This window comes from Chenopodium quinoa, unplaced genomic scaffold (assembly GCF_001683475.1).
Source record: "Chenopodium quinoa cultivar QQ74 unplaced genomic scaffold, ASM168347v1, whole genome shotgun sequence".
NCBI classification, from domain to species: domain Eukaryota; kingdom Viridiplantae; phylum Streptophyta; class Magnoliopsida; order Caryophyllales; family Amaranthaceae; genus Chenopodium; species Chenopodium quinoa.
Window position 1 is genome coordinate 2,065,763 of NW_018744092.1, and position 52,014 is coordinate 2,117,776.

At 35.9% G+C, this 52,014-nt stretch overlaps 3 protein-coding genes and 1 pseudogene across 3 annotated transcripts; 3 read left to right on the top strand and 1 right to left on the bottom strand.

Moving 5' to 3' along the window:
* Positions 1 to 11,440: 11,440 nt before the first annotated feature.
* Positions 11,441 to 19,094, top strand: LOC110691815 (annotated as a pseudogene).
* Positions 19,095 to 19,157: 63 nt separating this feature from the next.
* LOC110691816 (mitochondrial import inner membrane translocase subunit TIM50-like) lies at positions 19,158 to 28,886 on the top strand. The gene is made up of 10 exons (XM_021868771.1): positions 19,158 to 19,810; positions 21,784 to 21,872; positions 24,297 to 24,333; positions 25,154 to 25,215; positions 25,293 to 25,412; positions 25,674 to 25,772; positions 25,868 to 25,963; positions 27,321 to 27,477; positions 27,658 to 27,760; positions 28,576 to 28,886. Exons 1-10 carry the CDS (start codon positions 19,561 to 19,563, stop codon positions 28,622 to 28,624), a joined length of 1,062 nt encoding a protein of 353 aa, XP_021724463.1. The 5' UTR covers positions 19,158 to 19,560; the 3' UTR covers positions 28,625 to 28,886.
* A 2,767-nt stretch (positions 28,887 to 31,653) lies between these two features.
* LOC110691817 lies at positions 31,654 to 37,673 on the top strand. Its single transcript, XM_021868772.1, has 5 exons — positions 31,654 to 32,087; positions 32,575 to 33,112; positions 33,205 to 33,402; positions 33,520 to 34,080; positions 37,065 to 37,673. Exons 2-5 carry the CDS (start codon positions 32,878 to 32,880, stop codon positions 37,406 to 37,408), a joined length of 1,338 nt encoding a protein of 445 aa, XP_021724464.1. The 5' UTR covers positions 31,654 to 32,087; positions 32,575 to 32,877; the 3' UTR covers positions 37,409 to 37,673.
* A 757-nt stretch (positions 37,674 to 38,430) lies between these two features.
* LOC110691818 (glutamine-dependent NAD(+) synthetase-like) lies at positions 38,431 to 47,170 on the bottom strand. The gene is made up of 13 exons (XM_021868773.1): positions 45,964 to 47,170; positions 44,749 to 45,054; positions 44,323 to 44,546; positions 44,092 to 44,195; positions 43,755 to 43,889; positions 43,016 to 43,190; positions 42,646 to 42,781; positions 42,016 to 42,154; positions 40,781 to 40,957; positions 40,446 to 40,613; positions 39,818 to 39,913; positions 38,933 to 39,061; positions 38,431 to 38,846 (listed from the first exon to the last, which is right to left on the bottom strand). Exons 1-13 carry the CDS (start codon positions 46,155 to 46,157, stop codon positions 38,625 to 38,627), a joined length of 2,205 nt encoding a protein of 734 aa, XP_021724465.1. The 5' UTR covers positions 46,158 to 47,170; the 3' UTR covers positions 38,431 to 38,624.
* Between the last annotated feature and the right edge of the window lie 4,844 nt (positions 47,171 to 52,014).

A 52,014-nucleotide genomic window follows, 5' to 3' on the forward strand; every position in this document is an offset into this window, starting at 1 on the left:
ACTCTCCATTGAGTTTTTTCACTCTATCATCAGAGGGGCATGCCGTCTGTACCTTTACAGTCGGCTACTCTCCATTGAGTATTTTACTCACAATACTTAGCTAAAAAGATTAGGGCCTGGCCGACCCTGTGCCTAACAGGCGGCTACCCTTCTTTGACTTAGCACCTACGTTCACCAAGAACTTACCAAGGCCACCGGCCATATGATCAGACCAGGCGCCTAGTCAACTGATCTAACTTTTAAAAACTAATCCGACCTGTCCCAACATTATAGCAGGCGTCCGGCGGCATCCATTCGGATGAAATTCGTCGCAGAGAGCAGCTCCCTTTTGGGTGGAACATTGTTCTATAAACTAATTACACGGCACCTATACGACTGTCCCAAAGGGCAACCACGTAGCCGTTTTTGAGACAAGGATAACTCTATCACTAACCAAACCAGTGGTAGCAGTTGACATCTGAGTCAGATGACCGCCTGTATTACTTGGGATAAATGCAGGGGGTACCTATTGAGTTAATAGCCAACAAACATTGGCGAATCAAGGGGTCTAGCCGGCCTACGCCGCCTGGTACCTCTACTTCTCAAACAAAAGTGACGGCGACTGAGTAACTCCAAAGTTAACTCATAGTCACTCCTTCAAATTTGGTATGGAACCTAAAAAGTTTGAGTCGTCCGCCTGTTTTATACAAACAAGGGCACTCGAACCCCTATTCCTACTGGATAACCTATTGAGTAAATAGCCAACAAACATTGGTAAATCAAGGGGTCTAGCCGGCCTACGCCGCCTGATACCTTTACTACTCAATCAAGATTGTGACGAAGACTAAGTAACTCCTATGTTAACTTAATAGTCACTCAAACTTAGTACTGAGCCTAAAAGGTACGAGTCGTCCACTTGTTTTTAATAAACAAAGGCTCTCAACCAATACTCTTGCTAGGTTAACAAATAACAAATTAGAGGCCAACATTGGCAATAAAGGGAAACAACCGGTACCCGCCGCTTGTTTTCCTACTTAAATTCCTTGGCTACTTGGTAATTCTAATTACTTGGTCAAATTGAATAAAGAGTTCGAATACCGATTGATTAAATGGCCGACTGATCATCTATCCTGGAAACAGACAACCAGTCGTCCAGGGGCATAGGCGGCATACTTACTATTTGTACCTGTCTTAACGTTCGGCCATACACAACAGTCTGTCTAGTGAGCAAATTTCAAATACTTAGACAAATTTGAACAAAAACAAAAAATTTGATTAAAATGAGCCGGCCATAAAAGACCAGCAGAATATTCAAAACCCCGGCCCCCTGGCCGGGTAATTACAAAGCAAACGGCACGCAGGCCGTGAAAAGAAAAAATATACTTAAAGCTTAAGAAGGGGGCAGTTCAGTATCAGCAGCAGCCGCCTGGTCAGCACTCTTCTTGCTGGACTCGGCCTTCGCTGCATCATCTTTTGATGCCTTTCCCCCAAGTGGCACAAGCGCCACAACCGGCTCTTCCTCCTCCAACGCACCGTCCATCGCCTCTTCTTCAGCAGCCGCCAGGATCTGTTGATTATATATTTCCGAACACTGGCGGTACGTTCTTTCCCATGAGGCAAAGTCGGCACTGGGGAACAGTCGTTCCCAGGTCATGCGTTGGATTTGGGCGGAGTCTTCCACCATCTCCCGGACGAGCTCTTGTTTCTCTTGCTCGGCCTTGTCCGAGAGCTCTTGGGTAAGACTCTTCTCCTGGTTCACCAGGCGTTCTTTTACGTTAGCCAAAGATTTCTCCATGGCTTCGTAAGAGTGCATTTTCTGACGAAGGGGCTTCAGCTCGGCTTTAAGTTTGGTGACGGTCCCCTCCAGCTCGTCAACCTTCTTTTGGGCCGCCTCTAGCTGAGCCCGAACAGCGGCGGTCGCCTGCGCCTGATAATAAAGAAGATCAATGGTCAGTACTTCATTTTGGGCAATTTGAAACATTGCTTTATCACAGCTGGAGGCGGCCATAGCCTTTGCGGCCTTTACCTCTTTGTTTTTCCGATCAATCGGCTTGCGAAGGCTGTTGACTCGGAGCAGGGCCTAAGTACAAAGAAAAACAGGCGTCAGTTTCCAATCAAAAGGGTTAACAGGCGTCCTGGAACTTCAAAAGGGTATACCTCAGCTAGGATCCCCGAAATTCCATCGAGGTCAAGGGTGCCGGCACCCTTGACCGCCTCCCTGTCAGAGGGAGGAACTACTTTAACCATTGACTTGGCTACCTCAACCAAGTCAAGTCCCTGGGGGCCGGCTGCATTAAGCAAAAGGAAAAACAAGTTAGACCTAATCAAGAAGGAAGCAAGAGTGAGTTTTTACAAGCAAGTGTCCATACATCTAGGCGGCCCCGCCTGGGTTTTTGAAGAAGTGGCCGGCTGCTTCTCAGCCGCCACTGTTTTCCTGGAAGACCCAGGAGAGCTTGCAACAGTCGTTCTCCGGGCCTTGGGGTCCGGCTGTTGCGAGGAAGAAGCCCTTGGAGTGCCAGACTGAAAACAAAAAGAGTTAGTATATGCATAATACAACTTAAAGGGGAAGAGTTTTCAAAGCTTACCAAGGGTGCCTCCTTGCTGGGGGAGTCGGCGTACGACTGCTTCATTAGCGAAACCCGCAGCATGGCCGCCGCAGTCTTAGATGCTGTTATTTTACTCATGGCGTCGGCTGAAAGAAATAAACAGCAAAGTTAGTAAAAATCCCAAGTAAACAAGGCGTGAGAAAACAGAGTATTCGTCAGGCCGGCTACCTCTAGAGCACCGACTGCCGAGGCCACAGGCGGCCAAGAAGTACTCATCATAGAGCCACTTGAAGCTCGGGACGCAGTGTAGGGGTACTTGCTCTCGTACCCCTGAAGTAGAGTTCACCCTAGTCTCTACTTTGAAGAGTCCTTTGTCTAGGATCTCTCTTTTAGCCTTTGGGGGAACAGGCGGCATGCTGCGGCCGCCTGCAAGAAGAGGCGGATCCCTGTTCCACTTGTTAAATCGTTTGTTCAGCTCCGTGTCTGAACTCTCGATAATAAGGAAGGTGTTCCGCCAATCCTTCCATTTGTTTGCCTTACCTCTCGTCATGAGGTAACCCCTGTGGCTTGTTAGTTGATACCAGCCGGTACCTCCCGACTTAGGGGTTCGGCTGAGATAGTTCATGTGGGCGAAAGCCTCAAAACTTGGCTCCACCCCGTTCAGTTCGCACCCGGCCACATAGCCGAGTACGTTTACCCAAGAGTTGGGGGCTAACTGCCATAACCCCAGATCATACCCATCTAAAATCCGCTGAACAGCCGGATGTAATGGGAAGCGCAGACCAGCTTTGATGGCCGCCACATAGCAGCCAAAACAGCCGTCACCATAGCTGGTACCAGCCGGCCAGACGACAGTATCTTCTGGATCCGGCACAAACAGTAAATACTCCGGGCCCATTTTGTGGTTAGCAATAAAGCTCGCCACGTTGTCTCGCATGGTTGCGATCCGGCCCCGGGGCACCCTGCAGTAGTAGGGGGTGTTTTCCTCTCTGTAAGAGGCGGACGGCTCTGCCCAATTATCCCCCTTCTCCACTGCATGGGAACTTCTCGCCTCTTGTAGGCGGTTATGTTTTTCTTCTGAGTCAGAAGAACTATGGTCAGAAGAGCTGGAATCGGACTCGTCCCCTGACGAGTCCGAAGAGGACGACTCCTCCCCTCTCCTAGAGGGGCCCGCCTCCTCTCCCTTAGAAGGAGCAGAAGGTAAATTGGACATGTCCACGGTTAGATGAGAAGGGAACACCTTGGTCCCTCTCTCAGAACTGTCAGCTTGACAGTCGCCTCGTTCCACATCTGGCGCCTGGTCAGATGTTTCGCTAAGGAGTACCCTTTGGGAGGAGCCGTCTGAGTTTGATATTCTAGCAGTCTTTTTTGTTCTGGCCATCACGTTCTGCATAGACACAGATTCAGTCGGACTTTGTATAAAGGGCAAAGATGGGTCCAGAAAAGGGCAGGCGGCACTCCTAGTCCTAGATTCAGCCGTCCCCGGTGACCGGCTGATCACTAACTTAGGGCGTGTCGTGTGCTTCCATGGTGCCATTTCAAAAAATAAAAAGAAAATTAAGAGTAAGAGAACTGAGTTACCTGAACGGATGACAGTTGATGAAGTCCTGAAAGTTCGGGTCAGTCGGCTTGTCAGAACAGGCGGTAGGCAGAAAAAGTCCGAAAATGTCAGAGCAAGTTCAGGGGTCCGAATGTTCTCGCAAAAATTCTCAAATGTGAAAATGACCGAAGTCAGCACTTCCTTTTATAGGCAAAATGAGAAGGCGAAGGGTCGCTTCCGAATTCAAATTTGGGCGGGAGAGTCTCCCGGCCGTCTGCAAGGTGACACCTGTAACGGGCCGTCGCCTGTCACCGTGCGACGCCTGTCACAGGCGACACGTGACCAGTCGCGTGCCACCTGTGAGGGGCAAATGATTAGGGGATTTTTATCCACCAAGCACCGTTTGACAAGTGGACCAACCAGGTTCCGCCACGCGTCCTCCACGGACCACTTAAGACACGCCACGTGTCCACCCATGCCAAATGGGACAACCGGCCATCAAGGCCCATTTCAGTCTAGAAGCCCGATTGGCCCTAGGTTTACCTTAAACCTAGAGAGTTGCACGCTTCCCAAGGCTATAAATACTCGATTAATCCTCATTAATCAGGGGACCGAATACATTACGGAACACACTAATAACCGGCTGATCTCGCTAGCAAAGCAGATTACCTACATTAAATACTCTCACCTAGAGAGACCTTATTACTTTAATTTCTGTATTAATTACTCCTTAATCAGGTACTAACTTGACCGTTGGAGGCGGAGCTCTCAGGAGTCTCCGTTATTTTGCAGGTACAGGCGTCCGGTTCCAGTCTCGGAATTGTAACTCTCCCGCAGGACATCAGAAAACCCCGAAACAGATCCGATTTAGGGTACTCTATCTTTTAATATACTAGGTTAGGTCCCGTGCTATGCACGGTAATTTTTCAATAACTATTTTTATAATTAACACTATGTTAAATTTTTTGATTTTTCCGTATGCTATATTCATATCAATTGAATGCTAAACAACAACAAACATGATTAGAAAATTTCACACTAAGAATAATCAATTAACATGTGTCATTATTGTCAAGTATTATTAAAGTATCCATAAAGTATTAATTGATTGAAATTCTAATTATTAATTATTAAAGGAAATAACAAAGTATCACTTGTTGATTTGATATTCGCATTCCATTGTTTAAGCTTGTAGCTTCTATTACATAATTAGAAAAATTCACTCAAGAAAATAAATATATAATCTTTTTGTTGTAATAAACATATGTAGTACATATAATATGTCTTTCCTAAAAAAAAAGTCCATATATCACAAATTATGTTAAGAATATTTTTTATTTTTTTGCTTAAGTTTATAGTAGTCAATATATTTTTTTTGGAAAGATACATCAAATTTGCTATGTAATTATTACTTTATATATGTAAAAAGATTTGTTTCTTAAATAAATTTTTCTTGGGGGAAAAAAAAACCTAAAGACACACCAGGAGATGAGAGGCCTTCCAAAGGGATGTTAGTGAGGTATGAATAAAAGCATAACGAGGGGCAATAGTGTAATTACACGTAAATGCATATTTTGAATTTAGAGTAGTACCATTGGGTGATCAATAGTACCACTGGATGATCAAATAGTACCATTGAACATTCAGTGGTACTATGTATGTATGTAGTGGTACTATATATTCATTCAGAGGTACTAACTACGTGTAGAAATAGTATCACTACATAGTCAATGGTATTATATAAACTTTCAGTGGTACATTTAAAAGTGGTCTCACTTACCCATCTCTCTTCTCCTTTCTCTCTCTTTCATGTGCTTTTCAATATTTTAGTATTTGTTATGCATTTGCAAATGCATAACAAACCTGCATTAGTACTTCCTCAGGAGGTGACACGTGTCATTGCTGGTGTGCCTTTTAGTATGTAGTTATTGATGATTTCGCACTTTTTTGCAAAGTTATTTCAAAAAATATTGTAGGGTCATAAATTTACGACTCTTATAACTTGCAAATACAACAAACCAAAAATAGTGTTTAGCAAATTTAATACATATATTTATAACTTCTTTTTTTTTTGTTAAAAATTGGCCTTTAATTGATGCATGATTAAGGATTAAGTGATACTTTTATCACTACCCTACAGGTTTCGGTTCCAAAAAAATTGAGAACCTAAACCGGAATATGTTGCAACCTAGGATGCTTGGATACTTCACCCAACTGTTGTGTCCATGTCGGACACCGTGTTAGAAAGCCACACTCGTGTTAGACAGCGACACTCGTCGGACACCATGTCCTACTATGCTATGATCTGTTGTGCTTTTTGAAACGTCACCTCATCTTTTCCACTTTTTATTAAATGAAAATATTTAAGTAAAGTAAGATAGATTAGGTAATAGTTACTCCCTCTATCCTTTATTTTTTGCCCCATTTGACTTTTTGCGGTATCCAAGATGCGTCTTAAAACGTATATATCGATCTCCATATACATACCCGTGAAAATTACAAAAACTTAATATTAATAAAATATACAATGAGACGATTCCAACAGATCTCGCATGAATATATTATCATTTATAGATTAACGAGAACTCATGGTCAAATTTTTAAAAGTTTGATCCAGGTTTATACAATGGGGCAAAAAATAAGACGGAGGCAGTAGATAATAGGAGTGCCTTCATAAATAGCTCAATGTTACATGTGAACTAAAAGAGTATTATCTAAATATAGTGTGATTTAATGAAAGGACCGAATGACAATATATAACTAGAGTGAAAACGAAATCAGTTAGACAAGTATTTTACGCGTGCTGATTAATTTGATAATTTTGTAATATTTGCATTTATGATTTTAAGTGTAGGTCATGTATATGATGTTTAACATCCCATACTCGTTACTTGTTTTTACATTGACGTTTTTACGTATCCGTTTCATACCCGTATTCGTGTCAGTATCCGTTTTCATACAACCTAGGTTGCAACAGATTCTCCTTTTTACTATTTGGGACCAAAACCCCTTGCACAAACCAAAACCTCTTGTACAAAAATTCTGCCTTCGAAACTTGCGATTTCTAACAGATTTTTTATTTCGATTTAGGGTACCCTAATTTTTTTCTCACCTTTGAATAATATAGATTTATAAGTATTCCAAAATCCAATTCCGTACTATATACTAGTCTCAAAATAAGTGACCTATAAAAAAGGGTTTCTTGTCACTAGTGGGCTAAGTCCAACTTTTCTTTTTACCTACACTCGTTTTGTACTATGGTCATAAATTAACAAAATAACAACCATTCATCTATTTTTTGGACCAAAGGCACCATGTTTATTCTCTTGGAATATTAACAACAATCAACTTCTTGAAGGGGTGTAAACAACAGTTGTAGCCTTTGTAGGAAATATCTATAAACTTATAAGTAGTCAAAATTAACATACCCTCATAAATTTTAAGGCCCATAATTTCTCAATCTCATTTTCACAATATCAACATAATTAACTAAAATTAAGTAGATTGTTACAATTAAAGTATTAAAAAAAACATAATTAAATAGTTGATTAATGCAATATGTGGCGTATAATTGTAGTGTTGACAGTCGACACAACTTTTATGTGGATAAAAAGAAAATTTGACAATTATACTCACAAATTCACAACAATACGTTGTCTACAACTCCGGTTGTCTCATATTACTCACATCTATTTGACTTTTTGCACTATTGATATACTTTTTTTGACCACTTTTTTGTTAATTTGTGAAATCGTATGTTGGAATGTATCATGTTATAAAATTTATCTTAAGATTCTTAACATTTGTATATTAAAATATTAATATTTTATAATTTCTATTAACAAATAATAGTTGTGTACCATTCTTAATTTGTGACTTGAGAATTGTAAAACTTGTAATTAGTTAAAGGCCTAAGGATGTAGAACTGACATTCGAATTAGATTAGGCCTATCTGCCTAGAGGACCATCATTGGGCCTTGGATCTTGGGCTAAAGATTTTTTTGACAAGAAGGGCTAAAGTATTTAATTTTGTTTAGAACATGCTAGATTATTATTAGACCATATTACTAAAATCTGGCTTAATCTCTATCTCTCAATTTTGGCCTAATCCAACAATGATCAAATCTCAATTTAAACTTTGCATGACTTGAGAATCCATAAGATCAAACATTCAAACTTCTTCCAATTTATACTCAATCTCACGAATTCTCAAGTCATGCGAAGCTCAAATAATTCAAATTGGAGTTTGATTTTACGAATTTGAGTGGGATCATTATCAACCCTACTTCCTACAATTCCACAACACAGTTTTTATGCAATAAATACATGATTAGAGTAAGGCCTATGGATGACCAAATCATTGAGAGAAGGATTTTTGTTGATAAAAATAGATGAGATAAGAATAAAGAGGAGTGAGATGGATCATTTTCATGAACGAAGTTGGTTCTTGCACAAATATCCATAGCGCGACATGTGAAACATTTTTTTAAAAATTTGTTTTTCAATGAACCAACTATTAAAAAAGAAATGATGACCAATTTTTATTTTTTTGTACAACAATAGAGTAATTGGTCATACTTAGTCACCAAATAATCATAGCACAACATGTGAAAAACATTACACTTTTTTTTTAAATTTGTTTTTCAATGAACCAACTATTAAAAAAAATGATGACCAATTTTTTTTTTTTTTTTTTTTTTCACAACAATAGAGTAATTGGTCATACTTTAGTCACCAATTTTCTAAAATTCATGACATGGAAGATTTTGTGACTTGGGATCTTAGTAAAACTGGCATCTTTAGTTCTTTACCATCAAATTAGCATACCATTTCTTATTAAAGGGGAATTGTGTCCCTTCTCTTAATTTACATTCTTGGAAGGCTTTGTGGAAAGTTCATGCACCTTTTAAGTATAAAATGTTTGCTTGGAATTGCGCTCATTCTATCTTTCTTGTGGCTGATTTAATATCAGTTTTTATGCCTTTAGTTTCTCCTACATGCTCAAGATGCAACTTATATAATGAATCACATATTCATTTGTTTCGGGATTATTTCTCATCTTCTATTTTATGGAATGATATATTTAATAGAGTTTACCATCCAACCAGTTTTAATTCTCATATTTTCAAGAATGCAAGTTGGGATGTTTGGATGAAGTATACCCTGGTCAGGGACAAAAAATGGAAGCTAATTTTTGTCACAGCTCTATGGCATATCTGGTCACAAAGAAATACCATGGTTTTTGAAAATAAAATTGTTGATTCGCATTCCCTATTCACTAAGTTTCTGTTGGACTATCAATTCACTAGTACTTTATTGCAGGAAGCTAATGAGAATAAGAAAGGTAAGGCTAAGAGTTCTAGCAAGAAGTGGGAAGCACCTAAGGCTGATCATTTCAAAATTAACACGGATGGTGCGTGGATGAACTCAGCTATTTCTTCTAGTGGAGGAGTTGTGAGACGCGCTGATGGTACTTGGTATCTAAGCTTTTCATGCAAATATGAGGCTGTCTCCCCACTTGCAGCAGAGTTGTATGCATTGAATGATGGTTTGTCCATTGCTGATGACCTGAAAATCAAGAAGTTGAAGATTGAAATAGATGCTGATTCACTTTGAACAATGCTGCTCACTTCAGGACCTAGTCCTCATCATGAGCTAGCAGCTGCAATGTGTGATGTAGCTGTTGTTCTTAGTCGCTTTGAGGTAGCTGTAATCTCACATGTGCCCAGGGAAAAGAATGTCTTAGCTCACAAGCTTGCGGTTTATGGCAAAGATATGGTAGTGGGATACAAGACCCATTACCTTGTGCCTGAATGCGTTCGTGACATATATGAAGCTGATCTTGCAAGGGTGGCTGCTGCTGCACATCATTAATTTCAGCCCTTCTTTTCAATGGATGAAAGTTGTTTTTGAGTAGTTCAGGTGGAAACTTTAGCTGGTTATGGAAGTAATACTTAGCGGATTTAGTACAGCCTTTCTCATAGACAATTTTTTGGGCAGCATCAATTTTCAATGTATAAATTACATGATGCTTGTTGTAATTCCAACTTTGGCTATCGCCTGTTAATATAAATAAATCTCTTTCTTTGTATTAAAAAAAACAGTCACCAATTTTCATCATAAATAAATGGAAAGAAAGTGAAATTATTATTGTAGGACTTTAGTAGTATACACTACTCCCACAAGGATCAACTCCAATACACAGTACAACACCCATAATTAAGAATAACAATGCCAATTCAACAATTCACCATACATAATCAAGCAAATAATTCACCAAGTAAACAACTTAGATGGATAGCAAGAACAAACAACATGGAAGGAACAAAATCACAACGACACATGATATATACATGGAAAACCTCTTTTGACACGAGACGGAGTGCGCTTTTTCTTCGTCTCTTATCATAATAAAATTGAGGGGAAAATGAGCTCAAATCAGTTCACAGCAATTACAACCCCACCAAAGAATATAAGAGATTAACAACTAGAAAAGAGTAAATGTGAAGAACATCACCAAGCACAGAGGTTTATAAACAAACTCGGGTTCAAATCGTAGATCTGACCGTTCAAAATGAGGCTGTATATGTCCCCAACTACAATGACCAACAGACCAAGTTTTAACAAAATCCAACGGCCGCAATATCAAGCAAACAACATGTTTGTGAAGCCTGTCTTGATAAATCCGAAGTAACTCTCTCAAACCTTCTTCCCTCCTCTCGTTATTTTCTTTTTGTGCACGTAAATTTTTGCTGCTCCCTTGCCTCTATAGGCCAATAGGATACAACAAATAATCTACTGTAAGCTTCTTTTTGAAGCCAACTCATAGAATTCTACTTGCACCTAAAAACATGAGACCACAATATTGGACTCACAAACACAAGATAAATAGATAATAGCAAGCTTACATGTGTTACCTATGGGATGAAACTAGAGGTGATCAATATTCGGGTCGGGTCGGATCATGCCTTAGCATAAAACATCATACCCAAACCCGCAAAGAATGTGTCGGGCTTGTCGGATCAAAACGGGCTTTTCGTGATTTTTTCGAGTTGACTTTGAGTTTTGAACTAAAAATGTGTTTTTAAGCTTGCCTAAACTGACACTATTTTTTGGGCTTTGGGCTAGCGGGCTAAACCATTGATGATCACTTCTAGATGGATCCATAACAATATTTCACGACCAAATAATTTTAGGCAACCATTGGTCATGCTTAATAGGACGGGCAAGAGCTAAGATCCAAAATAATAAATAATGTGGCCAATGCCACCTTATAAAGCCAATATAGATACTTAGATAGTTAGATATAGATAGTGCTCATTGCCCATGATATTGCTGAGATAGGTACTTCGTATATTACAAAGAAAGCAAGAAATATTCATAGCCTCATATTAAAGATCACAAACGACCCTACCATCCTACTCATTTGAACAGTTTTCTACTTACATTTTCCTGATCATTTTAGCCAAATTGTATCAAAAAATCCTCAATTTATCTCTTTAAAATCTACACCCAAGATATTTTTCATGTAAAAATTTGATCTTATACAAAAACTTCAAAATTTTGGCTTCCCAATTTATTGCATGGCTAAGCATTTGAGCGCTTGTTCATCTTCCATAGCAGCTGTTAAAATTTCTCCAATTACCCTTAAAAATGGAGGAACTTGTTTCTTGCCATCTTCTTCCATTATTATGCCTTCAAAGCTCTATTTCTCCAAATGGGTGTCTCACATTCTTTCAAGATTCTACCAAACAAAGTGTTTCCATTCTGAATTTTCAAATGGTCCTTTAAGTGATGTTTCTCTTCAAGATGGTAATTTTTCTTGCTTTAATGCGTCGTTCTTTTAGTTGTTTTAATTATTTAATCCATATGTTAATTAGACTCGGCTAGAAGTGGCACACGTGACGTTCAAATGTTATGATATTTTTTCTTGATTTTGGTCCAAAATAGAGTGCGTTTTATAAGAGTGTACGACACGGGTATATAGGTGAAGGTTAATCTTGTTTTTGGGCTGCTATAAGGTTAATCTTGCTTTCTGCAAGTTTCATTTTTCTGATTGAATTCCAATTTAGCTGTGCTGTCATAGTTGCTTTCTTTCATTTAGTAGAATTATTAGTTACAAGAAGCAGAAATTTTGTCTATGGATGCCTTAAAAGTGTGCTAATTTGGATTTGTTAATTGTAATTTGGGTCCAACTGTGATTTTTAAGGAGATACATTGTGGCATTATTGTGTTGTGGATAATCAAAAGCTATTGCCTCAATGATTTTTAACAACTATGGTACTCAACAATGGCATTTTGAACTGCTACTGATTTCTTTTTCCTAATGGTGGTTAAGATTTATATTATTCAATTGAAAACTATGGAATAAATATTGGTAATGTGGGAAAATGCATTTGGAGCACTGCTTTGGAAGTATTGTAAATGAAACTTTCCATTAAGTGTAAGATATGGTCATATGGTAGATTGGTAGATAACAGAATTCGAGGCTTTGAGCAACTAGTAAGGGAGATGTTTTAGCTTAATTAGCGGTCTGAGATATCCAGGCTAGTGTATGGTTTTTCCCCTAGTACTACTTTTCAAGCAACTTCTTAACTTGGAAGTTTTAAATGCTCTTGTTGTATCTAGTGAAAAAAATGTGTGAAATTCTAAATTTGAATTTTTAGGTGAATATAGCAGGGTTGTAATGCTGCAGGATAACTAGGCCTTGGTTCATCAGTCATTTGAGTGTATGTCATGGTGATGGTGGCCAAGATATGAGGCTAAGTGCCGCGTGGTAAGAATAATTTTGTTGGACCATATAAGCAACCCAGTTTTCTGGACCATAAGTGTTTATACTGGTTTTTTTGCTAGTTGGAGATGAGGGTACATGAAACTTAAGGAAAAACACTCTTTACCTTCTTCGATCATTGCTTCTTTTCTGCAGTCTGCCTGGCTGTTTAGCAGCCTTTTCTTTTTGTATCATTCTGGAAGATAACAACGATTTCCAAAAAGTCAAGGGAACTACTGTTTCCGAAGTGAGGAGTGAGGACAAATATTAGTTTTAGCTTTTCTTCATCTGTTAAAAACCGCTGGTTATCAAAGAATTTATGTAATTAACAGGAGCTTGTTGAAGCTGCCAATTTGGCAATATCTTCAACATACTGATTTCAGCGAAGTATAGATAATCCTAAATTTGAATACCTACTACGTCAATGAAGTAGTTTTCTGTCCTGTTCTTATGAATTGCCGCTGTACTATCCTGTTCTTTTCCCAAATTCACCCTTTTTCATTTTTTTTTTTTTTTTTTGTAGTGCATTGCTCTATACTCTTCTCCTCATACTATACAGAATCATTAAGTTTCTGTACTAAAGTATTGCTTTCATGCTATCAATTTCTCGTATAAAGTGTTTGAAACTTTAATAATTTTCACAAAATTGCACTATGTTGCTTCTTAATCATAGTTACTTGCCCAAGTAACTGTTTTGTTTATTAATGGTCTTTGGTTTCCAATGATGGCATCCCACCTAACAATCTTATTTTTCTTCCCTTATTCAATTTGGAATTAAAAGATGGCAATGCTTGAATTCTGATTATGGAATATTGTTTTGTTTTGTCTGCCCATTTACAGAATGATAAGAGGTTCACTTTAGGCAGGTTGACTCACTTGCATTGCTTGGATCTCTTGCATTTGTGAATAAAGGCATTGAGGCCTATGTTATAAACTATTTGATTTTGATCTTAGTGATTGATTTCTAGACAGCTTTGTGCAAAATTTGTAATCATAAAATTTCTTCATATGCATTATCATACAATACATCTCTTACACTTTTTCATTACGAATGTTCAATCTCTTGGGCTTTGTGCAGGTGTGGCTGCAAACCCAATTGTTGCAAAGAATTTTGACTCGTCAGTAGAATTTCAGTCGCTCCCCCTGTTGAAATCTGACAAAAAAGAGCCCACACTGAGCATAATTGTAGTTGGTGCCTCCGGAGATCTTGCCAAAAAGAAGATTTTTCCTGCCCTTTTTGCTCTCTATTATGAAAACTTTCTTCCTGAGGTATTTTATCTTTGTTAAAGATATGACTTATATACATAATTTACTTTCATTATTGTATCAATGAGATGAGCAACTGCAACGGAACTGTATGTATATAAGTGTTACATGCAACAACTTAACGCAGAGCTTCACAATCTTTGGTTATTCACGAACAAAAATGAATGATGAAGAGCTGCGAAACATGATCAGTACAACCTTAACCTGTAGAGTAGACCAGAGGTATGTCAAACGTTAACCTTCTGTTTTGCTTAGTTATTCATGAACAACTTTGCATTTATTAACAAACTCTGAGGTCTTTCAGGGAAAATTGTGGTGAAAAAATGGATCATTTTTTGCAAAGATGCTTTTACCATTCGGGCCAGTATAATTCTGAGGACGACTTTTCAGGATTGGACTGTAAGCTTAAAGAAAAAGAGGTAAAACACTTGCTGATTTTCTCTAACTGAACTCAAATGTGTATATTATTTGGTACCTTCTAGGGTTTGGCTGTGAACTTATTTTTGATAAATTGAACAAGGAAAGTGTCTGATTTCAAATACGATAATTACTACTTGATCCAATGGAGGCTGCCTACTTTGACACCTTAATTTGTCAATGGGACTGAAGAATGTAAGGAAATAGATAAGCTAAAAGATCTTGACACCGAAAATTGGGACAGAAAAATGTTAAGAGATAGGGAAGTCAACAGTTTTGCTACTCTGCTGAATATTGAGGAATAAAGAAACTAGCACAAGAATTTATACTAGGAGATAAAATTGTAAATAATCTTCAGGAAACAAACAGGTTTATACCTTCTATATGCTCTCTGCAACGAAAAATTGTATGTCTGATAACTTGATCCTTATTCGACATCCTACCTCTTAGGACTTTATGAGTGCAAATAGTGGAACCAAATTAACAAACTCTGTGCCTTGTAATTATACGATGTGATACAAAATTTGGAAGGGAGCTTATACGTGCTCTATCATGAATCATGATTGGAATAGAACTCCAAATGTGGTGTAAGTTCATGACTCACACCTGATCAAATGAAAATGGTGCAACTTGTAGCGGGTTTATTCCAGCATATGTGCTCTATATATGATTGGAATAAAACTCCAAATGTGGTGTAAGTTCATGACTCACATGATTACACATGATCAAATGAAATTGGTGCAACTTGTAGTGGATTTATGGCAGAACACATTGAGACATCTCTAGTTATCTATTTACTCCATTTCTTTCATTACTCTATTTGGCATATGCAAGACTAACTAAATAATCTTCATCATCTTCTTTCCTGTTGCTTAATTCAACCAGCCAACTAGCTAGACCTTTCATTACACCATCTAAAATGTAAGATATATCTAGGTTACATAATCTCCAAAACTACCCAAGTATACTCAAGACATCAAACCTCTCCACTTGCTTACAAATTTAAACCTGAGCAAGGTAGCTCTCATTATTGTTCCCTAATTACATGTATTCAGCTTTGTTATTCTATTCACTCATCTTACTAATACTGACAATCAGTACTGATTGAGTTTTCGTTTGGTAAAAAGTAGGTCCTGGGAAGTTGTTTCTGCCATGTATTCCTATTTCCAATTAAGTGCAAGATGTTATTTGGTTGAGCATAGGAAGTTCTACTCACCTAGAGGGACATAGGTAAGCAACTTCTTTATTTTGTGGGCAGTTTAACACTAGAACTTCTTATCTTTTTGCCAACCAAACAAATCCTTCCCATGTTTTTTTAATGTCAATCAAACAAGCACTAAATATATCAGAGTGACAGAGAATAGCTACTGCTTTGGTGTTCATTTTCTTGTCAAATTAGCTTTAACTTAGTGAAATATCTTGAAGCCAAAGCTTGAACATGGAAGGTGTATTCCAATGTATATGCGGCGAGAACAGCCACATTTTGTGGTAGCCATTAACTGAACACAGCCACATTCCATTCAGACAAAGAACTATTGTTAATTTGTTACTTACTGGTTAATTTTACTTATAATGAGTTTTCTTACATGTAGTGGTCTTGATCACTATTATGCTGTATAAAGCCAAGAAGTACCCTTTCCTGTTTGGATAATGTTAAATTATTGGGATTTCGAGAATTGAAACTTTGACTTCTATCTCTGTAGGCTGGTAGATTGCCAAATAGGCTATATTACCTTTCAATACCACCAAACATTTTTGTGGATGTGGTCCGATGTTTAAGCCATCGAGCTTCTTCTGCAAGTGGATGGACGAGGGTTATAGTTGAAAAGCCATTTGGACGTGACTCAGATTCATCTCGTGAGCTGACTAGAAGCTTGAAGCAGTACTTGACTGAGGACCAGATATTCAGGTGTGATTACAGTTGATATATTTTTAATGTGTTAAATATTTTATTGTAGTATTAGATATAGAGGTTTTTTACCATGTTAAACTTGAATGTCTGTTTAGGATTGATCACTATTTGGGGAAGGAGCTGGTTGAGAATCTATCTGTTCTACGCTTTTCAAATCTTGTTTTTGAGCCTCTGTGGTCAAGGAACTACATCCGGAATGTCCAGTTCATATTCTCTGAAGATTTTGGTACAGAGGGACGAGGGGGGTAAGTTATAAAGGCTCAAATTTGCTTAATATATCACTAAGCATGTGAATTAACTTTTTCAATTGATTTTGCTCTTAGATACTTTGATAACTATGGAATAATCCGAGATATAATGCAAAACCATCTTCTTCAAATACTAGCCTTGTTTGCCATGGAGACACCTGTTAGCTTAGACGCTGAGGACATCAGAAATGAGAAGGTATTCTTATATTTCTGTAAATAATTCTTTTGTTTCCCTTTTGGACAAGAAGTTTTATCGTTCTCTCTCATGCATCTAGGTGAAAGTACTTAGGTCAATGCGACCACTTCAGCTTCAAGATGTGGTTGTGGGTCAATACAAGGGTCACACCAAAGGGAACAAATCTTACTCTGGATATACAGATGATCCAACGGTGCCAAAGAATAGTCTCACTCCAACTTTCGCAGCTGCAGCATTGTTCATAGACAATGCTCGATGGGATGGAGTTCCTTTCTTGATGAAAGCTGGAAAAGCTCTTCATACAAGGAGGTTTGCACACATCTTTATTACTCCTATGCTTTCTTCTTTATTTTTTTATATTTTTTTTTTTTTGAGAAATGTCACATTTGGCCTGTGAAATCAATCAATCAAAGCCTTAATCTCATAAATGGGGTCGGCTACATGAACCAAAAATGATTATTGCCATGTGAAATGCAGAGCTGAAATACGAGTGCAGTTTAGACATGTCCCTGGAAACTTATACAAGAAAAATTTTGGTACTGATTTGGATAAAGCAACCAATGAGCTTGTGCTCCGGGTACAACCTGATGAAGCGATTTTCTTGAAGATCAACAACAAGGTTCCTGGCCTTGGTATGAGATTAGACCGCAGTGACCTTAATTTGCTTTACAGTACTAGGTAAGCATATATCTTTTTGCAAACTATTTACTATGCCAGCACTGAAGTATCATTATAAAATTCAGCTTTCTTAGTTGCTATATACTTTTTCAACTTACAAGTGTTTATATAATCAGAAATTTCATTGGAAGATATCTCACCGGCCTTTTGACTTAGAAACATTTATGCCGCCCAAGGCAATTACTTGTAGACCTGGCAATCGTGTCGTGTCATGTTCGTTTTCATGTCGGAAATTAAACAAGTTGGGGGAGGTCAACACTAACCCGACCCATTTAATAAACGTGTTGTGTCGTGTTGACCCAATTAATTAAACGTGTCGAAAACCCTTAACACTAACCTGCTTTTTTCATGTTTGGTTCATATCGTGTTGTCGTGTTCAATTGAAAAATATTGGTCTTGTTCAATAGATTTATCAATAATTCCATAAATTATTGGGTTTTTATGTTAGGCGGGTTGAGTCATGTTAATTTCGTGTTGAGAATCTCAACACTAACCCAACCTGTTTAATTAAACGTGTCGTGTCGGGTTGACCCGTTTAATTAAACGTGTTGAAAATCCTTGACACTAACCCGTTTTTTTCGTGTCTGGTTTGTGTCATGTTATCATGTCGTATCAGCTTTTGCCAGCTCTAATTACTTGCATTTGATAATGTTGTTCCTCCTGAAATGTGTTGAATGCTTGACAACTGTGAGTTCATGTTGATAGTGACAAGGGTATCTTGTTATTGACATGAAAGAAAAAAGTAGATAACAATTATCATGTCTTTCCTGAATCATAATAATGTTTTACGAACTGGTATGGAGGTCTGTTACCCGCTTTCCACCAACTTCCTGACAGTGCCTACTAACTTGTGAAGGTATCGAGGAGAAATACCTGATGCATACGAGAGGTTACTTCTGGATGCAATAGAAGGAGAACGTAGGCTGTTCATTAGAAGTGATGAGCTAGATGCTGCTTGGTCATTATTCACGCCATTGTTACAGGCACTAGAGGAAAAAAAGGTAGCACCAGAGCTGTATCCATATGGAAGCAGGGGACCTGTCGGATCTCATTACCTTGCTGCTAAGCACAATGTCCGCTGGGGTGATCTGAGTGGTGAGGATTCATGAACTGAAACGCAAGGCATGGTTACACGAGGAGCGTTCTTTATCTTATTCAAATATTCACATAGGAGCTAAATTCTCGGCTCCCATCTTATATATACAAGCCTTCTGCTGCCTACTGAATTATCTGGCTGACTGTTCCCATCTAGTGTGATTTATGTCTTCTTCCACGTATGATTTGTTTCGTGAGAATCAAACATATATTGTTCAATACATAGGGAATGAAATAAGCATGATACACATGCTCAACATACAGGGAGTTCCACATAGAAAATCAAGGTTGCTTACATGCTAACCATGTATGATGGATCAATTTTAGAAGTTAAAATTGTAGTCTCATCAATGGGAAAAAAACGATTATTTAGTTTAAGCTTTGTTAGAAGTGTACATGATTGCAATGTTGCATACCAACACCTGCAATAAAGGTGCTTTTTTTACTTTTTTTTTTTTTTTTTTTAATTTTTTTTTATTATTATTATTATTGTTATTATTATTATTATTATTATTATTATAAAAAAAAATATCCTCTGATCCTATTACTGCTACAGAGATAAGAAAAAGAAAAATAAAAAAACTTAACAATTTTTCAATTACTAAAAATGAGTTTTGATGACAAGTTAGTGCAAATACGATATATGCCTCCTCGAGTCCGCGGTCTATATTACCAATTTATTTATGTAATTTATAAATCAATATTACAAAGTACTCCGTATAATAATATTTCCGTGGGGGTTTTACCATACTCTCCCTAGTTTAGTCACACACCTGTCAAAACTCAAAAGAGGGAAGACGGAGACTACGACATCCCAAACAAAAACCCCTGCAAAACCCTCTTCTCTTTGTCTCCTTCCCCTCAAAACCTGCAGCTGCCAACTCTCTTCTTTACCTTGCCAAGCTCCATATCAATGGCGACGCTACTACGAAGCGTCAGACGATCTTCTCTGTTAACCCTAATCAACAACTCCAAACGATCTCCTTCTTCTTCGTCTATTTCTACGCCATTCGCTCGTTACTGTTCTTCTTCGTCAACCTTCTCTGATCCCATTCTCTCTCCTAATTCTACGCCTCCTAAATCTCGATTTCTCTCTCTTCTTAAGTTCTCTGTTGCTGCCGCTCTTGTCGGAGCTTTTTCTACCGCCGGTTACGCTACTTATGGTCAACTCTCTCTCTCTCTCTCCTCGCTCTCTGTTTGTTTCTTAATTTGTGATTCATTGTGTTTTTTCTGTTTATTGTGTGATTGAATTGCTGAAATTATTAATCGGTTTTTTTATAATGTTTGTTCTTAATTGTTCTTAAATCAGAGAAATAATTAATCCTTTTTTGTTGGAAATTTGATGTGAATAGTGATTTACTATATTTATAATTACGATTACTCTCCAAGTATGTATTGGTATCATATACCAAGTTTTTTTTTATTAATTTTTTTTTTTTTTTTTTAACATTCTAATAAAATAGAGTTCAACATTTGGAAAAAAAAAAAAAAGAAAAAAATTACTCCGGATTAATTGTTGAAGTTGGCAAGAAGCCAAGTTTGAATTCCATAGCCAATTGAGTTGGGGGTTCGACTGATGGCCTCTATGATTGATGTTAATGTAGGGCAGTAATGAAAGTGAATTTTTATGAATTTTTGTTTGGGAAGTCTTGTGCCAATAAATCACTCTCTGTTTAATTAAAGTGTAGTTTGACCAGGCACATTTGTCGAGACACAATTTTGACAAGTAATACGTTCATTGTCTATTAGTAAAAAAAATGTAAAAAAATAAATAAAAATGACCTTATGAATATATACATTTGTGAGTCTATGATGAATTCAATGACATATACAATACCTTTTAATATGTAAATAGTGTAAAAAGTCAAACTGAAAAAGACAAGAACTCAAGAAGTCTCTTTTTCGTCATAGATTTTTTTACCGTCCAGTAACACTTCGGCACTTGAGGGGTGGCACTAGGTAGTATTGGAAATTTTGGAAGAAAAACACTAGTTTGGAGATGAGTTTGCGTTACCTTAAGGTGATACTTTTCTTGCAAAATCACACTTCAATTAATCCGCATCATTGCCATTTATTAACATTTATCAAACAGGTTGTTAGTGTAATAGGGTAGACCAATGGCAGTTACTTAAGCAGAAGACAACTGTGAGATCAATTACAATCAACTACTATGTAAATATTTCCAATCTATCTGGTTGGAGGAGCTTATGTAAGGGGGTATTTTTGCTTAAGTTATAAATATATTGTTTGTTTGACCCTTAATTCATGTTCGTGATGGAAAAGATGTATTAACTTAATATCAAATGAATGGTTAGGTGTGATTAGTATGTAATTATGCAAGCAAATGCTTTTGGAAGCAAACATGTTAATGCTATCCATCATATGCTTATCTTATTCTATCGGCATCCCATTTTAACGTGGATTGGTAATTATAGTAGGTACTCTGTTTGTGCAGAGCTCTACAGGGAATGAGTGTGTTTTGTATTTTGTATGATCACAATACATGCCAATTTGCTAGCGAGTCTGCAAATCATTATGCTTCTTGTTTTCTATTTAAACACTGGAGTGTGTGTGCATTTTGTACTTGCACGTTACAATATTTGTCTCTTTGCTAGAAAATAGTAGGTTGTGCTTGTTGTTTTCATATTTGGGGTACAACTCGTACAAGTGAGTAGTTTTCTGTGTCCTTTAGATTTTGAGGTTGTATGCTCTTCAACACTCACAACCCAAGGTTACTACCAAAATTTGAATGTGGGAGTGTATGGCTTTCTCTATATTTAGATTTATGAATCTACGTGGAATACCTTAATTGATTGAGATTAGCTAAGCAAGCCACAATGATATGTAATCAACTTAAATGGGAAATTAGTAGCACGGCTTTTTAAATATTATGACAAGAAGGCTAATCATGTGGGTTTAGATACTTTAATTTCTTGCCTGTAATATGCGTAGACTAATTCCATATAAAGTAATGTTGTCATTCCTGTGTCTGGGTTGCACTTCTTATGTTTAGCATCTCAAAACTCAAAATGATCTATTAAATTATCATTTTTATATTGTATAAACTACTAGTACCAATTAGTTTTTTAGATTTGAACATCATTTAATCGAGTTAGCTTTATTTTCACTGGTGTAGCATATACTGCTGAAGAAGTAGACGAGAAGACCAAGGCCTTTCGATCTTCAATTAATCATCCCATGGTAGATTATTCTATGAGTATTGAAGTAAGTTCCCATTATTGTTTAATGAATTTTAGCGGAAATGTTTGATGCTTCTTGATTTTAGTGTATGAATGATTGTCGAATTATTGAATATTGGATGTGCTGAAGTGGGTGTAAGGCCCTCTATTTTTTCTTTTTTCTTTTTTTTTTTTTAATAAAATCAATTTTGCCTGATATTTGTCAACGCAAAACATAATCTCCTATTCAATAAAGGATCAAGCAACATTGATGATTCATTAGACAAACCATTCAATATCCTATTTAAAAAGGAATTCAGAATTCTATTTCAGTGGGTCTCTTAGAAGCTGAACTACAAAGAGTAAAACATTTGACTAAGTCGAACATCGGAAGCAATCCATTCAAACATGCAATAACTCAGGGTTGTAGATTGTGAGCAGTTCATGTATTAAGTGAAAAAAAAAAAAAAAAAAAAAAAAAAAAAAAAAAAAGATAGGGCCTTCTTACTTTTTTTTTTTTTTTTTTTAAAGAACGATTTGTATCAAAAGAAAAGTAACTTTCATCATTTGAAAGATCATCATCAAAAAAACTTAGATACTTAATAATACCATGTACTGGGATTTGCAGTTGTTAGATTGCGGATACACTGCCTTCACAATCGAAGAAAAAGAAACACTTGAAGCGCAATTGCAACAGCATGCCGCAATCTAGGAATGCATATTAAAAATAAATAAAAAAATAAAAACTGTCAAAGAACTAATAATTTTTTATAAAAAAAAATTGTGGATTTTAAAAACAAAGGTATCATAATTGACTTGATCATGTCTTACCAAAAAAATCTCTGTGTTGCCTTGCCTTTGACTGTTTTATTAAAACCACCGTTCCATGTCTGCAACCCGTGGTAGAGGTACTGAGGTAGGCTAAGAGAGTCGCTCCCAAGTATGGTGATTCACCTTCTCCAATTTCTCAACAAATAGGATAGACATACACTGAATGTTGCCCATTGGAGGTGGGGACAACCAGGAAATGATTGCAAGGAGCAATGCAATCATCATTTGTCTAAGATCATTGGCCTTTTTAGTTGCAATCGCTTTCAACTTGGACATACATGCATTGTTCTTCTTCACAGGTGACAAATTGAACACCTGTTGAAAGGCAGTGGGATCATAGCCAAAGAAGGCGCTGAGTCAAGTACAATTCGTTCTTGAGTGTTATGTTATGGTGTGGCTGGATAGATTAAAGTAATCAACCCCCGAGGAGTTGACACACTTTGACAACAGAAAATCTACAAGAGGAAGTAAATTGCTAGAGCCCTCCACTTTGAGGAGGCAGAGTCGACAACTAGCACCATCAATTCTTTCATCCATAAAGCATTGAAACTCTTGATCAAGGGCAAGGGCTTGGCATAGAGAGGCAATTATAACAACTCTCCCACTACCCTTAGTTGCCATATTGTAAGAATCCTTCCAGCAGCAATTTAGCATCAGAACTCAAAAACAGCGAACACAAATTACCCCAAGTCAACAAATAATCAGGTAAGAGTAAACTATAAACATCAATGACAATCATAAAATTTAGTGCTCCACTCAAAACCAATGATTTCAATTGATTGTATTGCTTGGCTACACAGGGTAGATTATCAAAGTATTGATTCAATGTGATGCCCTTTGTGTCCTATGCATTCAGGATATGGAGAGCATCATCACCTATTCTATCAATGTCGTATGTCTGCTGAAATTTGGAGACAGATTCTCTTATGGTTAAGCTATGACAGACTGCAAAACTGGCAATGGTAGATTCGTTTTATGAGAACACACTCAAAGATAATTTAGTGACAGTGGCAGATCTAGGAATTTTTCCGTGCAGGTTTTGAGTCTTCAAGCACATATAGTGAAATCACATACCATAATCTGAAATACAAATTAGATTTATAATTAGAGTGTGCACATTTGAGGTTCAATTTTTTGTATTGGAGATTCATTTTTTACTAGATATGGAACATAAACTTACTAGATTTTTTCCCAACTGAACCTGCTATACTGCCACCTGGTAATAAAATTAATAATATGCACATTGTCTCTTTACTTAAATTTACTATTTTGTTCATATCTTGTCACGGCTTGGGCATGGATTGTCAGTTTGTCACATAAATACAGTCGACCAGCTGTTACAGATGGATATTGTGTCCATAATCTTGAACATAGGCTTAAAATTGTTTGCCTGTTGGACCCATGGTAAATTCTGCTTCATTGATATGCTGTATTAATTGTATACATAGATCAGTAATTCAGTATAGCCTTTTATATTATGAAACCAATGTGGCTACTCAAATTTGAACCAATGAGGCACATTTGTGTGGCGCTCTAAGTACTCCTAATTCCTAAAAATTTCCTCCTTATATTTTGATTTCATGTTGTGCCCGTTCCAATTTTTATGTTGTAGCACTGACATTTCTTATTTGTATGTCAGACTCTCCCGCATCTGGTCTATTCCGCTGTTATGACAGGTAGATCTGCCTCCTACTCATCCCTGCTTCCCTTTTCTCCTTTGATGGTCTATTATTTCCTTCAGTTTGACATTGCTTCCCTCGCTTGATCTCCCAGGCATCCACGAGCCATCAGTGAAAAGCTAAAATAGGAAAATTTATTCTTCTGTAGTTGATTGTTTATTCAATGTTTTCAGTAAATCAGTACCTCAATTAGCGGGGAAAAAAAAATATCTTTCATTAATATTAGATGGACGTTATTTCCAGAAGTCGGTATAACTTTGTGGTTTATCTAAAATATGATAACAATTGCTTTGAGGTAGGGTGTTTCTTCCCATTGGAACTCTTTACTCTCTTCAGATGTGAGCTGATATGTAGAGAAGTAGATGAGGAAGCATGATTCTATTTCATCTTTGAATTGTAATAAATTGCCCTATAATTCTTAAATGAACTTGTCTTAACAAGTAGTCATTGCTAATTTTCTATATGCTGCTGATGAAATAGTAAATCTTAATTTGACTTTTATTGACATGCAAAAACTGGCGTGAGTTAAAAACTCTTGTCATCATACCAATCTACGTCCTGTATAAGAATTGTTGAGGCCAAATTCTAATTTTTGCCGGCGACTTTTTCTCTCTTCTAATAGTAAGCTTTCTTGTGAAATTTTTTTTTATCTTCGAATCGATTTCCAATTTTCCAGTAGTTAGAATTGTTCTACTCTGTGCATACCAGAAATTGTGCTAGTTCATTGAAATGTGTAATTTAATTTCAGTTTGTCTATCATCTATTACAATATTATCTGTCCCCTCATAAATTTATTCTTTCATATTCATCTTGTTAGTTCCTTCTAAAGCTGTTGATCTTTACCTGGATGTGAGGCGCTTAACTGAAGGACATATACAGGTAAATCTATGATTTTTCCATATCCATATTATTACTCTTGCTCCTTTGGTGGCTTAATTATCTATAAATTCTTCCAGGAGTTTGCTGAACCTAATTATGATAAACTTCTCCCTAACTTGATTAAAGAAGACGAGCAGTTTAGAGTTTTCACACTTGTTTTGGATCTTAGTGAGACATTAATTCTTCATGACTGGAAGGTGAGTGATATGTTACTATTTTAAGCATTGGTGTCCCCTGATGTTCCAGCATCCACTTTACTATGTTATTTGATTTGGATATTTCTTAATATTTCAGACGTCTTTTTCTTCTGGCGATCATTCATTATGCTCCCTTACTATTTTTCTCTTGATATAGATAAATAAAATTGTGTATTGGCTTCTAAATTACAATCGACAACAGTGCAATATGAAATTGTTACCAGATCTTCTGATTATATTTGTTCTCGTTTCTATCTAAAGCGTGAGACAGGTTGGTCTACTTTTAAGAGACCAGGACTGGATGCTTTCTTGAAGCACATGACTCAAATTTATGAGATAGTTGTCTATACCGATAAAGTGGTATGTACTGAACTTCATAGTTCAAAACTTCAAATACTACCTGATACCATTTGACTCATATCACTTTGTTAAATTTGTTATTATGGCTTGTTCAGCTGGAGGATAACATATATGCGAAGCTCATGGAAAAAGGTGTGCATCATGTTCTGGGAAGGGCCGCCACAAAATATCAGGATGGAAAGCATTTCCGGGTTTGTATTTGCTAACTTTTACCGTTCTATTTTCCTTGTTCTACTGTTTCCAAAGTGACGAAAGACCTCAAATGAGGGCTCTTTTTTCTCTTTGGGTATATTGATTTTGGGGAGATCTATGGAGTTATGAGGCTTTCTGCTTGTTGCCCATTCTCCTATTTAGCAATCACATAGAGAATTTATCGTAGCTAGTTAACAGTTTGGTTAATCATGATGCCAAATGACTTGAAATCAAGGTCTGTGATAAAAAGCATTTGCTAGCATTTAAAGAGTGAGTGGATGGGTATATACGGTATTATAGATATTTGGCTTAATAAATCTTTCTTTAATTGGTCATAATATGCAAAGGACCGTCAACTTTGTTTTACTTGATGTTTTGCATTAAACACCAGACCAAGAACTTTTTATGAAGTGGTGAAACAGAACTGGTCACCCTAAGTATGATGATTCTGCTACTGCATGATTGTAATGAAGATTGATAAATATACTAAATAGACTATTAGACTATGAGATTTTTGAGTGTATATGCCTTTGCATGTTATGCATCTTAGTCCATTGTCATTTAAGGCGTAAGATCGACTATTACTTGGCTTTAGATTATATTGGATTAATCAGAATGTCTCAGATTGTTCTTATTTTGTTATGATACAGACAATCAATTACAGACCAAGGGTCTTGCAGAAACAGCTTTCTGTTCGCTAGGGTATTGCTGCATATACATTAACCCTCTTCCACCTAAGCCATTCTGGAAGGGAGACTCTTTAGACAAAGTGTAGCAATATTGATGCTATAGTTGTGTCTTCATATTCTTTTATCCACAGCGACTTTTCTGTGGTGTGATTTCATTTTTGGCTGTATTTTCAGGCCTTGCCCTTGGGACCTTGGCTCAAGCCAATAGTTTTTACCACTTTTATATCATATTGAAAAGATATGTTCGCATTCTGATTTTTAGATAGGAGAGCATAGGAGCTCTGCTTGAAAGCTTGGCTACAGTACCCTCTCTACTCGTCCATAATAAAGACTGTATCTAAGTTGAGAAGACCATTCTCTTTTGTAAGGTGCCTGATAGTTTTTATTAGTGTTGATTTATTGAGATTATAGATTAGTTAGTTTGAAATTTTGAAATACAGAGTGCGTAATTTTTTAAGCGTGGTTTGAAACGTATCCTCTACAGTAACTTGTACCTGTGGTAATTTCCCATTTGTCCTGTAACTTTAATTCATGTTCCAAGATCTGCTGTCAAATTTTTTTTGCTGTTGGCATTGGGATCTGTTGTACATGGTTTATCCTCCCATGTCATTCATTTAAGATAATGAATATGGCTTTTTGTCATCTGTCTTTTGTCACAACTATGCAGGATCTCTCCAAGCTAAATAGGGATCCTTCAAGGGTTATCTATGTGAGTGCACATGCACTAGAGACTTGCCTTCAGCCTGAAAATTGTGTTTCTATCAAACCTTGGAAAAAAGAAGCTGATGATACGACATTGATTGATCTTATTCCATTTCTTGAATGTGAGTACCTGTCAGGCTATATCAGCTTCTTGTCACATTTTCCAGTATAGAATTTGTAGCAATGCATTTTTCAGAGTGGTTACAAATTACGATTAGCTGTTCACTCTCTCTCTCTCTCTCTCTCTCTCTCTCTCTCTGACACACTGATTTATTTTATTTTTTATCTTTGTAACTGAACAGACGTCGGTGTTCAAAAACCTGCTGATATAAGACCAGTTTTGGCGTCATACCAAGGGAAGGATGTTGCAAGTGAATTCATTAATCGTTCTAGAGAGTATCAAAGGTAATAGTAACTTCACCTTGAACATTAGTAAACTACTGTATATGAGTATCAGCTTATAGGAATGCAGTTGATGTCTAAGGTGATTTTCTCACATCAAATAAGATGCACATTCCACTGCCTCTGCTCATACGTAGGCGTGCTTGCATACCCATGCATCATGTCAAATATGTCAGCTGTTTTTCTAAAGAGTACAATGCAAAGGGTAGAATCTATTACATACTACTAAAAGCAAAACTAAAAATGACACTTGACGACATATTATTTTAAATTTTCCCTCCAAATTTACTTGCTTAAATAATTTTCATTGTCATACAAAAAGAAGGTTTGTATCTAATTAATGACATTCACTTTATATAAAATCTAAACTAAACTTCCTAAAATATCAAATTGTCTATTAAAACCATTTAATTAATTTTTTTTTTACTATTTTAATATTGTATATTTTATTCATACTTTTTTGTTAAAGGATTTTTTTCATACTTTTAATACTTGATGAGTCGATTTATTAAATTTTTTACCTTTCTTTGTAAAGTTATTTTCATAATAATTATTTAATAAGTTAATAACCGTGCATTGCACTGGACTTAACCTAGTAAAAAATAAAACATTTCCTTTAATTTATAGTCCACCTGGCGACAACTGTTCCACCTTTCAACTTGCATTGTTGTTTGAAATATTTGAATCCTTCGCTGTGTTCATCAGATCATTGTAGCCCTCTATGGAGATTAATGAAGGTCATTATGATGACGACTTTACGATAGTGTTCCCTGCAACTTATGCTCTGTGCTCCTAATGAATTATTAATGATGTTGCAGGCAGATTGGAAAGAAACAAAATACCTTCCCTTGGGGCCGCCATTCATAGAAGCAACGGTGCTTCCCATAGAATGTTATTATTTACTAGAGGCTGGTTAAGCAATACTTCTCTCAAATTTGCTGCTTGGCATTAAAATATGGATGCACATGTTTGACAGCTCGAGGATTTGCTGAGTAGTTTGTAAATCTTGTTCTTACTGAACCTGATAACAGTTTTCAATCTATAGAGTATAAATCTTTTGTTCAGAATGATCTTAACATTACAGCTAATTTACTTCCTGAAATAATAAGGAAAACAAAATTGCAGGCTTCGGTTTCTCTTGAACATTAAATTACAGGTTTCAACTTTTGAATCTGTAGATTCCACAATGTTGCGATGGAACATTACAATTTCTGAGTCTTCGGAGTCGTTTGGTTTAATCTGAGGAAGCAAGGCAAAGAGGAGGGATTGAGGTGATTGAAATTATGTTGATTGAGGTTCTTAAAAATCTCTCAACTAATTTAACTTCTAAATGAATGTTAAGGATAGAAGTTCAATTGACAGAAGTCTGCGGTTTTTCGCAGTGATTGTCCAAGGTGCAACCAACATCATTTAATCATTTTGGTTCAATTTCTATTTAAAAAAATTGTATTTTTCACATATATTTTTCGTATTATGATCAGTGATCGATAATATAGTTTGAGAAATGGAGAGAAATTAATCAATTATACATTTCGTATATTTGTATAATATAATTATTGATTCAATGGTTGGCTATGTAGGTCATAACTCAAAGCCTAAACACAAAAATGTGGTTTAATATATGGGCACCCCAATCCGCACAATACAAATTTGGTTGATGCGGTTTTGTAGGTAACCTATCCAAGTTAATTAATACTATATTGTCTTAATAAACGATATTTATAACATGGAGTATTACAATATAGATTCAATGTCACTAGATTTTTTTATTTTATTTATTTATTTATTTTTTTTAAAGTGTCACCTTCAAATCTTCAATCCTATAACACTGAAGTTCAAAACACTGCATTCACAAGCTGACAAGCATACTAACAACTTTTTTGTAAAAGATTTTAGTCAAAAGTTGCATTAAATTTTTTGCGGTTTGATTTCAATATTATAAACCCCAACAATCTAAGCCAAACCAAATTGCAAAGAAATACAGTACCAAGGGAGTTGGGAAATGGCCAAATGGGAAGGAGAGTACAATTCAAAGATATTGAATGATAGGATACTTGACATTACTTCGATAACTTATAAAGTTATAAGAAATGGTTGTTGTAGTTGATTTAATAGTGAAAAAGTTAGGTATTGTAAATAAAATTTCTTAAATGGTTGTCAAAAGTAAATTTACATGTTTTGAATGTCTTGTTTCACATAATAGTACTTCTTCGTTTTTCTTTACTTGCAACAGTTTGACTTTAACACAATTCACATATCTCACTTTGACTAACCTTGGTGATTTATAAGTTAGGAAAAATATAGTTAAGTGAGATCTTGTTTTACTCGTCTCGATTTTATACTTTCATAATATCAAATTTTTATAATTTTTACACATTGGTAATTAAAGATGTTGACGATTGAAATAGTACATTGACAAGCGTGAAAAGAGAAGTGTTGTAAGTATAAAGAAAGAGGAAGTATTTTCTTTAGTTTTGCAATTTAGATTTCAATAAATCTACACGAGTAGTGTAGATGTTCGTCCGTCTCCCTATGGCGGAATCATTAGTTTTTGTTAGTTTAGTTGTTTATTTTTGTTTGGGGTTTTATTGTGTGCTAGGGTTTATTAAAAAGGTAATCATCTTTTTCCCTATTATTAGTTCGTTGGTAAAGAGTTATCCGGGATCGCAACGGTTGTCAAATCTTCAAAAGCGTTCAAGTGAATCAGATGAAAACCATTCTTACGGCTACAACAAATCGTTAGACTGTCTCTCCAAAAAGGCTGTATATTCCAGCGATGTATGCGAGAGATGTACCACCATGCAAAATCTATTCAAAGATCGTAGCTTTGATAAAGAAAACCCTTATTTGATTCAAATTTATGTGTTTGTTGATTTAGATTTCATTTGTAGATGTTGTATGGCTTTTGATTAATGAATTGATTTGTTTCCAAAAAAAAAAAAAAAAAAAAGGAAACGGTGGAAGTATTATACAACATTTCTTTTTTAATAGACATTATACATTACGGTACTTTTTTTGTGTGGTTGGCCACACCCTACACCGTGTGGCCGGGGTTACTTATTAAGGGGTTACTTATTTATGGTTACTCAGTCGGTCATGAGTTACTTATTTTGGGGTAACTTAGTCGATTAGCGCGTTTTCTGTATGAGCGTAACCCCTGACCGATCGAGTAACCCCCTGAATAAGTAACCCCTGACCGAATAACCCATGACCGACTGAATAACCTCTTAATAAGTAACCCCGGCTATACCGTGTGACCAGCCATATGAAAATTTGTGATAACATTATGCCTACTTCATGAGCCCAATTCACAATCAACCTCAAGTCAAATGCCAAACAAAACCATAGTCCATAGCCCATATCCCATAGCCAAACCCTCGACAGTTTGAACTCATGCTAGATTTGTTCACCTGTAATTCCTCAAAAGGTTGTAATGAATTCATGTTGGTATTAGGCTTTGTAATTTCTACTCCCTATGTTTTTTGTCAGTGCTCCAGTTCGATCGAAATTTATGTCAAGAATTTGACCAATGATGTACAGCATTATTTCATCAACAAGTATAATTTACTTACTTGAATATTTATAACCTTATCCATATTTACAAGTACAAACATTAGTCTAAGGTATGTTTTGTTCATCTTATTTTCACTTATTTCAGGTGTAATAAGGTTAGATAAGTTCAGTTTAGGTTAATAAGTTCTGATAAGGGTTACTCAAGTACAAATTACAACAAAAACAAGTTTTAATAAGTTCAGGTAAGTTCAGATAAGTTCAGATAAGTTTAAATAAGTTCAGATAAGTGAAAATCAGATGAATTGAACACACCCTAAGTGGTATATTTTTTTTGACAGGAGTCTAAGTGGTATATGTGAATAATATAACAGTCAAATTGAGGCCTTTAAAAATGGAAGTAATATATTTGACTTCACCAATCTTTTTCTTTTTAAAAGGAAAAAAAAAAATCACTAATCAATTAGCCACCAATGTGACCATTTATCAATATGTGATTCTGAGAACTACTTTTCAATCTAAATAAATAAATAAATTTCCCAAATTTATTTTAAGAAAATTCCCTCAAATTCTAGAACACAAATTGTGTTACTATTAAAAACTTTTATTGGTGTAAGTTTCTCCCAAAAAATAAAAAGGGTTAATGGTGTTTTAATTGTATTTTTCCATGCCAGAAACAAAAACAAAAAAATCAAGTAAAAACAAAATATCCCTTTCTATAAGAATATTTCTCTGACAATTCTGGTATTTGGGCCACTTTCTCCGACCTCTGCCACTCTCTTCACCTCCACTGCTGTTTTCTCCTCACACCAATCAACAGGTTTCTCTTCTTTTCCATTTTTCCTCATTTTTTTTTTAAATTTTTGCTAATTAAAAACCCAATTTTTTTATTTTCTGATTTTTTATTTCTTTCTTTTATGAGAGATTATGATTATTATTTTTTTTAAGATTACCATGCACGATTAAATCTTATATAAAAAAAACAACGAAAATTCCAATCTCTATTTGATTCTTTCCCATCTTCATAATAAGAAACTGTGTTAAATTTAACAGTTTTTTTGGTTAAGAATGATAATGCTTGAGAATGAGGAAAGGTTTATTTGTTTGCTTTGTATTATGGGTATTAGATTAAAGTGGGTCAATTGTTTTTTTCTTAAAGAAATCACAAAATTATGAATTTTTATAATTGTTATGGATAGTACTAGAATGATGATTATTAATAACCCTTTTTTTTTTTTTTTCCAAAAGTATTGATTACAATTGTAATTGAAGCAATAGTAATGGAATTGTTAAACTATTGCGTGCAGGTTTCCTTACTGCAGCCTCGAGTTATCTCGATTGTAAAGGTATCTCGTCGATGCCTTAACCCTTTGCCTGTTGCAACGAGAGGAGGTTGATGTTGTAGCTTCTCGTCGATGCCTTAACCTTTAATTTGGCTGTTGTGACAAGGAGGTTGATGTTGTAGCTTATCGTCGATGCCTTAACCGTTAATTTGCCTGTTTCGACGAGGAGGTTAATTGATGTTGTAGCTTCTCGTTGATGCCTTTTTGTCATTGTCATTAATTTGGCTGTTTCGACAAGGAAGAGGTTGACGTTGTAGCTTCACGTTGATGCCTCTACTATTACAATCAAAGAGGCTTTGTTTCTCTTGCTTTTACCTCTTTGCCTCGCTCATCCTTGCCTTCTATGTCTCTATCTCCCCTAGCGTGAAATGCCTCCTTTTCCGCGCTGCTCCCTATGATCCCATCCAATCTCCTCTCTTCTCTTACCCTTCGTCTTATGGCGAGCACAAGCATGTTCTTCCTACACTCCGTTCGTCCTGTTCTTCCCCTGTTTTCTTCTCAGGTATAACTTTCCCACTATTTATTCGGGGTGGACTCATCTTCCCTTTGCCGTCTTGTTGCTATAACTTGAATGTGTTTTTCCGTGTTTGATAGATTATCCATCCCTCTTCAATGAGATACAACGAGGTTGTCAAGATCAGGTTGATTCGCCTTTGAGGTATATGCAAGGGAAGGCTGTTACATTTGGTGGGAATTTTAGCTTAGAGAAGAGGATTAATTTTTTTGATGCATTTGAACAAAATATAGAATTCCCATGTGGATTCTTTAAGCCATTTCCTATCAATGATTATGGTTAGTACACTTGATGTTATGACTAACAAATAAACATTCAATAATATTGTTTAAGTTTAAGCTGACTTGATTTTTAAAACGAGTTTGTATGATACCATAGCATGATTTTTGTTTCAGATCGAGCAGAAATGGGGAGGTGCAAAGGAGTGGTAGTAGTATCCGCGATTTTTGGTGATCATGATAAAATCCGGCAACCAAAAGGAATTGGTTCTAAGACATTAGACATCACTTGTTTCATCATGTTTGTTGATGATGTTACGTTGAGAGGGCTTCTTAACCACAACTTAATTTCGAAAGAATCGAATGAATATAAGGTTGGTGTGTGGAGGCTAGTCAATGTCTCATCCGAGGGCTTGTATCGAAATCCAGCCATGAATGGCGTGATACCAAAGTATCTTGTTCACAGGCTTTTCCCTAGTGCAAAGTACAGTATTTGGGTGGATGCTAAATTGCAACTTGTGGTTGATCCTTTGCTTTTGATTCATTCCCTTGTTATCAAGGAAGATGTGGACATGGCCATTTCGAGGCACCCGTTTTTCACACACACCATGGAGGAGGCTATGGCGACGACGAGGTGGAGAAAATGGTTAGATATTGAAGGAATAAAGATACAAATGGAAAGTTATTGTGAAAATGGGTTACGTCCTTGGTCATCTAGTAAACTACCTTACTTATCCGGTAACAATCTTCTTTTCTATATCATTTTTTTTTTCCGTTCATTATCGAGTTTTACACTACTTATATTTATTATCCCATGCATTTCAGAATGTTTGTCCTAGTTGACTTTTAATAAATATTAAAGATAACATAAATAAACCGATAAAAATATATATACTTAAGTAGAACAATGCATCATGTATGGATATGATAAAATGGAGTTTGATAAAAAGATCATAGTAAAACATGCATTACCGATTACAAAGCCTCAAATCTGAAAAATTGATTTATTTGCTTTACTATGACCTTAATTTTAAAGTGGTAGAAAAATGTTAATTAGTCTCTTGAAATTAAAACTAATAACATTACTTGTAAAGTGTACTTGAACCTCTAATTTTGACTTTTTTGTTTAAGAATTAAAGGAAGCGTTAGTATGTAAAATCAATGAGGATTTGTACTAATAATTAAAAAGAGTGTAATTGATCACTTATAGCTTAAAATTGAAGTATAAGATACACTTTTTCTTGTTTAAATATATATAAAAATGGATTAGCCGTGTATATGAAATCTAACTATTACAAGTAAACTTGTTATGTAGGACATATCCACCTAACTTGCATGCGTATCCTTGTGTTATTAGATATGTAGATAAAGCAAGGTTAGGAATTTAGGATTGATGATTGTACTAATCACAGTAAAGTCTTTGTCCCACTTAATTAATACTATTAATTAGTACTGTTTTGGTGTTACCTGCTCCAATATCTACTTCGTAATCATATATTCTAGATGAGCATTTGTGCAAGTCCCCTCCACTCCGACAATGATGTAGGTTTTGGGCCGGTTTTGAGTTCTTTTTAACCCGATATGACCTGACTTAACCTTTGGAATATTCAGAATATAACTATATCACATAAATTTCGTTTTCTTTATTCTTTATTTTCTTTTATTTGAATGACAATATCGTTTTTAAGTTAAACAAGCTTAAACCGACAATATATAGATTATTCGAGGGGGAAAAGTCATTATTTTATTTAGAATTTCTTTATTGATTCATCTTTGTGAACATATTAAACAATAAACATCCAGAGAATCATTTTCTGGAAGCATTTAATACAATATATCAATATCCATGTCTAATATATATACCTGGGTGCATCTAGTACTAAATATAGACTTACAAGAGTTTTAGAGTGGTCTCGATCACACACATATTACAACATGACAGTCATTGAATCTACCTTCTAAATTTTAGAGTTTGCTTCAGGAGCATCCAAATATATGTAAGAGTATGTAGACTACTAATGTTCTAGTATGGAATATAATGAATATTTGGATATGATTCATTATTTTGTGAAGTAATTAAATAGTGTATTATGTCCACATATCGACTTGCATTAGCTAATTTGTGGATTGAGAAGTATGAATTAATATTGTCCATAGTTTGTAAAAGGACAAGATGATGCATTGCTGGATCTAGGTGTTTAACATTAAATTACCACATTTATTTGACACGAGATCCCCCATCTATTATTAAATTCTTTTGTTAATGGATTTGAGGACATGATGTTACTCACATGACTGATGACTCTAAGCAAAATTGGATGTTTTAGTTCTTTTTATCTTTCTTCCATCTTCTCACCTGTAGCAGTGTTGACTAATGAGTTGGTAAAATCAGTGTCTGTTTAGATAATTTTTGGTACGAATGAGTTACAAGGGTAATGGGTTTCTAATTCGTGACTTGTTGTATTATATACAGACCCTTAGTCTTAACCACTAGGCCAAGACCTCATTGGTTATGGGTGGGATTTATTAACGAATGATAATACCATATGCTTTAGAATATATATAGATGGTACATCAGAAAATGGTCAAGAGGGAAAATTGAAGTGTCGTTGTCTAGCTAATTTAACACTTGTTACCATGAAATATTGAAATAAATGAAAGTGAGATCTTTAACATGGCTTTTGTCAACATATATACAAGTATAATAATAGGTAGGATAAATGATATGAGCAGCTGATCTGAGTTCAGAAAACTTTAACTTGTTTCCAACATTTTCAAGTTTCAAAATTTTCTGAGGGCCCGAGGGCCCGGACCTTGTATCTGTTCATGTCTTATGATATGTCACTTTGATTTTACTGTTTGTAGCTTTTTGGTCTACAAAAAAAGAATGTCTCTTTCAATCTTTAATTCAGTCCCACAGCCAGCTATATTTTGGAACCATACTTTCTGATTGGTAATGGAAGATAATGGAAGATCAGGAAACTTCGGCTTTTTTTTTTTTTTTTTCTAAAATTACTTTTATTTGAACTTATAGCGAAAGGTGGCAAAAACCAATAAGGCTTTGGCCTAGTGGTTAAGACCAAAGGCTTGTGTACGAGATAGCACTTTGGTATTAGATAAATGATTGCTTTTATTTGATGAATTCTCCTTGCTAAACTACCGGCTTAAATTAATACTCCGTATGAATAATTATTTTGCTATCAACATATTATGCAGGTGTTTTTGAAGGTTATGAGCATATTGTAACGAACCGGTAGTTGTTGCATGTAAAGTTGACAAATAATGTTGCATTAGTATATATTATACTTACAAAGTTACAAATTATAATAAATACTTACAAGTATATAATGTATTGATGATATTAACCGATAGATGGCTTATCATGTGTTGCATGCTAGATTGTTCAATATGAGGTCGAAAAATTATGTTTTGAGAAAGGGATAAGACTTGATTCTTAGTAAGGATAAGTTTTCGATTGTTTGGCCTCTTGTTTAAAACACTCATATGCATACTTTTTATTGCGAAGTACTATCTTATGAGTTGTGTGTATAAACTAGTACATCTCAAATTAATAGACATATTTGATTTTGATTTACAAAACATGCTAATTGTTCCAACAAAATTGTCAAAAACTATACTGACTTGTGATGTAAATAACAAAACATTTGATGAGGCAACAAGTTTTAGCAGCAGTGTATGAAAATGGGTTGTGTTGATTGCAGACGTGCCAGATACAGCCTTGATACTGCGAAAGCACGGAGTAAGTAGCAATGTCTTCTCATGCCTGATGTTCAATGAGTTAGATGCCTTCAATCACAGAGATCAGCTGGCCTTTGCATATGTGAGGGACGAGATGAAGCCTAGAATCAAAATGAACATGTTTGAGGTGGAAGTACTCGAACAGATTGTATTGGAATACCGGCACAACCTTAAGCGTGGCAGCTCTTCTACCACTCCTGCAAATAAACTCAAAATCAAAAGGGCTCAACCTGATGTTTCGAGGGCCAACGGCCTTGGCAAGTGTCAAGGGTATTTTTCGGAGATGTGGGGGGAATCACATTATTGATCCTTCTTGTTTAAGAGCAGTATAGTTCGTTATTCTTTTATTGTTGTTTATAGTCATATTTAGATAGGTTTTAGACAATTTGGTGCTATTTTGTGCGCCATCTATTCTCATGTTAAATGCATTTTTAAGTCCCTGCTGTTTTGTACTCCATACTTCATCAATTCATGGTGTATATAATTTATATAGTTAAAAGAGATACAGATTATCTACTCACAAAGTCGACCAAACTCTATGGAAATCTATTAACTGATCGATTTATTTGAGGTAGTTTGCTCAGAAAATATGGAATTATTGTGTATGTGTTTGGATTGATAAGTTCAACAAGTTTAGTTTCATCAATCGGAGATTTTTGGTGAAGGTTTTTCTTACCTAGCATTGCTGGATTGTTGTTGATCACTAGAATCATGTCTAATTGCTTATGCCCGGTGTAGGCAAACATACCAATGGAACTCCCAAAAAACTGGGTTCCAATTTTGCAAATTCGTACTGCAGCTGGAATTAATAACACTGAGATGGAACATAAATTGTTGATTTGCATAGAATATGAACAATCTAAAAGAAATCCCGTGATTAAAATTAATATGGAGGATTGTTTGCTACGTTGTGGGGGTTACCATTTGCAGTAATGGAGTAGGGATACTATGAATGTAGCAGTGAATGTACAACATGAATGGAAACCAAGACATTGTGCTGTATGCAACGGTATAGGACATGAGGCTGTAGTGTGTAAGAGAGGGAATGAGAGATGGATATGGTATGGGTGCCAAGACCTGTGTAGAAGCAACAACAGGTATCAAAGCCTGTCGCGGATACTGGCATTCCAACAATCCAGAATGCCACCACTGAGGCAGATTTTGACACTAAAGAATGGGAAGAGGAGGGTGCTGACCCTAACTGCATCTATTACGACTTCCAGTAGCTTTTAGGTACTAGCTCCCGCCCTGATGCCTATTGAAAATGAGAGAATCAGATCCAGAGTAAAGGAAAGAGAAGTGCTGCATTTTAAATCTTGCACTGATGACTGTATAATGATGGCTGTAAAAGCCACTGGCATATATTGTAATACCCTGTATTTTCGGTAATTATTTCATAATTATTTAGTAACTATTTTACAAATTATTTAGTTAGAATAATTATTGACAAGGTGAGGTGCAAATTCTCAATCATCACTAAGCAAAAAATGCAGTAGGAACTTGCGTTGCTGATGCAATTTTAACTAAAACCCCACGTTAGGGTTTCCAGATCCAACGGCTGCAACTCCCATTCCACCAACCTGATCTGATACAAGTTCTGGTTTATCTTTCTCATCGAATTTTGCTATGACTTTGTCGCCATTGATCTTCTTAACAAGCTCATCAATTTTGCGGAATTGAAATGGCCATCTCGAGTTGTACAAGAATTGACGCAGATCAAACCTATTGTCCTCTGGTGAATAGCTCTTCAAAACAGCAACAATACATATAAGGATTTACAATCAACAACATAACCTATGCCAAGAAAACAGTGTTCAGCAGAAAAAGATACCTCTGCATGGTAGGAAGGCGTAAGGACAGTCATCTTGTGCCGATTGATGGAATAGTACTTGAAGAAAAACTTCACCTTCTCAGCAATTTCTGATGGAGTCAATACTGAACCCCATCTAAAGCAAAGATCCTGCAAGAAGTTGAAATATTGATAAATAGCAAAAGCCAACCCCTACTAATTTGAAGGATCACTTTTTAAAATTAAGACTGAAAATTATGCATATTTACTTTTTATCCAATATATTTCTATTACTGTAGATTATTTTCTGGAATCCCCAAAGTATGCTTGGGCATTAACTGGTGACAAGTAAAATATTCCATATTTTGATATGTGAAATTCATGTCCTTGAATGAGGTTAGATCTATTGCTCACTTCTTAAAGAACACAATTACTTAAATTATCACCAACTGCTATTCTGATCAAGGCAAAAAATCAAAATCCTAGTTCAGGCTACACTAAACTTTTTATCAATCTATTGTTCACTTCTTTTTACCATCTAATTACCCATCAATTAAATCCATTTTGAGTTATCATTGGCACCAGTTAATAAGCTATTACTTGCTAACAAAATATTAGCATGGCCGCCTATAATTTTACTCCCAAATAAAGACGCTTTTAACCAACTAGAGTTTCTAGAAGCTCAGTTTAAAAGGACAATATCATACTTGTTCTGTGGGATGACTTGTGCTTTAAACGATTAGACATTGTAAATGATAGTGAATTCCGTAATTTCTAGTCATTACAGAAAAATAAATTTAACTTCCGCTATGCAAATCGCAAAACCATTCAATGCTTATGACGCTCTCAACCTAACTGCTTGTAGATAGTTGAAGGAAAACTGGAGAACAAAATGTGTACATCAATATGAACCAAAGTTGTACATACCGTGAACATAGATACTGGACCACGACGATAAATTTTACGCAGTCGGCCATAAACTGAGAGGTCTTCATACGTCATTCCCATGTCCACTTCATCCAGCTGTGAGAAAAACATAATATGGAGAAGCTAAGAATCAACTTTCTACTTCAAGGGAATAAAAAAACATATTATACTTATCTCTCCAAACAAAGAGAGAGAAAAGCAACCACGAGAATGAAGGTGACGTGAAGAGAAATTAAAGAAATATTACAGCAGCTCAACTGTTTCAGTTAATACCACAAAACAGAATATCAATGGGATGAGCCAACAAAATTCATAATTCCTAGCCTAAGCAAGAGAGGGTAGTAGAAAAGACCAAGTAGTAACTAATCTAACTATCAATTACGTTAAGCTGATGTTACCATAATTCTGTAGCAACTCTCACTCACACTACTGGGCATAAATGAATCCCCACTATAAACAGCATAGCAAACCATTATTTAATGGGTGTTCAACAAATCTGCAAATTAACTACTGGTATTTTAAGTCATAAGAGGAAAAGCAAACAGGAACAAGAAGAAAAATTATGAAGTACAACTAAGTAACAACATTTGACACAAGAATGTTTAGTGATACATCTACCAAAGAGTACCTGTGTGTAATCTGAGCGAATTGGCTCCAATTCAGCCGTTGGTGGTGCAGCTTCAACCTCAGCCAAAGAAGAGTAGCCAAGATGGACAGCAGCCCACCGCAAGAATGCTCGAAGATCAGTCTTACTAATACTTCCAATAGGATTTATGTCGGCTGAGCTACAATCATACTAACAAACAAAGCCAAAAGTATTAGTAGCACAATCAATGGATGAGCAATAGCTACAAATATCCACAAATTTCAACTAAAAATTTGATTAATTCTGTCATGATGGAAGAGAATCAAGATACTTCAACTATACACTAAAGACATGAGGTCAGACCAGAAAAAAATCACCTTTGTCAAGTAACCACGCAATGCCTCATCGACATTGGAGCTACCAAGGACAAGATAAAACCCAGATTTGCTATGAACCCAAGGCATAAGTGATGCCAACATGAAAGCCAAAACCATTCTGATACGAGCTTGAATGTTCTGTAGCCCTAAGTTCTCAGCATTTGATCCTCCATCAACCTGCATTAAAACCAAGACATTTATAATTTCAAAGGTCTATAGTAGCACTTCATTATTTTAGATTTGTAAAATTAGCTATTTTCAGAAGCAAAATACAGTAATGCACTGAATCATTAATAGACTATAAGGGGGTGTTTGGTTCGCACAGGGGAATCGGAATGGAATGCAGGAGAAAGGAAAGAAATTCCCCTAATTTGGCATGGTTGTTTGGTTATGCCTAGGAAACGGAATGAACTGCTCATTAATTCCCTTTGTCGCTGTTTGGTTGAAAATAGGGAATCAAAGCATCTCCACCAACATCCCACAAAATGCTACTGCTGCACTACCTTAAAAAAAAAAAATAAATAAATAAATAAATAAATCCACTGGTGAAGATAGCAGGTTGGGTCGCTGGTGGTCGGCTCCGATGACTCAACGGTGGTCCTTGGGTATTCAATTGTTAGGGTTTTTCAGAAAACCCCTAAATCGATTTCAAGAACTTTCCATTACTACGAACCAAACCCTAACAAGATGGCGACGACCGTTGCTGGCAACGTCCACTCCACCAGCGACCCAACCTTCGATGTCCACGCCACCAGCGACAACTAGCGACCCAACCAAGAACAGCTCGTTAAGGTTCACTTGAGAAGCTCAAAGGAGAGAGAGGGGCGTTGGTGTTCGACGTTCACGGCTAGGGTCGACGGTCGATGATCAACAGTAGTCAGACGGATCACCGACGGCGTCTTCGACCGTGGTAGGTTCAGTTGAAGGTTAGTTGAAAGGCTTGAGAGGAGAGAGAGAGGGGCGTGGGTAATGAAGGGGAATGGGAATGCAAAAGGCTGGGGGGGGGGTTGGGGAATGATATTAGGAAGATTTTGGGTAAACCCAAAAATAAAAAAGGAGAAAGGGAATGAACTTTTTTACCAAACAAACGACAACAAAGGGAATCATTCCCTTTCCCTTTGTTTAAACCCCCCAACCAAACGCCCCCTAACAATATTAAAACAAATGGTGAAATCCAAATAAACTACACACTTCAAAATCCACCCTCCTATTCTCATAGTCTTTTCAGTGATCACCTTATAGCGAGGGCGTTTTCCTGTTAGTGTCTGAAACAAAGTCAGTAGTGCTGAAATAACACCATCTATGCAGACATCAAGATGCCATGATCCAACCTCATCTGCAAGTTCTTTGGCACGTGATTTTGTGGTTTCAGAGCTGCAAAAAGGATTATATTGACAATCATTATCAAATTACATAATCTAAAGAGCAACAACCTCCCCGAAAAAATGTGGGCAGGGTATTACAAAAATCCTTACCCCTAATCTTTGACATATTGTGCCTATTCTCATAACTACTATTTTGAATCATAAAATGATAGCCATCTATGTAAGATTGTAAAATGGAAAATCATCATGCTCAATTATTTTTGAAGCTCTTATCATTGCATACTTTAGATATGCAATGTTCATGCCAATGTTGATTTGAGTATATTGACGCAAGATAACATCTTAGATATATAAATATACAAAAATATATTTGAAGTTTTGCTCTTGCGTGAAACAGCGCTTCAGCAATGGAAATTCATCGTCTTATCATAGTTGTGATTGATGTGCTAGTTGAGTAGTGAGCATACATCTTGGCACTAGTATGATGCACAAAACAAAAGTACATTGCTTGGAATTATATAGAGTAGCATTTAGTTGTACCTATTTTCCGTTCCCATGAACACAGTGTAAAATATGCGTTTTGCAAACTCTTTGCTATCAGTTGGAAATTTGCCATCAGGATACTGGCCAATCCTTATTGCATCAGATTTAACTCGTTCATCACCATTATGAATTTCTGGATACCAAACAGCATAATTTTATTTTAATGAGTCATAGCAAAAAGAGTAATAATTCATAAAACATGTCATTGAGAACTACTACTATAATATCACCTGAAAATGAAATAAAAAAAAAAGAGCCTTGAACATTAAGATAATGACCATATTCCTATGTAATAAGAACTGCAAAAATTGGCACAAACTAAAGAGTTAATTTCAACAAATAATAGAAAGGCTCATCATGAACTCACCTTTAACAACTAGCTGACACATGCAGCCAACAATTGCAGCAACAGAGGAGCTATCAGCACCTCCAGAAAGTGGAAGCAAGAAACCAGAAGCTCCACTTCTTCTTAAATAGTCCCATAGCCAGCAAGCAGGTCCCAAAGCTATTTCTTCCTCAGGTTTGTGTTCACGAAACTTAGTCTACAAGACACCATTGCATTTCCTTAAGACAAATATACTTGTATATGTAGAGACTAAAAATTGAAAAATATGTTTTTGAAGGAGAAAAAAGTGCACTTTTGTTTAGCAATGTGGAACAAGTTCGCTAAATTGGCATTAGACTTCACAGACAAATGTACATTAAAATCCATTTCAATTACCACCAACTAAACAGGACATAATAGTATTGCATAGTTGAATAGAGAGAGCCCATGAGCACACAGATGAGATAAGTGAATTTTTATGCAATACAACTATACAACAGTTCAATATCCAAAATCAAGACTGGACCAATAGGGGGGGAGCTTAAGTATTGACAATATACCACTAAAAATCTGTAAGTTGTACCCAATAAATAAGTTGTGCTTTGCTTAATTGATTGGATTTATACAAAAAAATTGTTCTGCAAAAACCTAGGCAACCTCTACAGAAGCTCAAAGATGAAGAATCCTTCTCCTCCAATAAGCACACTTAAAATTGCAAAGCATACTTGGAGAAAGCGATTACTTTTGACCAACGTTTTACTTGAATAGGTGATGGGCTAACCTTGAGTGGACATGAAATAGGCTCGACTAAGTGAAATGATTGGCAAAGCTTGTACGGAGCTACAATAAATGGGACATCTACTTTTTTGCTCGCCTGCTGCTGAAGACTACTTGAGGAAAGTCGTAGGCTAGTAATCTGTGATGAAAATATACTATGATCAGATAAATTGTAATCAAGCACAATATGTAATATAGCTAGAAGAAAATAGAAGTACAATACCATCACTGTATTCATATGACCATAAGCATTTAGGTCATATAACTTCTATGACACAAAAGGCAAATCAGCCTGATAACAAAAAGGCTGAAAATTTTCAAGACCAAACATTGAAACTTACTGCATCAAGATCCACGTGAGCAATGACAACTTCCACATCCTTCAATGAAAATTGTGAGCCTTGTGCAACCACATCTCCGTTCACAACAACACAGGAACATCCATCTGCAACATCAATCCAGGGGATAAGAAATAGATAGGTAAACTATATGAACACTACTAAATCACGATAACAAGATCTTCAATTCATCAAAATGATTGATGCCGGTATAAAGTCAAAACAAAGGGATACCGTAATATAAGCGACCACCATCACAACCCTGCTGATTACTATACATGTAAAGCCCTCCACGAGCTTGTGTAGCACCTATAAAAGCATCCATACGAACTTTAAGCTTTCTTAGTTGATGGTGACTTCCACTAGCATTCATAAAAACTTCAACACCATTTAATGCAAGCTGGGCATGTGGTGGATCTGGACAAAATAACTCTTCACAAATTTCAGCAGCAACAGTTCTGACAAGAAAATAAATGCTTGAGCAACAGTCATATCCAATCAGGGAGGGGAAGGAGGGGGGAATGATATGCAAGAACCACAAATAGTCTGTAAAAGGAAAAGCTCAAGATTAGGAAAGAATACATCAAAAAGTGCTCAATAAGATTTCGTACACCAATATGCTGTGAAACAAAATGCAATACATAAAAGTATGTAACATACGTGTCCAAGAACTTAATGAAACCATAACCAAAGGGCACTGTTGTTTGTGATATGGCATCTGCAATATCTTGAGGTAGCTGAAAGTCCACCATCTGGTCTGTATGCTTCCAGGAAGTGAACCAACGCAGCTCTCTGTAATTACCATCATTGGCAAGCCACATCTTTGGTCGTATCATGATAATCTTTCTATTCATACAAAGAACTTGGCAATTGTAACGTGCCGATCCATTGATAACAGGCATCCCGAAGCTACATAGTATGCCATCTGTCCAGTCCTCGAGCAAAATTTCTTTCAGACATTCCCATCTGCATGTTAGTCATCAAGTATTACAAGTACTTCCCACTCCAACTCGCACCATTGTATAACATGAGGAAACAGAAAGAAGGGATAAAGCTTTACGTAGCCAGTTAATTTACTAAAAATCCAAACATCATACATATAGACAGGTGCATCAAATCTTTACAATATCTGTATCATGCTAACTAATTCTATCTATACACAAGTAAATGTTACATGCTAAATCCGTCTAAAGTAGTTGCTCCATTGGCTTTTCAAATGTGGAAGTTTCATAAACTTTGACCGAAGTTTTTCTTCTATCATTATTTTATTTTATTTTTTGGTAGGTAAGGAGAAAGCCCAACTCGACCAGAGCCTCGTACAGGTTAACCAACATGACCTCTTGGGAACGAGAGTGAAGTTAGGCCACCCCCAAAGTGCCCCAAATAGAGATTGGTCCCACGACCTTAAGGTTGGTTTTTCTTATATTATATATACTCATATAAGATCTTGTTAAATTGGTTTATAGCATGTATCATCAAATATCAATTTTTAAAATAATTAGTAGTTTATGGCTAAAAATATTTAATGATCACAAGTGTCTTGGCAAATGTGAAAACAATGAGGGAAGTAATTTGAGATTGGAAATGAATGTCTGAAAATACACCCTACAAATGCATAAACACATAACAAATTAACAATTTGCTGACATTGTAGGACAGCATTTCCTACCATAATTTACCAAAGTGTCCAAATGATCCAATTAAACAAGAACTGAGCAACAAAAAAATAATTATAAAAAAAAAATCCAAAATAAATTTAATACATAGTAACCCAATTGTCACCCTAAAACTAGATTAATCAAAGTTAAATTACTGTCAACAAACAATTAATATCAATAAAATAAATAATTAATTAAAATTGAAGAAGAATCTTACGCATGAGAGACAGTATCAAGCTCTAAGAAATGATCTTCGCAGCCATAACCAGTGATTTCGAGCTCAGGACCTAAGCGAATAGTAGCGCCAGCATCTTTAGCCCTAAAAATTGATTCTTTAATGTTCTTCAAATTGCAATCGAAATCCATTGCCCATTGATTTAAATTGCATGTAGCAACTTTGATCAACCTCATTTTTTTTTTCTAATTTCTGCAGAAAGTTGATGTTTAGGTTGAAATTCAACAATTTAATTGTTCGAATTGTGGTGCTGCTGCTGTTATTTGGTGCGGTTATTGCGGCTTGCGGCGTTGGCAGAGGTGGTGTGTGCGGTTCGGTGGTGGTTCTGGGCGAGTGCAGCAGGTGGGTTGTGGGTGTGAAGGTGCTGTGATTAATTGGTGGTGCGGTGGCTTTGGTTGCGGTGAGGACTGAGGAGTGTGCGAGGAGCGGGGGATGGTAATGTTGGTGGTGGCAGGTGGGAAGAGGGTGGTGAGGTGGAGGAGAAAGATTTTTTTTTTTTTAAAAAGAAAAAAAAAATAACTTGCTAAGTAGGTATTAGGTAATAGGTAACAAGGCTCGTTTTGAGAAAATAGAGTTCAATGGTTGGCTCGTTTCCCGAATACGCGAAGGTGTGCTCGTTTTGAGCCGTTCAAGTAAACGTGAGTTTTTTATTTCAATTTTTTCTTTTATTTTTCTATTTACTATTTATATCAATTGAAGTAGTAAGTGAAAATAGGTCTCTTTTTAACTTCTTAGGAAGGAGAGGGGAAATTGTTTGGAAATATTTTTGTAATACTAACTTAGCTTTGTATCGTGCGAGCCTAATTTTGAGTGCTAACTTAGCTTTCTTGAACCAAACCTCTACGAATTTCGCCTTCGTTAAGTAATCTTGAACTATACTTTCATAGGGCCTCTTCCAATTCATAATTAAAAAAAAAAAAAGAGAAAAATTCAAAGGGGGCTGTTGCTGTTTTCTTTCGTGGGCTAGTGGTATCAATGGTGGAAGGATGAGAAGTTATTTATAAGTGACGAAGAGTTGCAGAAAGAAGGCTGAAATTTATTTAGAGGACGAAAACTGTGGATTTCGACTTTCAGTCGTGGGATTGTGGGAAAGATAATGGACCTCTCATCTAATATCCAACACCTCTTTTGTTTTCTTGTCACAGTTGACTTACAAACATTTTTTTTGTTTCCTCCAAATTTTATTATATTGATAGTATGCTACAAGTAGTTTTAAATCACATACTACTACCTTCTCGGTATTAAATATACGAGTAGGACTGAATTAGTTTATTTTTTTGTTTGTTGTAGACGGAGGCCACTAGGTGAACGTTTTGGAGGTTATTTACCTTGAGATTTTACACGCAATTCAAGGTAATTTTCAATGTCCATCATCTTTAGAATCCCGTTAGGAAATTGTTTTGAAATCTTATGTGTCAACTATGTATTTACGTAATTATATGTGATGGATATGTTACCGTATGATATTATGGAATCCTATTATATACTAGTTTTCTATAATTGTGTACTAGTATAGTATTTTCGTAAATTTAATTATTTGTGTCGTATGAGTTTTTTTTTTTATATAATTATAATCTTGGGAATTGGATGATTGATTATATGTGATTGATGGTCTCCAAATCCTATTGGGAAACGAGTTGTAACTAGTATGTCTTGTAAAATGACTCTGTTTTTAAAGTACAGAAACTAAGATATTGTTACTTGGGACTAAATTGATTTGTGCAATACTCGTGTGCAATGTGATCGGACAATTTAATCTATTAAATTGTGCATTAAATTAAGAAGGGAAATGAAACCCGAAAGGGTGAAGAACAGGTTGCCCACTAGTGGTTATGGTTGCTACTAGTTGGTTAAATTAACGTATATTGTTGTTTAGTCTTCCTCCTAATCAATGGGTATTAGTGAGGGGTGTGCACACTAGGGACATTCTGTTTAATTTATGGCCATTTGGGGTTACGCGCGACCCTCTGTAAAGTAGGTGGTGACAGGGACTAGTCCCGGCTTACTGACGCTCTCTTTTCCTTTCTTAATTAAAGTAATAAATTTTATGTGACAACTTGATTTTTTTTCTTTACTTATTATTATGGTGTCGATAAAAGTGTATTGGGTAAAATGTTTTCGAACTAAAATTATTATTTTACGGGATGGAGTTGGAATTACTCAGTTTATCTGATTTTGGGAGTTTTCTCTTTTTTCTTGTTTCTGATTTATTTTACAGGTTGGTAAAAGGTACTCGGTTACGTGTGAGGAGACGTTAGAATAATCACGTAGCTAAGACTTTTTTTTTTTAGTTAACTCTGAATTTAGTTATTTTCCTTTCATTTAATGTTTTAAAATGTTTTACAGTGATGTAACGACTATTTTATTCTTGTCGCCACTTAGATCACTTAGTTATAAATGGTATTTCGTTTTGCTTTGCATTTATTTTCTATGAAAAATAAGTGTAGCAGTAACACTCCCAAGGTTCGATGGTCGGTTTTGAAAGAAAAGGGTTACTCTTATTGTTTACAATGACCCGAATTTTGGGGGTGTTACAATTTTATTTTATTTTTGACAGGAAGAATGAATATTATCATTAATAAATAGTCATACTCCATCTACAATAATAATAAAGATTTGTAAACTACAAATCTAGAGAAAATAATATAACTTTTACAATCAAAATCATAACTATTTTGCATATCGGGCATAGCTCACACTCCACCGCTTCAAACTTGACGCAAGCAGTGATTTTCGATGTATTTGCATCTTTCCAAGTAGAGACCTTCGTAATCTATGCTGATGTGTTTGATCGTAGAGTTGATGACGAACCCTAAACCCATATGAATCCAAATCACCTTCTCAATTATTATTAAAACCCTAAAAATAAAATTCTCATTCATAGATAAGAATCAAAATCCCAGAAAATTGGGAAAACCCCAAAAAAATTGGGACAGAGTCTCACAAATGGAGAGAACAAAACAAAGCAAAACCAATCAAATAAGAAATAAGCAAATAAAATCAAAGAAAAAAGGTCGATAATAGTCATATTTCCGAAGAAATTAGACTATTTCCGGCCTAAATGGCCAAGAAAATTAAAACCTTAAAGAGAGTGAGAAGAGAGAAGAGAAATTGTTTGGAAACATTAGTATTATGGTAAGGTATAAAGTGATAAAAGTGGTAATCTCTTTACCATGAAAGAAATAAAGCAAAAACAGGAAGATAAAAATGGTCAAAGCAAAAGTAGGAAGATTAAAAAAAAATAAAAAAAAATTACGGAGAGAATACTTAGAGCAACTCCAATAGTTTAATTGTAAAGACTTGCTTGCAATATAAATAAAATGACTAGACATGCTTACCATTGGTGAACAAATGAATGAACAACTTGCAAGCTACTATACCCCAAACAAGCTAGACACTTGATTAGAAAAGAGATAAGCAAACTCCACTCATATTGTGACATGTGTACAACTATTAATATTTTTTTATATATATTTTAGTTTTTGCAAATTACAAAATGTTGTACTTCACCATTGAAACACTTTATAGCCAAAATGTGTTGTAGCTTAAAAATTGATGTGGCAAAACAAGGCCAGCTTTACAATTAAATATACAAAACATTATATTGATGAAATAGTTTTATAATGTTTTTATTGAATTCACAAATATTGTTCATTTGTCTTAAAATAAACAAACATCTCAAATGTTAGTTTGGTTTGTCATTCAAAATTTCTGATCTAATTAACCGTTACCAATTTTAATACTATATGTGTAATTAACTATATAAGTATAGCTTAGATTGTATTTTTTCAAATTTTTTCTATTCAAATACTCCCTCCATTTTTAAATACTTTCTCCACTTTCCATTTGCGGTCGTTTTTAATTACTTGCTCCATTTCCTTATTTAGAAAACTTTTACAATATTTAAGTCATTTTTCTCAACTAAGAGATGACAGGCGGTATTTTAGGTCGTTACTAAGACACCTCTATCAAATGATATTTGTAGTCCTAAACATGCAACTAAAAGAGTATAGAGGCAAGTTAAGGGTCGAACACAGGGAAACGATTAAGCACCGCTATTTATCTCCTAATGTTAATCAAATTCGATCAAGAAGTATGGTGGGTAAAGTAATGACTAAAGGGGATAGAATAACAATTAAAACAAGCACTAGGGGGAAGGATCAAACATGCTATGAATTCGACGAAGTTAGGCATCGGAAAATAGGTTTACATGTAACCCAAGCAACTCATACAGGGCAATATCAAGAATACTCTCTAATCACCTATCGGGATTAAGAGCTTTCCTAGCTAGCATACACTTACACTATCGTCGTAAGGCATACAAGCTAAGGTCATGCAATAATCAATCACCTAATGAATATTCCTAAGTCGCACTATCGTCACGATTTAGTTCAAGTCATTCAACCACAACATGCATATGGCCATAAACATGAAGTGGCTAATAAGTATAAGCACAAGGAAGATTTAATCACAAATATTCCAAATTAAGCTAGCCTAGCATACATCAAACTCAAAGCATATCTTCACCAAACCCCTAGCAACAAGAAACTACTCACTAGTCATAACTACAACTACAATCATACTAAGCAACATTATAACCAATGAAATAGTAAGAAAGACAAAATTTTTATCAACTAAACTAACAAAGGTAGAAACTTTAATCATAAAAACAAGAGAAAATAGAGAAATATACCAAAACCTTCATTGAAATCCAAATAAAGAGCCATACATTATTCAATCTCCAAGTTTGACCATACATCAATGTTGCAAAAATACTTCTTCAAAAACTAAGAGTAAAACTAATGTTGATGGACAATGAAATTACACTAAAAACTATCAAGATTGTTCAATACAAAAGTGGCTAAAACAAAAACCTAGAAAAATTCCTTAAAAGCTCTCCTCTAAGGTTTCTATGCTAAAATTATCCCTATGATAGAATGTTGTCCAAAGTTAGCCGTTTTTGCCTCCTTTTTGTTGATTGGACTGAATTCGGGATTTGAATCAGCAGCAGATAGGCGCGCCCGCGCCCAACAAGGCGCGGGGCACGACCGCTCCTCGAAATGTGCGCCCGCGCTTTTAGGTGGCGCGCTCGCTCCTCTGGTGGCGCGCCCGCGCCATTTGTCTGGTCTGGATTTCTTCCCGTTTTGCCCTTGTTCCTTCCATCTTCGAATCAACGACGTACACCTACAATCATGGAATAGGAAGGCAAAGCGTAATACAACGAAAGGGAAGGGGAGTATAGACTACCTAAACCACATGAATACACATTACGCATCACAAAGGTAGAATACTCGAACTAGGCGAATCATAGCAAAAACATACTAAAATGGACCGAATTATTACTGTAACTACTAGAAAAGACTATCCTAAGAGCGACATAAATGTCACTCATCAAGAGACCCAACATAAATTATATTTTTATTATGTCATTTTACAATATTTAAGTCATATTCTCTCTTTTCCAACTCTCTCACATACTTTTGCTTTTTACAATTTTTTATTCTTCCACCTACCCCACTACCTTCATATTTTATTACTTTCTCCAATTTCTCCTAAAACTTCGCGCATGAAGAAATGAAGCAAGTATTTTTTTGAAAACGGAGGGAGTATACAATAATACTTAGGGGTGAGCAAAGATCCAAGGTACCCGGTACCGGACCCGGAACCGATTAGGACCCGTCGGGTCCGGACCCAGAACTGGTCTCACTGGTTCCGGGACCTGGTCCAAAATTTCGGACCCGGTTGTAACCGATTCCGGTTCCAAATCCTAAAATTTTGGATCCGGTACCCACTGGGTACCCGGTTGTATATGATATAGTATGTGAATTGTTTGTGTTTTTAAGAAACTAAAGAGTTATGTACAACCCATTTTAATTTCTAAGCCCAATTGCTTATAAAACTCTCAACCCACTATCAAACAAAATCCTAAAACTTCTAGATTTTTCTCTCGCTCTACTATACCGGTTACCCAACATATATTGCATAAAATATATTTAAAAAAACAAAAATATGTTGAATGTAACTAATTAGTAA

Bases quoted from the DNA above. Each gene is read 5' to 3' on its own strand.
- LOC110691817 (XM_021868772.1), top strand. From the start codon at position 32,878: ATGCCTCTACTATTACAATCAAAGAGGCTTTGTTTCTCTTGCTTTTAC. The intron at 33,403-33,519 runs GTTAGTACACTT...TTTTTGTTTCAG, and splicing joins ATTTCCTATCAATGATTATG to ATCGAGCAGAAATGGGGAGG. The intron at 34,081-37,064 runs GTAACAATCTTC...TGTTGATTGCAG, and splicing joins TAAACTACCTTACTTATCCG to ACGTGCCAGATACAGCCTTG.
- LOC110691816 (XM_021868771.1), top strand. From the start codon at position 19,561: ATGGCGACGCTACTACGAAGCGTCAGACGATCTTCTCTGTTAACCCTA. The intron at 25,216-25,292 runs GTAAATCTATGA...AAATTCTTCCAG, and splicing joins TAACTGAAGGACATATACAG to GAGTTTGCTGAACCTAATTA. The intron at 25,413-25,673 runs GTGAGTGATATG...TTCTATCTAAAG, and splicing joins TAATTCTTCATGACTGGAAG to CGTGAGACAGGTTGGTCTAC.
- LOC110691818 (XM_021868773.1), bottom strand. From the start codon at position 46,157: ATGAGGTTGATCAAAGTTGCTACATGCAATTTAAATCAATGGGCAATG. The intron at 42,782-43,015 runs GTGAGTTCATGA...TTTGGTATCCAG, and splicing joins GTGTCAGCTAGTTGTTAAAG to AAATTCATAATGGTGATGAA. The intron at 40,614-40,780 runs GTGATTTTTTTC...TTTGTTTGTTAG, and splicing joins TGCGTGGTTACTTGACAAAG to TATGATTGTAGCTCAGCCGA.